Raw genomic sequence first — 72,089 nt, 5'->3', positions numbered from 1 at the left:
GAAAACATGCGAGAAGCCCATTCCAAAGGATGGCAAGATACCGAGCTAGGAAGCCTCTGGAGTTGATACATACCGACCTGTGTGAACCCATTACTCCGGGGTCCTTCAGTGGTAAGAAATATTTTGTAACTTTTATTGATGACTTTAGTCGAAAGACTTGGGTATATTTTTTGAAGGAAAAATCCGAGGTGCTAGAGACATTTAGGAGTTTTAAAACAATGATAGAGAATGGTACTGGGAGGTACATCAAATCGGTCCGCTCAGACCGAGGTGGGGAGTACGTGTCAACAGCTTTCAAGAAGTATTGTGAAGAACATGGGATAAGGCGGTTCCTGACCGCTCCGTACTCACCCCAGCAGAATGGAGTAGCTGAGAGAAAGAACCGGACTATCCTGGATATGGTCCGATCTATGCTGAAAACGAAGAACATGCCAAAGGAGTTCTGGGGAGAAGCCGTGCAATGTGCCGTGTACGTGCAAAACCGATGTCTGCACTCAAGTGTGAATGATAAAACTCCACAAGAAGCATGCAGTGGTCTAAAGCCATCAGTGGCTCATTTCAAGATTTTTGGTAGTGTTGCGTATGCACACATACCAGATCAATTGAGGACAAAGCTAGAAGATAAAAGTAAGAAGTATGTGTTTATTGGCTATGATGAGAAGACGAAGGGGTACAAGTTGCTGAACCCCGTCAATAAAAATGTGTTGGTGAGCCAAGATGTAAAAGTGAATGAGGAAGATGGATGGGACTGGAGTAGTCCATCCGGGGTCAATATGGAACCCGGACTAAAATCAATTGAGGTCGGACAACCTTCGACCCGGATTCCTGAGAATCCGAATGACTCAGATAGTGATGAAGAGCAGAGACAACCGAGATTGAGGAGTCTACAAGATTTGTATGATTCCACCAGTGAAGCACACTTGGTATGTCTGTTGGCAGATTCTGAAGAAGTAAGCTTTGAAGAAGCAATCCGAGATGAGAAATGGCAATCAGCCATGGAGGAGGAAATAAAGGCGATAGAAAAGAACAAGACGTGAGAGTTTGCCGAGCTGCCCAAAGGAAGTCGGCCCATTGGTGTGAAATGGGTCTACAAGAAGAAAATGAACGCTAAGGGGGAGATCGAAAGATACAAAGCCCGGCTAGTGGCGAAAGGGTATAGGCGGAAGGCCGGCATTGATTATGATGAGGTGTTCGCACCCGTAGCAAGAATGGAGACAATCAGGCTGTTGATCTCTCAAGCAGCCCAATTCGGATGGCCGATCTATCAGATGGATGTGAAGTCGACATTCTTAAATGGAGTACTCGAAGAGGAGGTATATCTGGAACAACCTCCGGGATTCATGAAAGCCGGACAAGAAAGAAAAGTGTTGAGACTGAAGAAAGCTTTGTATGGATTGAAGCAGGCCCCAAGAGCCTGGAACACAAGAATTGACAATTACTTCAAGAAGGATGGACTTGAACAATGTCCATATGAACATGCATTATATGTGAAGAAAGGAGGTAAAATTTTACTTGTTTCTCTATATGTTGATGATCTGATTTTCTTGGGTAATGATGAAGGGATGATTCGAGATTTTAAGAAGAAAATGACGAAGGAGTTCGAGATGACGGATCTCGGTCTGATGAGGTGTTTTCTTGGTCTGGAGGTCAGACAAGACAAATCCGGGATCTTCGTCTCTCAGGAAGCCTATACAAAAGGAATTTTAGAGAAGTTTAAAATGACAGACTGCAACCCGGTTTCAACGCCAATGGAACCCGGGTTGAAACTTTCAAAGTATGATGGAGGAGAGAGAGTTGATCCGAGTTACTACCGGAGTTTAGTTTGAAGTCTGAGGTACTTGACTTGTACGAGGCCAGATCTGTGTCTGAGTGTTGGAATCATAAGTCGATTTATGGAAGACCCGGGGTACACTCACTGGAAGGCGGCTAAGAGAATTCTGAGATATTTGAAGGGAACAACCTCACAAGGACTTCATTACTCGAAGTCGGACAAATACAAGTTGACGGGTTATTCAGACAGTGATTGGTGCGGAGATGTTGATGATAGAAAGAGCACGGTTGGCTATGTGTTTTTCATGGGAAACACGGCTTTCACGTGGGTGTCAAAAAAAGGAACCCATTGTGACCCTGTCTACATGTGAAGCCGAGTATGTTGCGGCATCTTGGTGTGTTTGCCATGCAATATGGCTAAGGAATTTACTAAGCAAGCTGGAGCAAGGGCAAGTCGGCGCAACCGAAATCCGAGTTGACAACAAGTCTGCGATCGAGTTAGCAAAGAACCCGATCAATCATGAGAGGAGTAAGCATATTGATGTCAGGTTTCATTTCATCCGAGATCAAGTCAAAGAAGGAAAAGTGGAGCTCACTCATGTTGCAAGCCGAGATCAAGTTGGAGATATTTTTACAAAGCCCCTGCCGACGTTGTTGTTTGAAAATTGCAAGAAGAAGATGGGAATGAAGGATGGTAGAGATATTAAAGTTTAAGGAGGAGTTTTGTTGGGTTTTAAACTTTATTTGAATAAAAGAAAATAGAAAATGAAAGGTTTTTTGGTGAAGAGGTGTCTCTTAGGAATTTGTTAGTGGACATTAATGAGTTTAAAGTTTCTAAGAAGTAGTCATTAATGTGTTTAGATTTCCTAAGTTAGTCATTAGTATTTCTAGTTATTTGCTATTGCTTTTAAATAGCACCATGTAAATTATTTGAAAGTAAGGCTTGAATGTTAAAAGATATACAAAGAGGTATATTCAGAGAACTCCTTGTGTGTTTGAAGTGTTTGAGAGAAACACCATTAGATGACCTGTGATTCACATCCTCCTCCTCGTCAGTCTTCTATTGCTCGTCCTCCTCCTCCTCCTCCTCCTCCCTCCTCCTCCTCCTCGTCAGTCTTCTATTGCTCCTCCTCCTCCAACAAAAAAAAAATGAAAGGTGGCGGAAATTAACATGCCTTATAATTTTGAGCAGAAACTAGAAAATCATAAGGTAATGTAAATATCCCTCTTTGAGGCAACTCAACCATTAACCACTGTACAAATTTTTTTTATCTTGTTAAATTGCAGGAACTTGATTAATAATCGCTTTTGCTGACTTCTGAAACCAACCACGTACCCAGCTATATTTGCTGTTTTTGTAAAATTAATTATAAGGGAGAAACTGATATAAGAACAAGAGAAAGTATGAATGTAAGAGAAGCCTAATAGCAAGGAGCCTAGACTGACTGCTTTCCATCATATTTTTTCTATGATAATGAGCCTCACCAAAAATTAAAATTAAAATAAAATACTAAGAGTTATAATTATGGGGAAGGATATTATTACAACCAAGTTTACAAAGGTAAAAATAAATATAAAGTATTAAATTTGGAAAATCATGACCCTACAAAGATGGAAATAAATATAACCATTGGATCAATATAATCGATCTAACGGCGAGATTGATTGGTAGTCACTTGGTAGTAACTTAACTTGGTTGTCACAATATCCTTCCCCTATAAATATATGGGTGAGGATATACTTACCTAGCTCAAAGGGTTGGAGTGTCCAAGGCCTTATAAACCCCACATTAGTTGCTCATACAACCAATGTGGGACTATATATTTCAACACGCCCCCTCACACGAGAGCCCACTGGGCTTGAAGGGTGGACAACATACAAGCCCACCTACATGTGGAAATTCCACTACAAAGAAAGTGGGAGGCGTTCGGCTCTGATACCATGTTAAGAACCTTGAGGTCATGTATCAAAGTTTATCATCTTTACAACCAATTTAATCACAGTTGATTTTCGTCATTCTAACAGTTATAATTTATTGAAAATTAATAATTAGTTAGTAAATACGACCCAATAATTTCCAATAAATTATAACTTGTAGATTGACGAAAACCAACGGTAATTAACTTAGTTGTAAAGGTTGTAAACTTTTTGTTGTGGTAAATATATTCTTCCCGTAATATATAAAGTAAAAAGGTTCCCAAACAAAGAGGATAAGCTATATCTTTAACATTTAACCTATTCATGTACGTCCAAAAAATTAAGAAAGGATCTAGTCTATCTAAGGCCTTTCACTCCCTTCTTGATCATCATCAATAAAAAAGACAGCCTCTAACTCCTTTTGATCAAGTGACAAATTAAAAACTGGAATCATTAAGTGATCCAAAATCATCCCCTGCGATATCCCAATTTTTTTTTTTAATATTGCAAGCTGACTTTTCTGAAAGTTATTTAAAAACAAAAGTAATATTTTTGAAAAAATTTGTTAAATGCTGACATTGATACCGACATAGTGTTTTGGATACGTTCCCGATACGGGATATTGATACGTTATTTCAAAAATACTAATATTTATGTCTTAGTATTAAATAATATTTTTAATATATAAAATATATTTCACATTATTTAAGTATTTGTTTATTTAATAAATATGAGTATAAAATATGAAAATCAAACCGCACCCATTATTTACATTCACGTCATGTATTTGTTTATTTTATTTTTCTGCATTATTTATTTAGTTTTATTATAATTACTTGTCTTTTTAATTTTATGATATTTTACCACAACAAATAATTACTTAAAAGAAACTAACCGTCCAAGATTAATGGGCTTAGTGTAACAAGCCACCGAAACAAACTACATGGACAAAACTTGCTTGGGCTCTTTCTTTTTAAGAAAAATATAAACATCACTAAACAGAAGCTTTACTTTCTTGAAAACCAACAAGCCCGTCAAAATTTTGACCGTGTCGAAATTTTGTTGACCGATCGATACAGCAAAATGGGTATTGGAACTGTATCCAACCACATGAACCAATTTTTATTTTATTTTTTTAATTTGACACCTTATGAGCAGTGTTTCACAAAAACTATTATGGTTGATCCAACTTTGATTGCGTAGTAAAATTAGTGCTTGATAAATCAATCCTCGTGGCAATGATATTCTACTCATTACTTTATTACTTGTACGACCGATATACTTGTCATATTTGCAACATATTCAAATAAGAAAGAAAGATTTCAGAGTATGAAATCTACAAAAGAACTAGCCACAAGTAGAGTGATTGCTGGTATATAGGGAAACCATCATCATTAATCCAATGTAGATATTGCAATAGAAATGAGTATTGAAAAGTTTGTAGATTGAATCAACAAAGCCAACTACCCGAAAAGGTTAATGTTATTGAAATTAAAATTGTTGAACTACATCATTCATGACCTACACTATAAGGAGTTTGGAGGATGGTAGCTATAGCACCTCGTTCTAGAACCGGTTTATTGACATTACATATGATATTAAGTGCAGTTACAATCACAATAATTGAACTAAAATTACAAATAATTTTTTTTCAATTTCTCTTTTCATAATATTGGTTCTGTACATAAATAATTCAAAATGTAATTCCAGCTCATGCATAAAGTGAAAAACATAATAAATACGCTTAACTTCCTCAACTAAGTAGCCCCCATAACCATACAAAGTTTAAAACTTATTGCGAACTATCATTTTCTTAATTGCTTCACATCTAAGTAACATAATCTTTCTCTAAGTCGTAGACATGGCTAATCATTCTAAGACCTCATGTCATGTTGCGACAAGTTAATATAACTTCCCTAAGGTCCGTCATCCTTAATTTAGTCACACAATGCATTCAAAGTGGATTTATGTCCGAAACTGTAAGTGTAATCTATTACAACTCGAAGAGTAACAGATTACTCCATTGTCACAAGAAGTAATCGATTACTTCAGGTAGAGTAAGTGATTACTGCCTGAAAAGTAATCGATTACTTCCTAAAAGTATTCGATTACTTTCAAGACAAAGCCTAAAAATTCGTTTCTGCCAGGGCAATAATCAATTACCTATTCGATTGCTCCTGGACAGAGGGCATATCAACCTTGTGTTACTGCATAATGGAGTTTTTAACCTCTCTCCATATCCATTCCTTTACCTAATTGTCATTTCTTAAATAATTCATGATACACCTAGCTATTTCAAGGCTTTACTCCGAAGCAAAATAAAACAATACAGTTGCTGATTCTAACCTGAGAGCATTTGTAGAAAAACTGCTCTTACGAAAAGTCCTGGTTTTGGCTGCAAATGAAGAAAATGCGCGGCATTAGCAATATTTTTTTTAATTAAGATGACAAATTCTATGCCCTTTTAAGATGAGCATGTTCTGTATTTTGAGTTTCCTTGGAGACTTGGGCCACAAGACTCATGTTTAATGTTTAATCAAATGTGAGAATGTGTAAAGCAACCATCTCAACTAACAGCTTAAGCTTGTAGGTGATGGACCTTAAATAGTTTTATATTATATCTCTCTAGCACACTCCTTTACACAACTGGCATTTGAACTTGAAGTGTGGATATTGGGAAGGTCCATTTTTTGATTTTACCTTATGCTGATTTAATTCTACTAAAAAGTGAGTGGCATTGAGAATCGAACTCGTGATAGCATATAAGCGATAAGCCTTAAATGATTTTTATATTATATCTCTTTAACATAATGTGTTAACAAAATAAATCAATAACTATCTTAGGTGCAAAATGCATTGTGAAAAAACAAGGTTCATTACGTACTGGCATCAAGGTCCAGCATTTGCATAATCATGAATGTGATATTTATGCCAGCAACAGCAAAAGGATACTCCCAGACAGCTCCTTTTCCTCCTTGCTTCTTCAATAGGTGCTGGAAAGAAGTCTGCAACGATGAATAGAGAAACTTCAAAACAAAAGCAAATAAATTATTTGTAGAGTAAAGATCAGAAGAGTTTGTAGCATTATTTCTTTTGTCTATAGAATGTAACATTATACTCAGAAAAATCAATGGCCTTGTTAGTTTTTATTTAATGTCAACAACACTGGGATCTGGATATTTTTATTTTGGTGTCTAAGATAGAATTGGAACCACCTAAAGATAGTAGTTAGTTCAGAATCTTACAGAGAATGTCTTTGCAAAAAATAGGAGATTCTCCAAGGAAATGAAACCAGCTCCTCTGTTCACGAAAATTGGTCCAAACTAGAAGAGTAAGTGAACTATGTCAAAAGCGAAAACATAAAGGATGATGAGACAAATATAACCTGAAATCAGTGGAAGGTTCTCTTCTTTGCCACCCCATTTCTTTCTATTGATCAGAAATCAGGCCTTGGACCAAAGAGGTTAATAAAAGATTCAAATTTAAAAATCTGAAAATAAGGAACAAAGGTCGGGATATGTATGAGTGTTTTTTTTTACTAATTAATTTTTTTTCGAGTAAATAGAATTGTATTCTTTAAAAAATGTAAAGTTTTTGAATTAAAGATTTAAAAAACAAAGATAACGACAAAGAGTTATTTAGTAGTTATAAATCAATGAATATCCCATTTTTTTAACAGTCATTTTATGGAATAAAACAGTCATTTGTTTTAATAACAATGAATATCCCGTTTTTTTTTTCAAAAAACATAAAGATTTGAATTAAACTGAATAAAGGTTAAAAAAAACGATTAGATTACATGATCAACATCAATTATTATAAAAACAAAGATGACGACAAAAGAGTGATTTAGTAGTTATAAATGAGATTTTCATGGAATAAAACAGAAGTTTTTTCTAATAACAAAACACTCATACCTGATTCCACTGAATCAAGAGGTTAATAAAAGATTCAAATTTAAAAATCTGAAAATAAGGAACAAAGGTCGAGATATGTATAATTATTATTATTTTTTACTAATTAATTTTTTTCGAGTAAATAGAATTATATTCTTTAAAAAATGTAAAGTTTTTGAATTAAACTGATTAAAGATTAAAAAAACAATACGATTAGAACCTACTTAAAAAGAACAAATGAATACATTAATAAACACAAACGAATAAGCAATCTTGACCATTGATTTAAAAAACAAAGATGACGACAAAAGAGTGATTTAGTAGTTATAAATGAGATTTTCATGGAATAAAACAGTCATTTGTTTTAATAACAAAACACTCATACCTCATTCCACTGAATCAAGAGGTTAATAAAAGATTCAAATTTAAAAAACTGAAAATAAGGAACAAAGGTCGGGATATGTATGAGTGTTTTTTTTTTACTAATTATTTTTTTTTCCGAGTAAATAGAATTTTCTTTACAAAATGTAAAGTTTTTGAATTAAACTGAATAAAGATTTAAAAAACAAAGATGACGACAAAAGAGTGATTCAGTAGTTATAAATGAGATTTTCATGGAATAAAACAGTCATTTTTTCTAATAACAAAACACTCATACCTGATTCAACTGAATCAACAGGTTAATAAAAGATTCAAATTTAAAAATTTGAAAATAAGGAACAAAGGTCGGGATATGTATAATATTTTTTTTTACTAATTTTTTTTTCGAGCAAATAGAATTGTATTCTTTAAAAAATGTAAAGTTTTTGAATTAAACTGATTAAAGATTAAAAAAAAAACGATTAGAACCTACTTACATTCGGTTCAGTTAAAAAATAAACAGAGATGTAAACAAAGGAAATTGAAGTTAATAAGGTTAATATAATTAAAGTTAAAATTTGTAGCTTGTGATGTTAAGATGAGTACGGATATTGTGTTTGTTTGGAAAACAAAAGAAATACTTGAATTCCAGTTATTAAAGTTAATAAAAATAAAAGAGTGAATTATATCCCTTACACAAACAATGAATTATTTTTTTTCTTAAAAAGAAAAGCGCAAACGAATACATTAATAAACACCACGTAACATTTTGTTTTTGTTGTACTCAACATAGCAAAACATCACAAACTTGGACATTTAATAAACGTAAGTTAAAAAAGATGCAAACACTTAAAGATGTAACTCCAACAAAAAAAATGTCTATGCAAGAGTTTGTCAAATAAACATCATGTCCCAAGACGCAAAATAACACTCTTCAGTCACAGCAGCCCAATCTACAGCGTACTCTCATCTGCCTCTGCATCAAATCTATTTAAAAAAATAAAGAAAAAATAAATTATCACTGTATTCACTTCGCGTAAGAAAAAATACATATAAACACAAATGAATTTTAAATAAAAATATAAGAACCACAGTACGTAACTCCTTTTCAAGCTTTATTTTTTTTGTCGTCCGAACAACTGAAAATTTAAATTCTCCAGCAATGGAATCATGAGAAGTGAGCACAGGTGTCAACATCGTCAGAGAGACATCACTAACGTCAGCACTGTCACAGGTCTGACTTTCAACATCCTGTGTTTTTTTTTGTTTTTTTTTCATATAAAAAAGGTATGTCAAATATGTATTTATATATTTTTAATAACATGAATCTAAATCGAATTCATAGCTCACTGCAGCCTTTTCCAGTTCCGACGAAACAACTTCATTTTCGCGTGCATTATCGAAATTTGCTTCATCCTGTGATAGACAACAACCAACAACAGTAAATATAATGTATAAGAAAAATAGTTATCTAAAAGAAATATATAAGCATCATACATTTGGATCTATAAGAGACTTAATGAACGCTGAGATTATGTCTTCGCTGATACAAATTTTGGAAACTTGATATTTGGGCTCACTATTTGTGTCCAAATCCTTTTGCTTAACATTTATCTTGAACAACATTGACTTTTCATTCAGAGCATTTAACTCATTTGGAAATTGATCCAAATCAGCACCCTAAAAAAAATTAAAAGGGAAAAAAATTTATTCTAAAAAAAAAAAATGAACAGAACATAGACAGCGCAAACAGAGAGCACAAAACGACAAAAAATACATTTTAACCATAACACAGCAATTAAAAAACAAACCCTCTTGAAATGCAGCTCGCGCAATTCAGCAGCACTCATTCCCAACAAAGACACACAGTCGCGATCAAACAGAATAAAGGATGCGAAATCTGTGTTATCCACAACTCTGACCTGAACACTAAATCTGGAGTTTTGCGAAATTGTATATCAGCAACGTACATGAATGATACGGATTAAAGACAGGTTATAAACTAAGAAGAATATTTTACCTCGGATAATAATCTTCCCAATGTTTTTGGCAGTTCTTACAATACCACTTCTCAAAATCCTCATAAACGAAAAATGGACACTTTTTGCATGACTTGTACCACCAGTTATATTTTCTCTCAATTGCCTTTATAGTCCCGTATGTGATGCAGGTAGTTACCTTAATTAAAGCAATCGCAGTTTAACATAAAATATCATCAATACAAAATCGACAGAATTAAAGGAAAGTAAAAATTAAAGAAAAGTAAAAATAAAATTTGAACATTTACCTCAACACAAAGTTTCACATCACTGATAGACTTTTTTTCAGTCTCCTTAAGAAAATCATTTCAAGATTTTTAAAACAAAGATGGAAGATTTTTAAAACACAGAACACAACCTGTTCATCCAATAAAACCATTTCAAGATTGTCCTCCAAATTTTTACGCTGAAAGTTAGGAACTTTCCAAGTCCGAACCACCTTCACCTTAATCCTCCAGTCCTCCTTGGCAGGATTAACATCCATCAGAAAATCATATTTTGAACTCATATTTTGTGTAAGAAGAAAAAACAAAGCAATCACCGACGTTGAAGAATAATGCGTATCAGGAATTGTATAAATGAGAGTGATTTATAGTTTTTGAATTGTCTTCTTTAAAAAATGTGAAGTTTTTGAATTAAACTGAATAAAGATTTAAAAAACAAAGATAACGACAAAAGAGTGATTCAGTAGTTATAAATGAGATTTTCATGGAATAAAACAGTCATTTGTTTTAATAACAATGAATATCCCTTTTTTTTAAAAAAAAACGTAAAGATTTGAATTAAACTCAATAAAGGTTAAAAAAACGATTAGATTACATGATAACCATCAATTATTTAAAAAACAAAGATGACGACAAAAGAGTGATTCAGTAGTTATAAATGAGATTTTCATGGAATAAAACAGAAGTTTTTTCTAATAACAAAACACTCATACCTGATTCCACTGAATCAAGAGGTTAGTAAAAGATTCAAATTTAAAAATCTAAAAATAAGGAACAAAGGTCGGGATATGTATAATTATTATTTTTTTTTACTAATTAATTTTTTTTCGAGTAAATAGAATTGTATTCTTTAAAAAATGTGAAGTTTTTGAATTAAACTGAATAAAGATTTAAAAAACAAAGATAACAACAAAGAGTGATTTAGTAGTTATAAATCAATGAATATCCCGTTTTTTTAACAGTCATTTCATGGAATAAAACAATCATTTGTTTTAATAACAATGAATATCTTGTTTTTTTTTTAAAAAACGTAAAGATTTGAATTAAACTGAATAAAGGTTAAAAAAACGATTAGATTACATGATCAACATCAATTATTTAAAAAACAAAGACGACGACAAAAGAGTGTTCAGTAGTTATAAATGAGATTTTCATGGAATGAAACAGTCATTTGTTTTAATAACAATGAATATCCCATTTTTTTTCAAAAAACGTAAAGATTTGAATTAAACTGAATAAAGGTTAAAAAAAACGATTAGATTACATGATCAACATCAATTATTTAAAAAATAAAGATGACGACAAAAGAGTGATTTAGTAGTTATAAATGAGATTTTCATGGAATAAAACAGAAGTTTTTTCTAATAACAAAACACTCATACCTGATTCCACTGAATCAAGAGGTTAATAAAAGATTCAAATTTAAAAATCTGAAAATAAGGAACGAAGGTCGGGATATGTATAATTTTTTTTTTTACTAATTAATTTTTTTTCGAGTAAATAGAATTGTATTCTTTAAAAAATGTGAAGTTTTTGAATTAAACTGAATAAAGATTTAAAAAACAAAGATAACGACAAAAGAGTGATTCAGTAGTTATAAATGAGATTTTCATGGAATAAAACAGTCATTTGTTTTAATAACAATGAATATCCCTTTTTTTTCAAAAAACGTAAAGATTTGAATTAAACTGAATAAAGGTTAAAAAAAAAACGATTAGATTACATGATAACCATCAATTATTTAAAAAATAAAGATGACGACAAAAGAGTGATTTAGTAGTTATAAATGAGATTTTCATGGAATAAAACAGAAGTTTTTTCTAATAACAAAACACGCATACCTGATTCCACTAAATCAAGAGGTTAATAAAAGATTCAAATTTAAAAATCTGAAAATAAGTAACAAAGGTCGGGATATGTATAATTATTATTTTTTTTACTAATTAATTTTTTTCGAGTAAATAGAATTGTATTCTTTAAAAAATGTGAAGTTTTTGAATTAAACTGAATAAAGATTTAAAAAACAAAGATAACGACAAAGAGTGATTAAGTAGTTATAAATCAATGAATATCCCGTTTTTTAACAGTCATTTCATGGAATAAAACAGTCATTTGTTTTAATAACAATGAATATCTTGTTTTTTTTCAAAAAACGTAAAGATTTGAATTAAACTGAATAAAGGTTAAAAAAACGATTAGATTACATGATCAACATCAATTATTTAAAAAACAAAGATGACGACAAAGAGTGATTTTGTAGTTATAAATCAATGAATAAGCAATCTTGACCATTGATTTAAAGTAACAAATCTTGTCAATTGAAAATATAATTCTTTTTTGTATTTATTATATTCACTGATTTACCATTAAAGGAAACTTTTTTAAATGTTGTAGTGTGAACACAATGGTAAATTTGAACCACAGTGCGACACGTCAGCAAGACTTCCACAGAATGGAATTCCTTTATAATATAAGATTATAAAGAACATTTGAGATGCCCAAATTCACAAACAGTTTATAAGGAGATTATTGTCACTCGATTTCTTTTTAAGTTTTTAAAAATTGCAACCGTAAATTTTATTAAAACAACAATTTGGAATTAATGTCAATTGAAGATTGACTTTTAAATCAATTAGCACGTTAAAGGCGCGCCTTTCACTTGATTGGGTCACTTGGCAGTTGGCACTACAGATGATGCATTGTCTTTTTTTTTTTTTGGAGTTACCCAACTCTAATTATCTCTTTGAGATGAGTTGGCTCCCTCCGGTATCCCCACGAGCTTCGACTCTTTGAGCCGGCTATGGGACTAATCCGGAGTGCGGGGGAACAGCGATGGCTAAAGGTTCAGCCCCCTCCCCAAGAATGCATTCAGCGGGAATCGAACACATATCCAACCCCACTAACTCAGCACCAAGTTACCAACTGAGCTGCACTCATTGGGTGATGTTACTTGTCTGAGTCTGAGTGTTGTTACTTGTTAATTAGGCAGCATTTTTGTTATCTTATGTTTAATTCAGTATATCTTATATATATATATATATATATATATATATATATATATATATATATATATATAAGTGTTTTAAATTCCTATGAATTTTAGTTCAACATTTTATTATTTTCATGATCATAGTTGAAAATATATAATTTCTATTTTCAATTCTAAATTTTTATGTAGCCCAAATTTTATGTTTTTGACGTTATTTGGTCATGTTTACAAATGAAAAAGTAAAATATATTAGCCAACCTAAAATATCAATTAACTGTGAGTGTGAAAAAATACAACACAAAAGTATAGTATGCAACAATGCAATATTCCACCCGAAATTGATAGTGCGTTATTATAACCAAATGTTATTTAATTTTTCAAATTCGTTTACCAAAAAAAAAATTATTCAAATTCAAATACCTCTAATTACTCAGAGTTTAATTAGCAAGAGAGGATAAAAAACGGCGTCATTAAGATAGAACAGGTAAGAGAAGGATTTGGTGGGATAATTGTACATTCAATTTTGTTAAGAAATTTGGTATGGTGATCATAGAGTTGAATTTGAATAGGTTGACTGAGCATTTTTTTTTGGAGGTTACAAGGAATTGAACACAACACCCTGTACTACACACACTCCTAACACACACCCCACACGACTAGGCTAACCCTAGTGGTTGACTGAGCTTTGATAGTAAAAATACATAACTAATTTTGGATGGAATTAGCATCTTTTCTTAAATTTCTTCTTGAACTTTTGTGTCGTTATGCTTTTTTTCACACACACTATTAATTGGTATTTAAGGTCGTTTAATATATTTTAATTTTGAGTCTTTGAATACACCGTTATTAGAGTACCTCCTAAGGAAATTACCTATAAGATTGGAATTTGATGAGGGCGCTGATTTGATAGTCTTAAGTTAATGAGTTGCCACATCTATATATAGCCCATCTTCTTCCTTAGTTTCGTATCTCTTCTTCTTCTCTAATTTTCTCCACTAAAATCTTAGCCAACACACATCAGTGTGACGTCTATCTCTCTTTTGGAATAAGCAAAAACACTACCCTTCTCTTAAAAGACAACAAGGTGGTATGGATTAAAAAAAAAAAACATTTTTTTTTCTTTCTTTATCTTCTTCTAATTGTTACTGTTTACGGTTTGTTCAGATCATACGCGCAGCAATCTTTTATCTGAGTAAGGACGATGGCTCTTAACTTGAAGCGTTTGACGGAGAGCGGAGAGGTCGAAAAGGTCAACAACAGTTACAGGGTTCCTAGTAGTTCTGCTGAGCATCCCATGGAAGAAGAGGGAAGTGGGGGATTGACTACCCAGGACGAGGCTTCTGTTGCTCCTCCTCCTCCTCCTCGTCAGTCTTCTATTGCTCCTCCTCCTCGTCAGTCTTCTGCTCCTCCTCCTCCTCCTCTTCCTCCTCGTCGTCGTCAGTCTTCTGTTGCTCCTCCTCGTCAGTCTTCTATTGCTCCTCCTCCTCGTCAGTCTTCTGCTCCTCCTCCTCCTCAGTCTCCTCCTCCTCCTCCTCCTCCTCCTCTTCCTCCTCGTCGTCGTCAGTCTTCTGTTGCTCCTCCTCGTCGTCGTCAGTCTTCTGCTCCTCCTCCTCAGTCTCCTCCTCCTCCTCGTTGTCAGTCTCCTCCTCCTCCTCCTCCTCCTCCTCCTCGATCTTATGTCGCTCATGCTCCTCGTCGTCGGTAGGAGCTTGTATTCCTGCAGAATACAAGCACGCTTTGGCGTCTACTTTTAGTAGTAAAGTAAAAGACTCGCTCTCTTTCTCATTATGCAACTTTTATTTCATCAACCAGCTAGTGGCGTTGTCATGTGAAACCCTTAACTGCATGTTCAATAAAAAAAAAGGGGACCCCTTTATTGCATCTTGGATCAAGGTGTAGAAATGTATGTCTTTTCTTTTATTTTTATTTTTTTTTTTTTTCGGGTGTTAAGTTGGGGTTAAAGGCTAGGTATTTTCCATGACACATGCAAGGGATTAGATAAATTGTCTGTATTTTTTAAATTAAGCAATTTGGTCTACTTTTTTTTTTTATCTTTCCTTCTCATCTCCACTAAGATGTTGAGTAACATCAGCCATAATGATAACAACATTGATTTAACGTTCTTTCCTGAATCTATTTTGCAACAAAAAAAATGAAAGGTGGCTCAATGTGTGGAAATTAACATGCCTTATAATTTTGAGCAGAAACTAGAAAATCATAAGGTAATGTAAATATCCCTCTTTGAGGCAACTCAACCATTAACCACTGTACAAATTTTTTTTATCTTGTTAAATTGCAGAAACTTGATTAATAATCGCTTTTGCTGACTTCTGAAACCAACCACCCAGCTATATTTGCTGTTTTTGTAAAATTAATTATAAGGGAGAAACTGATATAAGAACAAGAGAAAGTATCAATGTAAGAGAAGCCTCATAGCAAGGAGCCTAGACTGACTGCTTTCCATCATATTTTCTCTATGATAATGAGCCTCACCAAAAATTAAAAATAAAATACTGTTTACCCAAAAAAAATAAAATACTAAGAGTTATAAATATGGGGAAGGATATTGTTACAACCAAGTTTACAAAGGTAAAAATAAATATAAAGTATTAAATTTGGAAAATCATGACCCTACAAAGATGGAAATAAATATAACCGTTGGATCAATATAATCGATCTAACGGCGAGATTGATTGGTAGTCACTTGGTAGTAACATAACTTGGTTGTCACAATATCCTTCCCCTATAAATATATGGGTGAGGATATACTTACCTAGCTCAAAGGGTTTGAGTGCCCAAGGCCTTATAAACTCCACATTAGTTGCCCATACAACCAATGTGGGACTATATATTTCAACACGCCCCCTCACACGAGAGCCCACTGGGCTTGAAGGGTGGACAACATACAAGCCCACCTACATGTGAAAATTCCACTACAAAGAAAGTGGGAGGCGTTCGGCTCTGATACCATGTTAAGAACCTTGAGGTCATGTATCAAAGTTTATCATCTTTACAACCAATTTAATCACAGTTGATTTTCGTCATTCTAACAGTTATAATTTATTGAAAATTAATAATTAATTAGTAAATACGACCCAACAATTTCCAATAAATTATAACTTGTAGATTGACGAAAACCAATAGTGATTAACTTAGTTGTAAAGGTTATAAACTTTTTGTTGTGGTAAATATATTCTTCCCGTAATATATAATGTAAAAAGGTTCCCAAACAAAGAGGATAAGCTATATTTACAAAAAAAAAAAAGAGAGGATAAGCTATATCTTTAACATTTAACTTATTCATGTACGTCCAAAAAATTAAGAAAGGATCTAGTCTATCTAAGGCCTTTCACTCCCTTCTTGATCATCATCAATAAAAAAGACAGCCTCTAACTCCTTTTGACCAAGTGACAAATTAAAAACTGGAATCATTAAGTGATCCAAAATCATCCCCTGCAATATCCCAATTTTTTTTTTTAATATTGCAAGCTGACTTTTCTGAAAGTTATTTAAAAACAAAAGTAATATTTTTGAAAATTTTTGTTAAATGCTGACATTGATACTGACATAGTGTTTTGGATACGTTCCCGATACGGGATATTGATACGTTATTTCAAAAATACTAATATTTCAATATTTTCGATATGTTTTAGTATTAAATAATATTTTTAATATATAAAATATATTTCACATTATTTAAGTATTTGTTTATTTAATAAATATGAGTATAAAATATGAAAATCAAACCGCACCCATTATTTACATTCACGTCATGTATTTGTTTATTTTATTTTTCTGCATTATTTATTTAGTTTTATTATAATTACTTGTCTTTTTAATTTTATGATATTTTACCACAACAAATAATTACTTAAAAGAAACTAACCGTCCAAGATTAATGGGCTTAGTGTAACAAGCCACCGAAACAAACTACATGGACAAAACTTGCTTGGGCTCTTTCTTTTTAAGAAAAATATAAACATCACTAAACAGAAGCTTTACTTTCTTGAAAACCAACAAGCCCGTCAAAATTTTGACCGTGTCGAAATTTTGTTGACCGATCGATACAGCAAAATGGGTATTGGAACTGTATCCAACCACATGAACCAATTTTTATTTTATTTTTTTAATTTGACACCTTATGAGCAGTGTTTCACAAAAACTATTATGGTTGATCCAACTTTGATTGCGTAGTAAAATTAGTGCTTGATAAATCAATCCTCGTGGCAATGATATTCTACTCATTACTTTATTACTTGTACGACCGATATACTTGTCGTATTTGCAACAGATTCAAATAAGAAACAAAGATTTCAGAGTATGAAATCTACAAAAGAACTAGCCACAAGTAGAGTGATTGCTGGTATATAGGGAAACCATCATCATTAATCCAATGTAGATATTGCAATAGAAATGAGTATTGAAAAGTTTGTAGATTGAATCAACAACAACAAAATCAACAAAGCCAACTACCCGAAAAGGTTAATGTTATTGAAATTAAAATTGTTGAACTATATCATTCATGACCTACACTATAAGGAGTTTGGAGGATGGTAGCTACAACACCTCGTTCTAGAACCGGTTTATTGACATTACATATGATATTAAGTGCAGTTACAATCACAATAATTGAACTAAAATTACGAATAATTTTTTTTCAATTTCTCTTTTCATAATATTGGTTCTGTACATAAATAATTCAAAATGTAATTCCAGCTCATGCATAAAGTGAAAAACATAATAAATACGCTTAACTTCCTCAACTATGTAGCCCCCATAACCATACAAAGTTTAAAACTTATTGCGAACTATCATTTTCTTAATTGCTTCACATCTAAGTAACATAATCTTTCTCTAAGTTGTAGACATGGCTAATCATTCTAAGACCTCATGTCATGTTGCGACAAGTTAATATAACTTCCCTAAGGTCCGTCATCCTTAATTTAGTCACACAATGCATTCAAAGTGGATTTATGCCCGAAACTGTAAGTGTAATCTATTACAACTCGAAGAGTAACAGATTACTCCACTGTCACAAGAAGTAATCGATTACTTCAGGAAGAGTAAGTGATTACTGCCTGAAAAGTAATCGATTACTTCCTAAAAGTATTCGATTACTTTCAAGACAAAGCCTAAAAATTCGTTTCTGCCAGGGCAATAATCAATTACCTATTCGATTGCTCCTGGACAGAGGGCATATCAACCTTGTGTTACTGCATAATGGAGTTTTTAACCTCTCTCCATATCCATTCCTTTACCTAATTGTCATTTCTTAAATAATTCATGATACACCTAGCTATTTCAAGGCTTTACTCCGAAGCAAAATAAAACAATACAGTTGCTGATTCTAACCTGAGAGCATTTGTAGAAAAACTGCTCTTACGAAAGTCCTGGTTTTGGCTGCAAATGAAGAAAATGCGCGACATTAGCAATATTGTTTTTAATTAAGATGACAAATTCTATGCCCTTTTAAGATGAGCATGTTCTGTATTTTGAGTTTCCTTGGAGACTTGGGCCACAAGACTCATGTTTAATGTTTAATCAAATGTGAGAATGTGTAAAGCAACCATCTCAACTAACAGCTTAAGCTTGTAGGTGATGGACCTTAAATAGTTTTATATTATATCTCTCTAGCACACTCCCTTACACAAGTGGCATTTGAACTTGAAGTGTGGATATTGGAAAGGTCCATTTTTTGATTTTACCTTATGCTGATTTAATTCTACTAAAAAGTGAGTGGCATTGAGAATCGAACTCGTGATAGCATATAAGCGATAAGCCTTAAATGATTTTTATATTATATCTCTTTAACATAATGTGTTAACAAAATAAATCAATAACTATCTTAGGTGCAAAATGCATTGTGAAAAAAAAAAGGTTCATTATGTACTGGCATCAAGGTCCAGCATTTACATAATCATGAATGTGATATTTATGCCAGCAACAGCAAAAGGATACTCCCAGACAGCTCCCTTTCCTCCTTGCTTCTTCAATAGGTGCTGGAAAGAAGTCTGCAACGATGAATAGAGAAACTTCAAAACAAAAGCAAATAAATTATTTGTAGAGTAAAGATCAGAAGAGTTTGTAGCATTATTTCTTTTGTCTATAGAATGTAACATTATACTCAGAAAAATCAATGGCCTTGTTAGTTTTTATTTAATGTCAACAACACTGGGATCTGGATATTTTTATTTTGGTGTCTAAGATAGAATTGGAACCACCTAAAGATAGTAGTTAGTTCAGAATCTTACAGAGAATGTCTTTGCAAAAAATAGGAGATTCTCCAAGGAAATGAAACCAGCTCCTCTGTTCACGAAAATTGGTCCAAACTAGAAGAGTAAGTGAACTATGTCAAAAGCGAAAACATAAAGGATGATGAGACAAATATAACCTGAAATCAGTGGAAGGTTCTCTTCCTTGCCACCCCATTTCTTTCTATTGATCAGAAATCAGGCCTTGGACCAAAGAGGTTAATAAAAGATTCAAATTTAAAAATCTGAAAATAAGGAACAAAGGTCGGGATATGTACGAGTCTTTTTTTTTTACTAATTAATTTTTTTTCGACTAAATAGAATTGTATTCTTTAAAAAATGTAAATTTTTTGAATTAAACTCATTAAAGATTTAAAAAACAAAGATAACGACAAAGAGTGATTTAGTAGTTATAAATCAATGAATATCCCATTTTTTTAACAGTCATTTCATGGAATAAAACAGTCATTTGTTTTAATAACAATGAATATCCCGTTTTGTTTTTCAAAAAACATAAAGATGACAACAAAAGAGTGATTTAGTAGTTATAAATGAGATTTTCATGGAATAAAACAGAAGTTTTTTCTAATAACAAAACACTCATACCTGATTCCACTGAATCAAGAGGTTAATAAAAGATTCAAATCTAAAAATCTAAAAATAAGGAACAAAGGTCGGGATATGTATAATTTTTTTTTTTTTTACAAATTAATTTTTTTTTCGAGTAAATAGAATTGTATTCTTTAAAAAATGTAAAGTTTTTGAATTAAACTGATTAAAGATTAAAAAAACAAAACGATTAGAACCTACTTAAAAAGAATAAACGAATACATTAATAAACACAAACGAATAAGCAATCTTGACCATTGATTTAAAAAACAAAGATGACGACAAAAGAGTGATTTAGTAGTTATAAATGAGATTTTCATGGAATAAAACAGTCATTTGTTTTAATAACAAAACACTCATACCTCATTCCACTGAATCAAGAGGTTAATAAAAGATTCAAATTTAAAAAACTGAAAATAAGGAACAAAGGTCGGGATATGTATGAGTGTTTTTTTTTACTAATTTTTTTTTCCCGAGTAAATAGAATTGTCTTCTTTAAAAAATGAAAAGTTTTTGAATTAAACTGAATAAAGATTTAAAAAACAAAGATGACGACAAAAGAGTGATTCAGTAGTTATAAATGAGATTTTCATGGAATAAAACAATCATTTTTTCTAATAACAAAACACTCATACCTGATTCAACTGAATCAAGAGGTTAATAAAAGATTCAAATTTAAAAATTTGAAAATAAGGAACAAAGGTCAAGATATGTATAATTTTTTTTTACTAATTAATTTTTTTTTCGAGCAAATAGAATTGTATTCTTTAAAAAATGTAAAGTTTTTGAATTAAATTGATTAAAGATTAAAAAAACAAAACGATTAGAACCTACTTACATTCGGTTCAGTTAAAAAATAAACAGAGATGTAAACAAAGGAAATTGAAGTTAATAAGGTTAATATAATTAAAGTTAAAATTTGTAGCTTGTGATGTTAAGATGCGTACGGATATTGTGTTTGTTTGGAAAACAAAAGAAATACTTGAATTCCAGTTATTAACGTTAATAAAAATAAAAGAGTGAATTATATCCCTTACACAAACAATGAATTATTATTTTTCTTAAAAAGAAAAGCGCAAACGAATACATTAATAAACACCACGTAACATTTTGTTTTTGTTGTACTCAACATAGCAAAACATCACAAACTTGGACATTTAATAAACGTAAGTTAAAAAAAGATGCAAACACTTAAAGATGTAACTCCAACAAAAAAAATGTCTATGCAAGAGTTTGTCAAATAAACATCATGTCCCAAGACGCAAAATAACACTCTTCAGTCACAGCAGCCCAATCTACAGCGTACTCTCATCTGCCTCTGCATCAAATCTATTTAAAAAAATAAGGAAAAAATAAATTATCACTGTTTTCACTTCGCGTAAGAAAAAATACATATAAACACAAATGAATTTTAAATAAAAATATAAGAACCACAGTACGTAACTCATTTTCAAGCTTTATTTTCTTTGTCGTCCGAACAGCTGAAAATTTAAATTCTCCAGCAATGGAATCATGAGAAGTGAGCACAGGTGTCAACATCGTCAGAGAGACATCACTAACGTCAACACTGTCACAGGTTTGACTTTCAACATCCTGTGTTTTTTTTTGTTTTTTTTTTTCATATAAAAAAGGTATGTCAAATATGTATTTATATATTTTTAATAACATGAATCTAAATCGAATTCATAGTTCACCGCAGCCTTTTCCAGTTCCGACGAAACAACTTCATTTTCGCGTGCATTATCGAAATTTGCTTCATCCTGTGATAGACAACAACCAACAACAGTAAATATAATGTATAAGAAAAATAGTTATCTAAAAGAAATATATAAGCAGCATACATTTGGATCTATAAGAGACTTAATGAACGCTGAGATTATGTCTTCCCTGATACAAATTTTGGAAACTTGATATTTGGGCTCACTATTTGTGTTCAAATCCTTTTGCTTAATATTTATCTTGAACAACATTGACTTTTCATTCAGAACATTTAACTCATTTGGAAATTGATCCAAATCGGCACCCTAAAAAAAATGAAAAGGGAAAAAAAATTATTCTAAATAAAAAAGAAAAGAACATAGACAGCGCAAACAGAGAGCACAAAACGACAAAAAATACATTTTAACCATAACACAGCAATTAAAAAACAAACCCTCTTGAAATGCAGCTCGCGCAATTCAGCAGCACTCATTCCCAACAAAGACACACAGTCACGATCAAACAGAATAAAGGATGCGGAATCTGTGTTATCCACAACTCTGACCTGAACACTAAATCTGGAGTTTTGCGAAATTGTATATCAGCAACGTACATGAATGATACGGATTAAAGACGGGTTATAAACTAAGAAGAATATTTTACCTCAGATAATAATCTTCCAAATGTTTTTGGCAGTTCTTACAATACCACTTCTCAAAATCCTCATAAACGAAAAATGGACACTTTTTGCATGACTTGTACCACCAGTTGTATTTGCTCTCAATTGCCTTTATAGTCCCGTATGTGATGCAGGTAGTTACCTTAATTAAAGCAATCGCAGTTTAACATAAAATATCATCAATACAAAATTGACAGAATTAAAGGAAAGTAAAAATAAAATTTGAACATTTACCTCAACACAAAGTTTAACATCACTGATAGACTTTTTTTCAGTCTCCTTAAGAAAATCATTTCAAGATTTTTAAAACAAAGATGGAAGATTTTTAAAACACAGAACACAACATGTTCATCCAATAAAACCATTTCAAGATTGTCCTCCAAATTTTTACGCTGAAAGTTAGGAACTTTCCAAGTCCGAACCACCTTCACCTTAATCCTCCAGTCCTCCTTGGCAGGATTAACATCCTTCAGAAAATCATATTTTGAACTCATATTTTGTGTAAGAAGAAAAAACAGAGAAGCAATCACCGACGTTGAAGAATAATGTGTATCAGGATTTGTATAAATGAGAGTGATTTATAGTTTTTGAATTGTCTTCTTTAAAAAATGTGAAGTTTTTGAATTAAACTGAATAAAGATTTAAAAAACAAAGATAACGACAAAAGAGTGATTCAGTAGTTATAAACGAGATTTTCATGGAATAAAACAGTCATTTGTTTTAATAACAATGAATATCCCTTTTTTTTTCAAAAAACGTAAAGATTTGAATTAAACTCAATAAAGGTTAAAAAAACGATTAGATTACATGATAACCACCAATTATTTAAAAAACAAAGATCACGACAAAAGAGTGATTCAGTAGTTATAAATGAGATTTTCATGGAATAAAACAGAAGTTTTTTCTAATAACAAAACACTCATACCTGATTCCACTAAATCAAGAGGTTAATAAAAGATTCAAATTTAAAAATCTGAAGATAAGGAACAAAGGTCGGGATATGTATATATTTTTTTTTTACTAATTAATTTTTTTTCGAGTAAATAGAATTGTATTCTTTAAAAAATGTGAAGTTTTTGAATTAAACTGAATAAAGATTTAAAAAACAAAGATAACGACAAAGAGTGATTTAGTAGTTATAAATCAATGAATATCCCATTTTTTAACAGTCATTTCATGGAATAAAACAGTCATTTGTTTTAATAACAATGAATATCCTGTTTTTTTTTTTTTCAAAAAACGTAAAGATTTGAATTAAACTGAATTAAAAAAAACGATTAGATTACATGATCAACATCAATTATTTAAAAAACAAAGATGACGACAAAAGAATGATTCAGTAGTTATAAATGAGATTTTCATGGAATGAAAGAGTCATTTGTTTTAATAACATCAGCCATAATGATAACAACATTGATTTAACGTTCTTTCCTGAATCTATTTTGCAACAAAAAAAATGAAAGGTGGCTCAATGTGTGGAAATTAACATGCCTTATAATTTTGAGCAGAAACTAGAAAATCACAAGGTAATGTAAATATCCCTCTTTGAGGCAACTCAACCATTAACCACTGTACAAATTTTTTTTATCTTGTTAAATTGCAGAAACTTGATTAATAATCGCTTTTGCTGACTTCTGAAACCAACCACCCAGCTATATTTGCTGTTTTTGTAAAATTAATTATAAGGGAGAAACTGATATAAGAACAAGAGAAAGTATCAATGTAAGAGAAGCCTCATAGCAAGGAGCCTAGACTGACTGCTTTCCATCATATTTTCTCTATGATAATGAGCCTCACGAAAAATTAAAAATAAAATACTGTTTACCCAAAAAAAAAAAAATACTAAGAGTTATAAATATGGGGAAGGATATTGTTACAACCAAGTTTACAAAGGTGAAAATAAATATAAAGTATTAAATTTGAGAAATCATGACCCTACAAAGATGGAAATAAATATAACCGTTGGATCAACATAATCGATCTAACGGCGAGATTGATTGCTAGTCACTTGGTAGTAACACAACTTGGTTGTCACAATATCTTTTCCCTTATAGTTGAACATTTTAGTTAAACATTTTATTATTTTCATGATCATAGTTGAGAATATATAATTTCTATTTTCAATTCTAAATTTTAATGTAACCCAATTTTTATGTGTTTGACGTTATTTGATCATGTTTACAAATGAAAAAGTAAAATGTAATAGCCAACCTAAAATATTAGTTAATTGTGAGTGTGAAAAAATACAACAGAAAAGTATAGTATGCAACAATGCAATATTCCACCCGAAATTGATAGTGCGTTATTATAACCAAATGTTATTTAATTTTTCAAATTCGTTTACCAAAAAAAAATTATTCAAATTCAAATACCTCTAATTACTCAGAGTTTAATTAGCAAGTTTAATTAGCAAGAGAGGATAAACAACGGCGTCATTAAGATAGAACAGGTAAGAGAAGGATTTGGTGGGATAGTTGTACATTCAATTTTGTTAAGAAATTTGGTATGGTGATCATAGAGTTGAATTTGAATAGGTTGACTGAGCTTTGATAGTAAAAATACATAACTAATTTTGGATGGAATTAGCATCTTTCCTTAAATTCCTTCTTTAACTTTTGTGTCGTTATGCTTTTTTTCACACACACTATTAATTGGTATTTAGGGTCGTTTAATATATTTTAATTTTGAGTCTTTGAATACACCGTTATTAGAGTGCCTCTTACATGATTGGTTCACCGTTCACCTGCCGTCCATGCGGTTTTGATTTTTTATTTTTTTTAATTAAAAGGAGAGACGTGCCCTTTTGACTTTGGTAGTGTTGTTTTTGTAATGTATGACCGGAATAATTTATAGGTCAAAAGTTTTGCCAGTATAATGCATAACAACGCGGTTGGAGAACTGACGTTTAAGGACGTGATAGAAAGCATACCGCGTCCTGTACAATTTTTTTGGCACGGTCATCAGAGCTCCTAAGACGTGATACCTTACCCAGGACGTGAAACCCTAAACTTATACATATGATTTTGCACAAAACGCGGCAGGTAAGATATCATGTCTTAAAAGCACTAACAGGCCTGTACTGGACGTGATAGGTAAGATATCACGTCTTAAGAGCTCCGATGACCGTGCCAAAAAAATTGTACAGGACACGGTATGCTTTCTATCATGTCCTTAAACGTCAGTTCTCCAACCGCGTTGTTATGCGTTATATTGACAAAACTTTGACCCACAAATTTTGAAAAAAAAAATTTAATATAAAAAATAAGTTTAAAAATATTATTTCATTAATAAAATTCATTTTTTTTCTGTGGTAGAGCACTTACCACGTCAGGAACCTATCCACAAGTACGCGCAGACTATGAAGTAACCAATGCAATGAGTCAATGACCATGGTCCATTGTGTCTAGCTGCTCCAAATTCTTGATTCCAATAACATGGCCGAGAATAATACGGTGCGTTTCGGAATCTTAGGCTGCGCCAATATAGCTAGGAAAGTGGCTCGAGCCATCGCTCTAGCCCCCAACGCCACCCTCTGCGCCATCGCGAGCCGTTCCAAAGAGAAGGCGGAGAGGTTCGCCGCCGAAAACTTCTTGCCGGAGAGCGTGAGGGTTTATGGGAGCTATGATGAGGTGGTGGATGACCCAGGCGTGGACGCCGTGTACGTTCCCCTCCCCACGTGTCTGCACGCGCGGTGGGCGGTTAAAGCCGCATGTAAGAAGAAGCACGTGCTGGTGGAGAAACCTGCGGCTCTTGACGTGGCGGAGCTTGATCGGATCCTGGAAGCGTGCGAATCGAACGGCGTGCAGTTCATGGATGGTGCCATGTGGTGGCATCACCCTAGGACTGCCCACATCGAACACCTCCTCTCTGTTTCTCATTCTAGGAGCATTGGCCCAATTCATTTTGTATGTGTACCAATTCATTTTCATAATTATAAATTTTTTAATTCCATTATGGTTTTTCTAATTATATATTGTGATTTGTTAATGTATAAAGAAAAAATTATAGTATTGTCATTTGTCACGAACCATCATTAGCTTAAACATGTGGCCATTCATAAAACTCAACTATAGAGCATTGAATTTTTATTTTTTATTTTTTTTAAGTCTACTTCCATCTTAGAAATCGTATTACAGATGTCCTATGCCAGTAATTGATTTGGGTAAAGTTAAAATATTAAATGAAATTCATTGCTAAAAGTGATTCATTTTTGTGCAAGATTTATATTTATATTTATGTTATCAATAAATAAAGTGACATATAATTTACTCTGTTATTTATTTATTTATATGTATATTTTTCCTATTATTTCATTTCCCTTAATCTGTTTTTGCTTTTATTTGAGTTCATGGAGTGCTGCCTCAACTAGTTTGGCATTAAGGTAATATTGATGTTGATAATTTACTCTGAATTTTGAAGATTCACAGCACATCAACTATGCCAGCAACACCTGAATTCCTAGAGAACAATATTAGAGTAAAGCCAGAGTTGAATGCCCTTGGTGCTCTTGGTGACTTGGCTTGGTACTGCATTGGTGCTTCCTTGTGGGCAAAGGGCTACCAACTACCAACCACCGTCACTGCTCTCCCTGACGCCGCAAGAAACGCCGGAGGAGTCAACTTGTCAATCACAGCCTCCTTGCAATGGGACCAACCAAACAAAACAGTTGCAACCATTCGTTGCTCATTTCTTTCTCACACGTCCATGGACTTGTCCATATGTGGTTCCAATGGGTCTGTGCATCTCAAGGACTTCATAATCCCTTACCGGGAGACTAGTGCTTCTTTTGACTTCACATTTGGTGCAAAGTTTGTTGACCTTCACATTGGGTGGAATGTGAGACCAGAGGAAGTTCATGTGCCCACTAATCTCCCACAAGAATCCCTTATGGTGCAAGAGCTTGCTAAGCTTGTTGCAAGTATTAGAGATTGTGGGTCTCGCCCCTCTACCAAATGGCCTGAAATTACTAGAAAGACTCAACTTGTAGTTGATGCAGTGAACAAGTCCCTAGAGCTTGGCTGCAAACCTGTTAGCTTGTAGATGAAGTAACAAAGCATGTTGCCATTTAAGTTACAAACAAGTTGACACTTTATAAGAATTCATTATTTGAGAAGTAAACAAGTTGATGCGTGGATTTAATTTATTGTAAATTGCTAATTTTAGTTACCCAAGTCAAACTACAAAAAAAAAATGTATATATACAAACCTTCATATGTGAAATTACAAGTTACGTATATTGTCCAGAATCATGAAACAAATTAATGGAACACAGTAATGTGCAAAGATGACTTCAAAACTCTGATTACTGAACCAGTAGTGCCTGGTGGTAACAATCAATGAAAACGATTGCGCGACCGTAGATTATAACATTTTGTATTTGCAGAGGCTGTGATTGAATTCTGTCCCTCTTTTTCTGGAAGTATAAAGTCAGGATCATCAAGGCAATTCACATCATCAGGTAAATCGGTATCTACCCATTGAGACCAATCCACATCATAATCTGTGTCCATGTCCCACGACAACTCCTTTTGTTTCTGCATGCTGTTGACCTTGTTAATTAAAGTTAGCAGCATGTGATGGTTCAACAACTCATAGTTCCTGCATGATAAACAACCAATTCTGTTAGATATAATATCTTAATATATAAATAGCCAACTAGTTTAATGTTTGTATACCTACCTGTATGTGCAAATGGCATATACAAGTTGAACTGAAGCAGCTACCATGAAAAATAATCGGAGCAAGTTTATAATCCAGGTTTGTTGCTCAATGTTATCACTAGTTAAACGAATAATGAATACTTCCATGAAGAAAGTAGCACAAAGCCCTGTAAACAGATAATCATATTTACTTAATAAATTACTTACAGGTTTATAAACTAAAACTACAGATTGGTATGCTTACCAATATATAGCAAATGCCTGACATTGTATGTTTGCTTTGTACTGGTCAACATAAAGATGACGAAGATTGATATGGAATAAATGAAGAAAGCTTTAATCATTCGCGATTCAAGCAACATGGCATTTTGCAAAGCAAAAATCTTGTCCAAAGCAATAAACATAGTAGCTTGCTTTGATTCAAAAGATTCCTGTAGAGTACAAATAGAAATGCTTTATCAAAAAATATTAAAAAAAATATATATCAAAAATTAATACATAAAAGGCTAAAAACAAATAGTCTGCAAGAAGTTGCAAACCTGGGCAGACAATATTGATTTTGAATTTTCCATTAAACAATCATGAAGTCCCTTAATTTGTTCCTGTCTCTGAAGAAGCTCTTCATGTTGTCTATGCCCATATTCAGCAAAATATTGCAGGGTTTTCCTACATTACCCCACCAATGAGCTTAACATTTTTCTTTAATATAAATCCTGAATTCAAATTTATAAGAGTTAACTTTATCTACCTGCTCTCCTCCAGTGCTTTGGATTGAAATTCATTCAATGAATCTAGACCCTTGAGTGCTGTGGATTGTCCATCTAAAAGTTGTTGTTGCTTGCCTAAGGAAATCCCAGCCATATTCCCAATATCTTCAGCTTTGATTTGCAGGTCGCTCATCTTTGATGACATAGCATCTCCAACTTTAATTACCTCATTCTCAATCTCAATGGCTTCATCTCTTAACATTTCTATTTCTTTGCCCAAATTATTGTAAGAGTCCTTGAGCATTGCTACCCCTTCCTCCAAATTCCTCTTCATATCCTCTTGTCCTTCTTTTAGCTGTGATTGTGATGCTGCAATTTTAGTAGTTTGCTCATAAACACTCTCTGAATGCCTTAATACAACATCTATATGACTTTCCACACTTTTAGCAGTTTGAGCTACTTGTTGTGTGTATATATCAATTGAATTGAGAGAATCATGAATTTGTTTTGAGCCATGTAATAGTTGTTCTGATTTCTCTTCAATGCTATCTAACTTGTCCTCAGCATATTGTGCAGAACTTTTCAGTTCAGTCACAAGTCTCTCTGTTTCATGTTTGAATGCATGAGCCCTTTAAAAGCAAAAAAATAGAAGACTTTTACGTTAACTTGAGACAAACACATCAAAAAATAAAAAACCAAATAAGAAATGGATGTAATAAGGTTTGGGAAAAGAAATTGCACTTACTGTAGCTGATAACAAATGGAGTTGGTTTCAAGGTAGAATTCAAGGTAAACCTTATGGGCAAGGTCATCTAAGGTTCTAAGGCATGTAGCCATTGAAGATTTGGGATCACAATGGGGAAAGGAAAGCCTTCCAGAATCCCTCTGAAAGCAATCACTTAGATGCCAAGCAAGTCTAGACCTTTTCTCATCAGCAGCCAGTATCTCAGAACACCCAGCAAAAAGATGTTGATAAGCAAGTTGCCAACATGTGTTTGAGCCAACCATTTTCTTTTTTGCATTCTCTACTAACTTCATTCCCCTTTGGTTGTTGAAGCCTTCAATGGAAAATTCAGCACTAGAACCTCTAAATGTACCCTCATTGGCATATGATCTATCACTAGACGGAGTCTCTTTAGATGATGAAAACCAACCCCATGATGACTCGCATCTTAATGAGAAAGAAAGCAAAATAAAAACAAGAAGATGACTCCAATGACCCATTTGAGGCTTTTATCAGAACTTTGTGTTGAAGTTCCAAAAGTGATGATTAAACCTGCATCAAACCCACCATAAATTAATCAACTTTTGCCACCATAAACTAGTATTTCATTTGGAAGCATGCTGACAATTTAGAAGGTTCGAGAGGAGATCATGTTCCACGCATTCACCGTTCTTTTACAAAACAAAGATAGAAACCCAGAGTTAATTTACAGGTACAAATATATAAAAGGTACAAATATATAAAATATCAGTACTTTCTAATTTCAACATAAAAAAATAATATGAAATAAATAAAGAAACAGAGACATCCCATACGATAATGTTGTTTTTACATGAGACAAGTATGAATAGCTTCTGATTTCCTTTAGACCCTTTGGTTGGATGTCTCAAGCCTAAAGAATCCATTGGGAACAAGACCAAACAAACGTCGCACGTTTGTTCGCACTTGACTGGACAAGTTAACGCACTTAACGTGTTGCGATCGTGCCTTTTAGGCTATTCAAAACGGTAACTTCCGCAAAGTGATTGACGAAGAGGGTCTAATTAAATCTTATTATGGCTTTCTAATTATAACAAAAACAAAAATGTTACTTGTTATCCCTTATTCGGTTTTCTTCTTTTCCTTTTTAATGCACAAATATACAAGGAAAGTCTATCCTGGAAGATCCTCTATTTTCCACAAGTTGAGTTGCTTGGGTGTTAAGGTTTGGGGTATAAAAAGTAAGAGAACCTTGGGATTCAAGAAACATAAAGTCGGAAGAAACTTTATATTTTATTCCCTTAACATGTCATAATCGTCAATCACAAAAAGTAATAATATTTCATGATTTTGATTTGCAGATGATCCATTAAAATAATTTACAAAATCAGATCTTCAAAGGGATCTTCATCCTCTTCGAAAATATTGGACCGTATTAAGTCCTTTTATTTTAAGCAATGATAAAGATATACACATAAAAAAGAAAAAAGAAAAAAGAAAAATAACAATGTGAAAGCAACCAATGCACAATCTTTATAATTAAATGGAGTAACTGTTAAATAGTGACATCTAATGAATTATAACAAATAATATCAAGGGTATCCAAACAAAGAAATTATCAACAACAAAAAAAGTAAAACAAATCTCTCGTGTGCTGTATTGCTATCTTTACATTAATTAATATTAATATTACAATTCGGATTTTCATGGCCAAATAACAAGAAAATTAATATTAATTAACTGTTTCGTTAGGCCGCAGCAAAACCCAGAAACACCGACGAAAAGTGTCAGAATGAAAACCAAGAGGAATGTCAAAGTTTGAGACGAAACATGAAAGAACAAAATTTCAGGACAAGCAACAAAAATTGCAATTAAAAGAAAGATTGAATGACACAAAAATGAATCAAACCCAATGATGCTTTCACTCTTTATGTATGCACGTCACAGTCACAATCAAAGTGCAGTATATGCAGTATCTATATGCACTTCACAAATTTATGTACGTTGTTACAACTTACGACAACCAAATAAAATATATATATATATATATATATATATATATATATATATATATATATATGTTTTACGTGTGAGCGTGCCCACATCACATGTATACATGTTTTATGTTTATATATCAATCAGTATGTGAACATATGCAGTGAAATTAAAGCACTATAAGAGGGAGAGAAACCTGTAAAAAAAGAAGTACGTTTCACTCTGTATTGCTTGCTTGTAAGATCCTGAAAATCAAGCGATCCATATTATGTAGGAGGAAAAGCATACAACTGTTGCCTGTTGGAAAGGAATAAACCAACAAAACAGTGTGTTTAATCCGAAAGGGCGCGTTGGCGTCCGTTTCATACTGTCGCGTAACCTATGTATGAAGCACCCTACGGTAGCACTATACAGCATTCTGAAAGGTGTCATATAAAAATTATTTTTGATTTCACTATATAACTCACTACATTAAAAAAACCACGTTTCTATAAGACCCGTTTCGCAGAGGAAATTTTTTTTTAACACGAAAAAATAATTTTTGAGAATATGATGAGAAATTTTATTTTTTTGGATAAATTACTAAAAAAATTTTGGTAGGTCAAATTTTTTTTGAAAATGTTGAGTTAATTTTATTGATGTTGTGTGTTAATTTTTTTACCATATGGCAAAAAAATAATTTCACTCCTTCAACGGTAATCTTCCCTAGGAAATGTTTCCATATTTTTATCATATTTTTACTTCACTACTCCTACTAAACATAGGCAAATAATTTTTCCACCCCATTTTTCTAGGAAATTTTTTTTTCACCTCCTACCAAACACCCTAAGAATGCAGTCATATATATGGATGCTCGAAAAAAAATACGATTTTGAAAAGACACTACTCTATACATTTAACATCTTATTCCTTACACTTTCCTTCACATTCTATAAAAGTTCTAACAATGATGGAATATTTTCTTTATTTTTTTTTTTTCAAAACAAAATTCATCAATCCATAGTCTCAGACCCATAGACCAAACATTGGGTGGTGCAATACAAATCAATTACATACTCTTCATAAGCAAGGTTTTAGGATCTCCACTTCATGCCAAAAGTGCAAGAATCTTCTTCACTTCAAGAGCGTATAGGTTATCTCTCAGATTACCAATCGCGATCTTGTTAACCTTCTGAAGCTCCTTGATATCATGGATCGTAGCACACCTTATCTCTTCACTTGCACGTTTCACCTCAACAAGTCAAAGCATAAGCCAAAACACATAACACTCTTTCCCCCTAGCCGTTTGGTATGCGGCATTTGGTAGGATTCTCGGAAAATTAAATTTTTTTAAATTTTAAATTTTTAAATATTATCGTAAACTGAATATTTTCATCATATTTTTGAAAATCGAGATTTCTGGATAAAAAAAAAATTTCCTCTATCAAACGCCCCTCTAGTCTCGGTATTGGAATCAACTTCAGCAATGCTATTAGTTGAAATTTGAAACGATGGGTTTCATGTTAATTGTTACACTTTGTGATGTGTGTCGTGTTGAAGAATGCAATTTCCTCATCAAACAAATTCAACTTTCAATATATACAACCAAATAGTTGAGAATTATTATTTGATAATTCATCATTCCTCATAAGGGGTTATGTTACGGCCCCTAACGTCGTTAACTCACATGATAAGGGAATCACTAATAAAAGAGTGAAGAAGCAACCAGGCACTTCCAAGATTTCATTATGGGCTGAGTATAAGTCCAAGTAGCAGTAATATAGGTCCATTATATAATAGTCTGTTGCTGAGTATAAGTCCATGTATGTCACTAAGTAATAGTCCATTTTAAATTCTCGTTTTATTGCAATGTATTGGAAGAGTACAGTACAAATAGTCGTTGGGCCTAGTAAGAAGCATAAGAAATATTCAGATTTTATTCTCTCTCTCTCTCAATTTCCTCTTCCCCAAAATCTTATCACTCTCTCTCTAAAACTCAGATCTGCTTCTGTTACGTTGGTGCTTTCATTGCTATGGCTAAGAATACAAGACCGCATGAGCTTACTAACCAGATCCAATCTCATGAGCAACAATTCACCACTATGGAGCGTACACTGGATCACCGTTTGGAGACTTTTGAGCTGACACAAAATCAACGGTTTGAGGATCAAAATCAACGTTTCACAGCTGTGCATCATCAGATCCAGGATGTCTATGGCCTTCTTCAAACCATGCAGGGACAGATGACTACTCTACTCATCAATCACAATTCGGGTGTCTTAGGCTCTGGCCCGAACCCCACTGCTAGTTCTTCACGCCCTGCACAACCATCCCGTACCATGAAAATGGACTTTCCTCGATTTGGTTCAGGTGACCCAGGCCCTTGGTTGTTTGCTGTTGATCGTTATTTTCATTATCATCAGGTACCGGATCTGGAACGTTTAGATTTAGTTTCCTTCAATTTGGATATGCCTGCTTCATGCTGGTTTGAGGCACTCATGAGCCATGGTGAAATCGCTGACTGGACCACCTTTGTGCAAGCCATTCATCAACGATTTGGCCCTTCCGAATTTGATGATCCCTTAGGGTCTTTGGCCAAATTACAACAATCTGGCTCCGTTCTTGAATTTCAGGTTGCATTTGAACTGCATGCCCGACATGTCCCTGATCTTACACCATTGATGCGTAAGAGTTTGTTCATTTCTGGCTTGAAACCCCATATCCGACTGACAGATTTAGTTCATCGCCTACGCGATGTCTCTACAGCTTTTGCCTATGCGAAGCTATATGAGGAACAGTTTTCCGAAAACAGATCCAGCAAATAGTGGCAAAACCGCCCAACCGTTCCTTCTACCCCACTTGCAGCCCACCCTATTGCTGCCCAACCAATTACCATAGTTCCCCACAGCCTCAACCCCAAACCACCACCAGCTCTACCTTCTATTCCTTTTAAGCGACTCACGCAAGCTGAAATGGCAGCCCGCCGTGAGAAAAATCTCTGCTACAATTGTGATGAGAGATTCACCCCTTCCCATAGGTGCAAGGGTCGTGCTACCTTGTTATATTTGGAAGGTACAGATGAGGAAACACCTGATCAAGGATAAGAACCACCCTTTCCTCTCTCTACAGAGGAACCAGACCCACCATCCCTTGAAACCCCACCTGCTATCAGTTTTAATGCCCTTTTTGGCCATCGTTCCACAAATTCCTTTCGGCTACAAGGTAATATTGGTGGTCAACCAGTCCAAATCCTGATTGATGGAGGTAGTACCCACAATTTTATTACTCACCGCATGTCTGAACACCTTCATTTAACATTACATGTTATTCAGCCTTTTAAAGTCCATGTGGGTAATGGTGATGCTCTGTTATGTACTGCCACATGTAAAGCTACCCCTATTGATATCCAATCTCATTTGTTCACAGTGGATTTATATGTAATTGAGTTAAAAGGAGCTGATGTAGTTCTAGGTGTACAATGGTTATCCACTTTGGGCCCCATTGTCACAGATTATGCTGCTTTAACTATGTCTTTTGCTCACAATCATTCACAGGTATTGCTCACTGGGGATACAGGCGACCAACCCAGCCACATCAGCTCCTCTCAACTGCAGAAGTTGGTGCACAATGATTCTATTTCTATATGCCTGATGTGTTTCACCGCTCCTTCCCATGACGTGGGCCTCTCCCAAGACTCTTTGGATTTTATAGACGGGTAGCGACAACTTCTCCATGAGTTCGGCGATGTATTTACACCACCCACTTCTTTACCACCTGATCGTGATTATAATCATCGCATTCATTTATTGCCAGATGTCAAACCAGTGCAGGTCAGGCCTTATCGTTACCCCCACTATTAGAAGACCGAAATTGAGAAGCTAGTTGCTGATATGCTACAGACTAGGGTCATACGTCCTAGCCATTCGGACTTCAGTTCACCAGTTCTACTTGTGAAAAAGAAGGATTACACATGGAGATTCTATGTGGACTACCGTGCCCTCAATGCCATCACTGTCCAAGACAAATTTCCGATTCCTACCATCGATGAACTCTTGGACGAACTCTATGGTGCCACACTATTTTCTAAACTTGATCTTCGATCCGGCTATCACCAGATTAAAATGCATGCTGCGGATATTCACAAGACCGTTTTCCGGACTCACAACAGCCATTTTGAATTCATGGTTATGCCGTTTGGCCTATCTAATGCTCCTTCCACTTTTCAGGCGACTATGAATACCATATTCTCTGCCTATCTTCGGAGATTTGTGGTGATTTTTTTTTATGATATTCTGGTTTATAGTTCATCCCCAGAGCAGCATTTGGTTCATCTTCAGGCTGTTTTAACCACTTTACGAGCCCATTCTCTTTTTGCTAAGCATGAGAAGTGCCTTTTTGCTCAGCAGGAAATACCTTATTTGGGGCATATTATTCAAGGGACGGGTGTTACTCCTGATCCAGAAAAGCTCAAGGCCATTCTTGATTAACCTATACCTTCCAATGTCACTCAAGTGCGCGTCTTTCTAGGAATATCCGGTTATTACAGGAAGTTCATAAAAAAATATGCCTCCATTGCAGCTCCTTTAACTGATCTTTTATCCAAAAACGGGCTCTCTTGGAACTCCACTGCTGCTTCAGCATTTGATTCCCTGAAACAATCACTGATTACTGCACCTATTTTGTCCCTTCCCGTTTTCAGTGAACCGTTTGTAGTGGAGACAGACGCATCTGGTATAGACATTGGCGCGGTTCTGTTGCAAAAGGAGCGACCCATTGCATTTTACAGTCGCAAGTGGTCTCCTACCATGCAAAATCAATCAGTGCATGTGAGGGAGATGTTTGCCATTACTTCCGCCATCAGTAAATGGCGTCAGTACCTCCTTGGCTCATATTTCACAATTTGGACAGATCACAAGAGTTTGCATAACCTGATGAATCAGGTCATCCAAACCCCTGAGCTACATCAATTTCTTTCCAAGCTCTTAGGCTTCAACTACACTATCACATACAAGAGTGGCAAGGCCAACGTGGTGGCCGACAACCTTTCTCGAAGGCCTGATGGGGGTACCACTCCTATGTCTCCCCATATTATGGCCATTTCTGGCCTGATTTTACAACATTCAAAATATTACAGTCTGAATACATGTCTGATCCCTATTCTAAGCTGATCATTCATGAAATTACAGAACATCCTACTGATCTACCCTATTGGCGTTATCGAAGTGGAATCCTCCTGCACCGTTCCAGAATCATCTTCCCAGCAGGATCCTCTCTGATTCCGCATATTCTTCATGACTTCCATAGCTCCGTTCAAGGTGGACATTCGGGTATCCAAGCCACAATTCACAGTATCACTCGAAATTTCACCTGGAAGGGGTTAAGAAAAGACGTTAAGAATTTCATAGCCACCTGTGACATCTGTCAAAAACTCAAATCTCCTAATCACCCACCCCTTGGACTCCTACAACCCTTGCCAGTCCCAGAAAAATTATGGACAAATTTAAGTATGGACTTCATCACCCACTTACCTCAGTCCTCAGGCCATACGTCCATACTGGTAGTTGTTGATCGTTTTTCCAAAGCTGCCCATTTTATTGCCCTTCCGGTTCAGTACTCCGCTACTAAAGTTGCTCTGTTGTTTTGGGATTTTGTGGGAAAACTTCACGGGATGCCTGAGACGATCGTTTCAGATCGTGATCCCATTTTCCTCAGTGATTTCTGGCGCTCCTTGTTCAAACTGCAGGGCACCACATTAAAATACAGTTCAAGCTACCATCCACAGACGGATGGCCAAACAGATAGGGTTAATAGATGTCTCGAGAGTTACCTGCGAGCTTTTTGACACTCACATCCATCTTCTTGGTCCAAATTTTTGAGTCTGGCAGAGTACCATTATAATACATCGTTCCATTCTTCAACGGGTATCACTCCTTACCAAGCCATGTTTGGCCGTGCTCCCCCCAATCTCTTGGCTTACTGTCTGGGATCATCACTAAATGAAGTCGTCGATTCCACTTTGTCCGAACGGATGCACCTCATCAGTACATTAAAAGACAATTTATACAAATCCCAACAGGTAATGAAAGCTCAAGCCGATAAAAAACGAAAAGATTGGGTTTTTACCTCTGGAGATTTGGTATTACTTCGTCTACAACTGTATCGCCAGCTCTCTATTGAGCGACGTTCTTCACAGAAGTTAGCACTGCGTTACTACGACCCATTTGAGGTGGAAGAGCGTATTGGATCCGTGGCTTACCGCTTGAAACTTCCCCCTACGTCACGCATACATCCGGTATTTCACATTTCTTTGTTGAAACCATACCGCTCCACTAACTCTGTCCAGATCCATCCTCTGCCAGCAACAGTTTCGGATACACCTATGGTTCACACACCGTGTGCGGTGGTTGGAGAATGACAGATCTAGCGTAGGGGAGAGTTAATTCCGCAAATCTTGGTGCAACGGGAGGGCCTGCCCCCAGAAGACTCCACTTGGGAGGATAAAGGTGCGATTTTGACGGTTAGTAAAGAGAAGCCCCTACATGCAATACCAGAGCATATGGGTGAAACTCAGATGGCGATGCTGGTTGATACACAGGACCCTCAAGAGGGTAAAGTTGAGGACTTTGAACCAGACAGATTAGGAGACGAGGGACTGAAGGCAAACCCACCAGTGACAGAAGCAAAAGTTGGAACAACTGGACTGAGTAATGTTGTTCAGCTTATTTCCAAGGCATTTATGCCACCCACTTTTTCACCATCTCCATCAACGGTTCAGAAGCTTCCTCTGATGTCGGCATCATCTGCACCATCCATTCGCCCTACTGGCTCCTAGCTGGCAGCCACTACACACCAACAATCCACGGTCCAGAGTGCTTCGTCTGTGTCGGCAACATGCACATCGTTGGATCCCATTATATGTTCCCAAGACCACTCTGAACACACTTCAATCACTTCACCCTTGCCTGCATCCTCTCGTTGGGTTCCATGTGTTAAAGAGGATTTCAGACTTGAGGACAAGTCTGTCCTTGAAGCGGACGGTGATGTTACAGACCCTAACGTCGTTAACTCACATGATAAGGGAATCATTAATAAAAGAGTGAAGAAGCAACCAGGCCACTTCCAAGATTTCATTATGGGCTGAGTATAAGTCCAAGTAGCAGTAATATAGGTCCATTATATAATAGTCCGTTGCTGAGTATAAGTCCATGTATGTCACTAAGTAATAGTCCATTTTAAATTCTCGTTTTATTGCAATGTATTGGAAGAGTACAGTACAAATAGCCGCTGGGCCTAGTAAGAAGCATAAGAAATATTCAGATTTTATTCTCTCTCTCTCAATTTCCTCTTCCCCAAATTCTTTTCACTCTCTCTAAAACTCAGATATGCTTCTGTTACAGGTTACATTGTCACGGATTCACGGCTATGAAGTGCAAATCAAGGGACTGAGTTTGACTAATTATTTTGAATTTGGCCAATCAAACATGTCAAGCACAAACTTTATACCATTGTTAAGAATTTGATTGATTTGGAACTAAGTTTGATTAATTATTTTCAATTGCACATATCGAACATGTCTGGCACAAACTTAATACAATTAATTATTTCGAGCAACCGTCTTCTGCTTCGCCGTCATGCTTCAAGCCACCGTCATCGGTTGTCCCTCACCGGTTAGTGCTCTCTGGTTTGCCTCGATCTCTTCTTTGTTTCATTTTTTTTTGTCTCGAGCTCGCCTCTGTCTCATCTCTTCTACCGTCTTTGTTTTAATTTTTTTATTTATAAATCATTTTATTTTATTTTATAAAACAAAATCAGTTTATTTTATTTATAAAACAAAATCGTTTTTTTATTTTACAAAACAAAATCATTTTATTTTATTTTATAAAAAAAAAATTAGTTTATTTTATTTTATAAAACAAAATCAGTTTATTTTATTTTATAAATCAAAATCAGTTTATTTTATTCTATAAAACAAAATCAGTTTTTTTATTTTATAAAACAAAATCAGTTTATTTTATTTTATAAAAAAAAAAATTCAGTTTTTTTATTTTGTTTGATAAACCGTAAACTAAACTAAATCAAATCAGATTTGTTTTTTTTTTTTGGGTATCCAAACCAAATCAGATTTATTTGAAAAAACAAATTAATTTTTTTTTTCACTTGAATTGCCTTTGTTTGATTTTATATTCAAAAGAAAAAATAAAATTAATTGTATTAAAATTAGTCTAAGTTAATTTCACTTGAATTGTGGTAAGTTTTTTTTGTCCTCATAATTTTTGCTTGACGCTGGTCCAATTAAATTGTGGTTAATTTTTATTATTTGTTGTGAATTTGAATGTAGTATATTTTTAGAAAATGTCTTCAAGTGGTGTTAATAGTACTACTGCATGTGGAAGTGGAGGAACAACAACTTCTAAAAAAATTCATAAGAATGCTCTTGGAAGTAAGAATGGTGTTGCTTGGAGTTATGGATTTGTAGTGGATGGAAATGCAAAAATAAAATAAAAAAAATGCAAGTTTTGTACAAGGGTACTAACTGGATGAGTTTATAGAATGAAACATCATTTGGCTGGGACTAAAAGAGATGTGATAGCTTGCACATCTGTTCCTGATGATGTGAATAAACAAATGTGGGATATTGTGTTCTTGTTGCAAAATAAGAAATCAAGTAGTCAGTCTCAAAATGAATGTGAAATACTTGGAGAAAAAGGAAAAGGGAAGAAGATGAAAGCTCTCAATCTCAATCTCAAGTTCCAAATATTTTCAAGAGAAAAGGAGTGAGTACTCAAACCACCATCAATTGTTTATTTAAGAAGGATTTGAGAGAGTCAGCATGTTCAAAAATTGCTAAATTTTTTATGCCAATGCTATACCTTTTAATGTTGTGAAGAGTGATGAATTTCAAGAGATGTTTGATGATGTTATACGACATGGTCATGGATTTAAACCTCCATCATACCATGAAATCAGAGAAAAATATTTCAAGCAACATATGACTGATATAGAGAAACATAAAGTTTATTGGAAGAAAACAGGTTGCACAATAATGACTGATGGTTGGACCGATCAAAGGAGGAGGACATTAATCAACTTCTTGGTAAATAGCCCCAAAGGAACAGTTTTTTTGAAGTCTATTGATGCCTCTCATATATCAAAAACCGCTGAAGCCATTGTTGATATGCTTGAAGAAATTATTAAAGAGGTGGGAGAAGAAAATGTTATTCAAGTTGTGTTTGACAATGCTGCCAATTACAAAGCTGCTGGAAGGTTGTTGATGGAAAAAAGATTACATTTGTATTGGACACCTTGTGCCGCTCACTGCATTGATTTGATGTTGGAAGATCTTGAGGGCATACCAATGCATAAAGATACCATTGCAAAGGGGAGAAAAATTGCTACTTATATATATTCAAGGACTTCCTTAATTTGTTTATCACAACATTTTACAAAAGGAAAGGATTTGGTGAGGCCAGGCATGACTCGCTTTGCCACATCATATCTGACCTTGGGTCGCCTAGGTGAAAACAAGGGACCATTGCAAAGAATGTTCACTTCAGAGAAATGGCAGTCTAGCCAGTGTGCAAAATCAAAGGATGGGAAATATATTGAGGATGTGGTTATAGACAAGAAGTTTTGGAAGAACCTTGTCAATTGCTTGAGGGGTGCTTTTCCGTTAATCAAAGTGCTTCGTATGGTTGATTCTGATGAAAAACCAGCCATGGGATACATTTATGAAGCAATGGATAAAGCAAAAGAAACTATTCGAAGCGATCTCAGAGGCGTCGAAAGCAGGTAATTATGAATTTAAAGCAAAAGAACCTTGTAATTTGTAGCCTTTGTTTTAAAACTAACTCAATTTGTTCCAACCTTAGATATATGCCTCTATGGACAATCATTGATAGTAGATGGGATCGACAACTCCATAGACCTTTGCATGCTGCAGGCTATTACCTTAATCCTCAACTTCATTATGGTCCTGATTTTGAAGTTATGCATGGACTATATCAGTGTTTGGATAGGATGACAACAAGTATTGAAGAAAGAAATCACATTGATAAGCAAATTGAAATTTTCAAGCTGCAAGAAGATTTTTCTGGTAGTTCAATAGCTCAAGAAGGCTTGAAATTAAAGACTCCAGCACAATGGTGGGAATCTTATGGATTTCAGCATCCAGAGTTACAAAGATTTGCCATTCGTATATTAAGCTTGACATGCAGTTCGTCTGGGTGTGAGCGTAACTGGAGTGCTTTTGAGATGGTAAATGATTTGTATTTTGTAGTTAAAATTTAAAATCATTACCTATTACTTGCTAATTGCTATATATTCATTGGGTTTGTATTTGTTTAGGTCCATACCAAGAAAAGAAATCGCCTGAAACAGAAGAAAATGAATGATCTTGTATATGTGATGGCCAATTTAAAATTGGCCAAGAAGAGGGAACGCAAAAAAAAGTGTTGGGCAAGAGCATGAGTTTTATAGCGTAGATGATCTTTCATCTGATGATGAATGAATTGTGAAAAATGAGAGAAGTCCATCCAACATTGAAGATATAGATGATTTGAATATTCTTGAATTTAACTTAGATGGTATAGATGAAGATGCTTTGATGATGATACCTGAAGATGATGATGGTTCTGAACTTGGTGGGGAAGGTGGAGAAGACATCATGCAACATTGTTTTGGTGATGATGATGATAATGAAGGAAATAATGAAGATGGTGATGAAGATGGTGGGGCAGAGGATGATTATGAGATTCCATCATTCCATTGAGATTTGATTGATATATTGTTTTGGATTTGTTGTTGTGTGCTATGACTTTATGTGTTTGAGACATTATGTAATTATGACTATTGTATGACATTATTCTGCTGGTTGGTTGAATTAAATTTGTTTATTATATTACTTTATATGCATATAAATATATATAAATATAATTTGTATCTTGTGTTACGAGTATACGAACCGTGTTACGATTATGCGATTTACGATTTTGGTTCACCCTTCCGAGTTTGCATAGAATCTCGAGTTTGACAATTATGGATTAGAGTTAGTATGGTTTCGAATCTTACTGTACATGACAGTATATTCATTTATTCATCATTAAATTTTATAATATAAGCATATTTATAATTTTAAATCATATTTCAAACATAAATATATTGTCACGACTTACTAAATCGTAAGTTTTTTTTTTTGGTGGACACTAATTCAAGTTTTTTTTTTCACAATAAAAAACTTTTGAAAGTAGTCATTGACATTGATGAATTTTTACTAAATCGACTAATTACTAATATAACACATGAATTACGGTAATTAAATTTTTAAATAATTTTGTAAAAAATAATCTTTAGGATCAAAATGTTTTTTTTCGAATAACTGTTAAATGAAACCATACGTTAAAGTTAGAATAGGCTGTTTTCTTTTACCAAAAAAAAAAGAAAAAGAATAGGCTGTTTTCAAGTCGTGCTTCGGCCGACATATAAGAGGTAACGGTGGATTTGATTCAACTATGGTGAGTAACGTATTTATCAAGGCAAAGCATAAATTTAAGCTTATTAAATTAAAAATTATATTCTTAAAAAGAATTTTTCATTCTTTCTCCTTCACAATATTATTTCTTTAGAGAATGTAAAATATCAATTATAAAATAATTATTTTATTTAAAATAACATAAAATTGTATCTTTTAAAAAAATTGACAAAACGATATTTTCTTACTCTATATATATATATATAATTTTAAATATTTATTTGTAATTGATAATCACACTTTTACACTTTATTGGTTAAAATACATCCTTTACTTTAAAACATCGATAGTTAGGAAAGCTCATATTTGCAAAGGCCTATCAACAACCAATATATCGTGTTTTGTTTTAAGTTTATGATTTTATTTTTTTCTTGAATCAAACATCTCAATAATTCTATGAGAAGTAAACTACTCTAAGGTCCATGGACTGAAGTTATTGTAATCTGCTAACTTTAAATCTTTTATTACATAATTCAAACTATAGAAAGAAAAAAAAATATTTGTATATATATATATATATGGGTTTAGTGTGTATCATTCAAAAGGACACAAATTGTGTTCTTTTAGTGATTTACACAGAGTATGACCGGTCGTACTCTGTGTAATTGTGAAAAGTTACTTTTCACTTTACACGTAGTGATGTGACTGGAGAGAGAAAAAAAAAATCAACTTTTCAGTTTTACACAAAGTACGACCGGTCGTACGGTCGTACTTTGTGTAAAATACCTAAAATGACACAAGCTTGTGTCAATCAGAAGGATACTTCTTTTTTATCTCTATATATATATATATATATAAAGGGCTTATCATTTCTCAAGCTGCCGGAGATAAAGTTATCTCCGGCTACTAAATCATAATCGTACAAAGATGGATCAATGGTGATAAAGGAAGAGAGAGAAAAGGGAAATCATAACCATTCAAAGGTGAATCAATACATATAAGGAAATAAATAATCAAAACGACGTAGTTTTGGGGTGGCCGAAGATAAATTTATCTCAAGCTGCTTGAGAAATGTTTTTTTCTATATATATATATATATATATATATATATATATATATATATATATGTGGGCTTATCGTTTCTCAAGCTGCTTGAGATAACGTTATCTCCGGCCACTAAATCATAACCATACAAAGATGGATCAATGGTAGTAAAGGAAGAGAGAGAAAAAGAGAATTATAACCATTCAAAGGTGAATTAATTAATATAAGAAAATAAATAAACAAAACGACGTAATCTTGGAGTTGTCGGAGATAAACTTGTCTCAAGCTGCTGGAGAAATATTTTTTCCATATATATATATATATATATATATATATATATATATATATATATATATATAGGGGTTTGCATTTGTCATTTAACATAACGCAACAAACTTTCCTACACATACAACATTTTGTAGAGTTCACACTTTTTGAAGAAAAAAAGAAAAAGAAATTACGACACGCAAAACGAATCTCTATAACATTACACAATCACTTTTCCTACAACATAACACTTATAAAACCGTATATATATGTATAGGAATAAATTCACAGTGCACAAATCAATGAAAACGATTACTCTTCCGAAGATTGTAACATCTTGTAATTGTAGAGGCTGTGATTGAATTCTCTCCCTCTTCTTTCGAAAGTACATAGTCAGGATCATCAAGGCAATTTACATCATCAGGTAAATCGGTATCTACCCATTGAGACCAATCCACATCATAATCAGTATCCATGTCCCACGACAACTCTTTTTGATTTTGCATGCTGTTGACCTTGTTAACTAAAGTTAGCAGCATTTGATGGTTCAACTTTTCGTAGTCCCTGCATGATTAACAACCAATTCTGTTAGATATAATATCTTAATATATAAATAGCCAACTAGTTTAATGTTTGTATACCTACCTGTATGTGCAAATGGCATATACAAGTTGAACTGAAGCAGCTACCATGAAAAATGATCGGACCATGTTTATAATCAAGGTTTGTTGCTCAATGTTATCACTAGTTAAACGAATAATTAATACTTCCATGAGGAAAGTAGCACAAAGCCCTGTAAACAACGAATCATATTTAGTCAATAAATTATTTAGAGGTTTATAAACTAAAACCACGGATTGGTATACTTACCAATATATAGCAAATGCCTGACATTGTATGTTTGCCTTGTACTGGTCAACATAAAGATGACAAAGATTGATATGGAATAAATGAAGAAGGCTTTAATCATTCGCGATTCAAGTAACATGGCATTTTGCAAAGCAAAAATCTTGTCTAAAGCAATAAACATAGTAGCCTGCTTTGATTCGAAAGATTCCTGTAGAGTACAAATACAAGTTCTTGATTAAAAAATCAGTAAGAAAACTATATATACCTAAAGGAAAAAATGTTTCTGCAATTAATGCAGATAAGTTATCTGCATTTATTTTCGAGATGACGTCGTTTTGGTATTGAAATCCTAAAAAATTATAAATATAAAGATTATTATAACCCTGAAATAAATTAAAATTACAAAAACATCATGATTTCCGCCAAAAACAATGTCGTATTGAGCTTACTGCAGATAACTTGCAGTAACCGCATAAAAAGCGAACCCATACCTAAAACCAATAGTCTAAATGAAGTTACAAACCTGGGTAGATAGTATTGATTTTGAATTCTCCATTAAACGATCATGAAGTCCCTTAATTTGTTCCTGTCTCTGAAGAAGCTCTTCATGTTGTCTATGCCCATATTCAGCAAAATATTGTAGGGTTTTCCTGCATTACCCCACCAATGAGCTCAACTTTTTTCCTAATATCATTCCTAAATTCAATTTTATAAGAGTTAACTTTATCTACCTGCTCTCTTCCAGTGCTTTGGATTGAAACTCATTCAATGAATCTAGGCCCTTGAGTGCTGTGGATTGTCCATCTAAAAGTTGTTGTTGCTTATCTAAGGAATTCCCAGTTATATTCTCAATATCTTCAGCTTTGTTTTGCAGGTCGCTCATCTTTGAAGACATAGCATCTCCAACTTTAATTACCTCTTTCTCAATCTCAATGGCTTCATCTCTTAACTTTTCTATTTCTTTGCCCAAATAATTGTACGAGTCCTTGAGCATTGCTACCCCATCCTCCAAATTCCTCTTCATTGCCTCTTGTCCGTCTTTTAGCTGTGATTGTGATGCTGCAATTTTCGTAGTTTGTTCATAAACACTCTCTGAATGCCTTAATACAACATCTATATGACTTTCCACACTTTTAGCAGTTTCAGCCACTTGTTGTGTGTATATATCAATTGAATTGAGAGAATCTTGAATCTGTTTTGAGCCCTGTAATAGATGTTCTGATTTCTCTTCAATGCTATCTAACTTGTACTCAGCATATTGTGCTGAACTTTTAAGTTCAGTTACAAGTCTCTCTGTTTCATGTTTGAATGCATGAGCCCTTTAAAAGCAATCAAAATACAAGACTTCAGTAAACTTGAGACAAATACATACAAAAAAGTAAAAAACCAAATAAGAAATGGATGAAATATTGTTTGAGAAAAGAAATTGCACTTACTGTAACTGATAACAAATGGAATTGGTTTCAAGGTAGAATTCAAGGTAAACCTTATGGGCAAGGTCATCTAAGGTTCTAAGGCATGTAGCCATTGAAGATTTGGGGTCACAATGGGGAAAGGAAAGCCTTCCAGAATCCCTCTGAAAGCAATCACTTAGATGCCAAGCAAGTCTAGACCTTTTCTCATCAGCAGCCAATATCTCAGAACACCCAGCAAAAAGATGTTGATAAGCAAGTTGCCAACATGTGTTTGAACCAACCATTTTATTTTTTGCATTCTCTACTAACTTCATTCCCCTTTGGTTGTTGAAGCCTTCAATGGAAAATTCAGCACTAAAACCTCTAAAAGTACCCTCATTGGCATAAGATCTATCACTAGAAGGGGTCTCTTTAGATGATGAAAACCAACCCCATGATGACTCGCATCTTATTGTGAGAGAGAGGAAAATAAAAACAAGAAGATGACTCCCATTACCCATTTGAGGATATTATCAGAGTTTTGTGTTGGAGTTCCACAAGTGTTGATTAAACCTGCATCGAACACACCATAAATTAATCAACTTATGCCACCAGAAACCATTACCTCATTTGCAATCATGCTAACAATTTAGAAGGTTCTATAAAGGATTATGTTCCGCGCATTCACCTTTCTTCTCAAAAACAAAAGTCCAAACACAAAGTTAATTTACATGTACAAATCTATAAAATATCAATACTTTCCGATTTCAACAAAACAAAGCAAAATATCTATAAAATTAAGAGAAAGAAAGACATGTCACACTATATATCCAAATTATGAAATAAATTTGACCAACAAAGCTAAGGTTGATTTTAGATGAGACAAGAATGAATAAATTCCGATTTCCTTTAGACCCTTTGGTTGGATGTCTCAAACCTAAAGAATCCATAGGGAGAAAGATCAAACAAAGTCTCAAGTTTGTTCGCACTTGATAGGACAAGTTAACCAACTTACCGTGTTTCAGTTGTGCCTTGCTGGGTATTCAAAAAGGTAATTTCACGAAAGAGATCGACGAAAAGGGTCAAATTAAATGTTATAATGGATTTCCAATTATAGCCAAAGCAAAAACGTTACTCGTTATCCCTTGTTCTCTATTCTTCTATTTCTTTCTAATGCACAAAAAAAAAGTCCTAAATCACCATGTTTGGTACCTTAGTATTCAGTATATATATGCACTTCAAAATTAAATTGAGAGAGAGAGAGAGAGTAACAACTTGTAAGGAAAGTCTACCTCAGAAGATCCTCTATTTTCCGCAAGTTCAGTTGCTAATCTTAAGGTTTGGGGTATAAAAAGAAAGAGAAACAACAATGAGAAGGTGTCCGAATGAAAATCAAGAAGAACGTGAAAGTTTGAGACGAAACACAAAATAACAAAATTTCAGGACAAGCAACAAAAATTACAATTAAAGGGATGAGTAAATGACACACAAATGAATCAAACACAATGACGCTTTCACTTCCTATATGCACGTAACAGTCACGAATCAAAGTGCAGTATACTACCAATATATGTATGTAGTTCATCAACTATGTATGTTACAACTTACAACAACTGTTACGCACGAATGCTCGTACACATACACTAGACACATATGTATATATATAAATCAGTATGTGAGTATATGCAGTAAAATTAAAACAACATGGGAGGGAGAGAAACCTGTGAAATAAAACGGGTATGTCGGTTTCATACTGTGTTGCGTGTTTGGAAGATCCAAAAATTCAAGCACTCAAGCTTTTATAGGAGGAGGAAAAACATACTGAGTGTTGTAGCATGTTGGAAAGGAATAAAGAATAAAACGGTTCGTTAAATCCAAAAGGGCGCGCAACTGTTGGCCTAAAACGGTGCGTCTGATCCAATAGGGCGAGCAACTGTTGGCATAAAACGGTGCATTTGATCCAATAGGGCGCGCAACTGGTCCTGTTCAGCGGTCGGAACGTACCAGATTCAATAATAACATTTACGATTCATATTTTATTTCACTATATTACTAAATTAAAAAATAGGATAATATTTCTTATGTTGTAAGAGATAAAAAAATATAGGGGGCTGAACCTTTAGCCATCACTGTTTCCCCGCACTCCGGATTAGTCCCATAGCCGACTCAAAAAGTCGAAGCTCGTGGAGATACCGGAGGAAGCCAACTCGTCTCAAAGAGATAATTAGGGTTGGGTAACTCCAAAAAAAATAAAAAAATATCATTTACACACGTAAAAATATATGGGACCACGTGAGGCCATATAAAAAAAATAGAGAAAAAGAAAACATGAATCTCATGCACTTTTATGTAGGGGTGAAACTCGGCCGGGCTGGTCTACAGGGGCCCACGGCTCGGCCTATAACAGGTCATACTTGACATAGTATAATTTGTATAATATGTCAGGCTTGGGCCATAGAAAAGCCTGTTTAATAAAAAGGTCGTAGGCCCACTTTCAAAAGGTCGAGCCTATAAGTCTACATACCGGCCTATATTGTACTATTTATTTTAAATAAAATAACATAGAATAAGTATGCCTTGAAGAAAAAATAAAAGATATAAATTTAATCAATTGTAATTATTTATAACTTAATTATATTCGATTATATTTTAATAGAAATCTTACTTTATTTCTTATATAGGAGGAATCAATATCTCAACATGTTTGATTGTGTATATGAATATATTAAAAGATTTTTGAGAAATGTTATACTTACTACAAACATCATGATGTGTTTGTTGAATTTATGTAGTTATTTTAATTTACATAGTATGAATTTGTTTGTTGGATCTGATGAAATATATATTATTTAGTTTGAGCATTTTGTTTTTGAAAATGAATTAAATGCATATTGTATGAGTTTTGTTATGATTCATGATTCTCTTTGGACGTTGAAACTATGATTTTTGGTGTAGCAACAGAATTTGAGTACTTTGTAAAGTTGATTCATGGTTCTACAAGGAAGTTAGAAATTAACAGGCTAACGGGTCAAGCCAGGCCATTTATTTTTTTATAAACGGGTCAAGTCAGGCTAATAGTTAAACTCATTCTAGGCTTGGGCCAGGCCAAAAATTTTCGACGTAGGCTTGGGCTTTTCGGGACAAAGTTTGGCCCAACCCAGCCCACTTTCACCCCTACTTTTATGTATGCGTAGAAGATAAAATCATCTTTTACGATAAGAGAAATATTAATCCCTAAAAAACACGTTTCTTTTCCTTTCTGTTTTTCTAATTTCCTTATTTTTTCATAATTTACTAGCTATTTTTATTAGATTGCTAATTACTAAAAATTTTGATATTTTTATTAATGCAGTGAAATTTTTTGAGTCAGTAATTGAGTTTTTTTAATCTTAAAATCTTTTCGACATACTAAAAAAATATTTAGTTTTTTTTCTTGAACTGCTTAACAATAAAAAATTATTTTAGTTCACTTCTTAAGTAAACGTAATGTGATCAAAATGATGGATTAAAAAAATGTTGGATTGCAAATAATAATAATAATATAGAGAATAAGGGATGTATTGGATTATGATTTTAAAAGACTACTACTTTGAGATAAAAAAATCTTATAGATTTTAAAAGATTATCTAGAATTGTAGTAACTTTAAATACTTTTTTAAAAGATTTTTTTTTTTCAATCAAGATTTTATAATATTGAATTTTAATAGAATTTATAAGATTTGAAATGACAATATAGATTTTAAAACACCATTTGAAATTTTAAACAAACATTCAAAATTACAAAAGTCAATATAAAAAGGGTTTTATAAGAGTTATGTGGTAGGAAAAATGATTGTGTAATGTTATAGAGATTCGTTTTGCGTGCCTTAGTTTTTTTCTTTCTTTTTTTGCTTCAAAAAGTGCGGGCCCCCACAAAATATTGTGTGTAGAAAATTTTTTTGTGTCATGTGACATGATAGATACAAACCCCATAAAAAATTAATAAAGAAATGGAATGATATTAATAAAAAAAAGTAAAACCTAATATAATTTTCTCAATTAGTAATTTGATGTAACTTAATGCCCTACTAAGCAACAGCTCTCCACATCTCTAAAGCTATATTAGCCCTCTAGGCATCAGCATCTTTTCGTTTCTACTTTTGGGAGTGACCAATGGGTTGAAAATCATCTTCTTCATTAACTGGTGATACTGAAGATGAAGATGCATCTATTGATTCAATTGAAAATTCATCTAAACGACATTTTTTGCAGAGAAAGTTGTGTAGTGCTACACTTGCTAACATAAGTTCTGCTTGTGTTTTAAACGGAGACAGAGATGCTGACTTAAAAATTGTAAATCGTGATTTAAAAATGTCAAATATCCTCTCAATTAAATTATTCTTTTTATCATTGTCTTGTCAAATAGTAGGTAACTTGCATTCATTATGTGTACCATTTTATTCCTATTTATGATCAGATTACATGGTTCAACTTAATATTGTTAAGAGATCAGGCTCTTCGAATCTTTGGCAGGGGATTACTCGAGTTTGGCCACAAATACTTGATGGTTCCAGGGTGATGATTGGTAATGGGAAGGGTACCTCATTCTGGAATGACAATTGGCTACCTATTGGTCCCCTTAAAGAGCATATATCCCAGGATATTCCTTTTGAGTCTCTGGAAGATAAGGTGATGGATATGGTGAGGGATGATGGAGAATGAAACTGGCTGAAGTTCAGTCATTTAATCTCAGAAGATGCCTTAAGCCATGTAGCAGGAACTTGTCCTCCAAGTTTATTGAATGGGGAGGATAGGCTGATTTGGGACTTATCCCATGATGGAAGGTTTTCCATAAAATCTGCATTTGGCAACTACTGTCCAGATTCAAAGATATATGGTGATATTCAGTGGAACACTATTTGGGACTGGGGAGGGCCACCCAAAATTAAAACTTTTTTGTGGTTGGCTCTTGGGGAGAAGCTACTCACGAATCAGAGGAGGAAGCAAAGACATATGTCTGATTCTGAAATCTGTCCTAGATGCAATCTAGTTTCTGAAAGTTGTATCCATGTCCTAAGGCACTGTAATTGGGCTCGATATGTTTGGAAAGTCTTTATTGGCCCTGAGAATTGGGATAATTTTTGTGAAATGTCACTAATAGATTGGATCCAGGCTAATCTATTTCCTAAAAGGAATCTCTTGGGTGGTGATAGGGGCTGTATCATGTTTGGTATTGTTTGCTGGTCACTCTGGAAAGATAGGAATTGCCTGGTATTTGAAAATCAAATTTCGAGTGTGGAGGATCTGGCTAGGAGTTCCTGCATTTTCTTGTCAAATTTTTTGGAAGCGAATGCAATGTATAACAGGGCAGGGATGGTGAGAAGTCAGAAATATGAAGTGTTGGTTCACTGGTCTCCTCCTCCGACAGGCTGGATCAAGGTGAACATTGATGGCTCAGCTAGGAGGAACAATAGTCAGAGTGGTTGTGGAGGGGTGTTGAGAGATGAGACAGGTAGGTGGATTATGGGCTTTGCCAAGAATTTGGGTCGAGGAAGTTCAACCAAAGCTGAAGTGTGGGGTTTATAATCGGGCTTGCTTTTAGCTTGGAAGAAAGGTTATAGAAAGGTGATGCTTGAAGGAGACTCCCAAGTGGCTTTTCATCTTGTTAAGGAGTGATGTGCTCCTAGCCATCCTATGGTGTTTTTGATTCAAAGAATTATAGAATTACTAAATTTAGATTGGCAAGTGACTTTAACTCATGTTTATAGGGAAGCTAATAGTGTGGCTGATTTTTTGGCTGGATTAGCTTATAAATACAGTTGGGATACCTTTACTTTTGATGTTCCCCCTAAGGGGTGTATAGAGTTACTGGGTAGAGACCTAAGGGGTGTTGCCTGGCCTAGAGTGGTCAGAGTGATGTAAGTTTTGTTTTGTTTTAGCTTCTGTTGATATTCAAAAAGAAAAAAGAAAATACGAAGAAGAAAAAAAAGAAAAAGAAAAAAAAGATAGGTTATTCTACCCATAATTTACCTTTGCCTAACAAAGTAACAGTGTTGGAGAGGTGATGATAAACAAAGGTAGTCAAAAAATACACGATAGATAGAATAATCTATCAAAAAACTAACTATAAACCCGAAATACTGCATCGTTTTGCTCAGTGCTCACTGAAATTTGGGTGATTACCTATTGCTCTTTACAAAAAGCCAAATCTCATTTATTCTTTTTGTCTTCTCTTTCTCTCTTCTGTTGAGACATTGAAGAAGTAGGGTTGAGACTTAGAAAAGGAAGGAGATGAAGCTGCCGTCGAGATCTGATTCATTCACTCACACACTCCCTCACGATTTAATAGAAGAAATTCTGATAAGGTTGCCGGTGAGATCTCTTTTACGTTTTAAATGTGTGTGTAAGTCATGGCTCACTCTCATATCCAATCCCCAATTTGCAAAATCACATTTTGAAATTGCTGCTGCACCCACCCACCGACTTCTTGTTAAACCAACTCATGGTGTTCCTCTAGAATCCATAGAAATAGAGGCACCACTTCACGATGATCCTGCTCCATTATTGCCTCACTCATCTTCGAATATTGGGTTCTTGCCGAGGGTTTATCCTTTTAAGGTATATTGAGGAGGAGGATGATCTCATTTTATGGAATCCATCAACAGGTGCACGAAAAACAATATCGTGCTCTCCGGGTCGCAAATTATTTTATGGCTTTGTGTATGACACATCAACTGATGACTACTTGGTTATTGTTGTTGTTACTAATGAAGCTTGGACTACTTTGAAAGCTGACATAGAGTTTTTCTCCTTGAAAACCAACTCATGGAACAAAATTAAGGGCATTAACTTTCCATATTCATGTATTGGGCTGCCAGGGCATGAATTCATATCTGGGTTACTCTTGAATGGAGCTCTTCATTGGTTGACACTCTGTAAAGGAACTGGTACAGATGTTGCTTCTGTGATAATTGCCTTTGATTTGATAGAAAGGAGTTTATCAGAGATTCCTCTGCCAAGTGATTTTACCGCCGCCTCTCGGTCCAGATCAGTAGTTGATATTTGTCATTTTATGGTAATAGGAGGATGTCTTGGTCTGTGTTGCCGTCGCCCATTTTATACCATTTTAAGAATTAGGGTATGCAATGCTCTCCAATCTTTTTTACCATTTTATTCCTAGCAATTATGAAAATTGAAAAGATATTTGCGGAATCATGACACATAAAAAATGATACCTTATGGTATCTTGCACTCTCCCCTTCCTATCTAATATTATTTTCATTTTCTACAAAAAAAAAAAAAAAAAAAAAAATTGATTCATGAAATTGCAAGAATAATCAAAGACAAGGCAATTTGAGTGGAAAGATTTATAAGAAAAAACAACTATTGTTTAGAGTAAAACAATTCTGATATCCTGTGAGATTTTACAATATCCCAATTTCATGTGATATTATTTGCATCATGTACATCTCCATGCATATGGTGCAGTAGTTCTGTTTGGTTGGACATAGAATTAAGGGAGCTATTGATGATTTTAATTTTGGATTACGTAATTTGGATGTGCGTGCAGAATGCCTCAACCTAATTGGTTGTTGTTCAAGATTAGTGAGATGTAATCCCCAAGGACCAAAGAGAGCTTCTCCAGCACTTTCATATGCGGTGTCAATCCACAAGTCCACTTTCATTCCCTGAGTGACAAGAATAGTTAAACATGAATCTTCTCCAATGGGTTTTCCAGTATTTCGCAGTGTAGAGTTGTTTATTATATTGACCATAGATACATTTTCCAGAAGTCGAGATACATTTTGAATAAATTACAAGTTCCGTCTAGCTTGGGTTTAAGTTGGTTTGTAACTTGAATTGTTTTCAACTGATTTGTTTTGCTTTAATGGCTTGTAATATTGATAAATTAAGCGTATGGTTTATCTGTATCATCAATTAGTTGGGTTTGTTTATTTTGCTTGTAAGTGATGATTGTTATCTCTTTCCCTATGATCTGATCTATCTACCTACTTCGGGGTTCTTTCGTCTTTTGCTTAAAACATGCTGAATGTACCTTTTTATCTTTTTTCTTTTATTTGAGTGGAAAATTGTGCATGTTCACTCTATTATTGATTACCTTCAGTACTTCAATAGTGTAAATTGAAGATTGGTTTGATATTTTGGTGAAGTGTAAGGTGCATTGGTTTAGGTTGCAGAAATCTGGATTCCAAGCTTGTCTGGGTTGTGCTGGGATTATTTTGTTTGGAAACTCAGGAAATTTTTTGTGCCCGTAGGAGCTCACGTTGCATCAAACATGAAAAGGAAAGTGCTCTTTTCAAAAGATACAGTGTCATACACTGTATTATGGCATATGGGATAGTGGAGTGGTCAGTTGTTGCTATATATGGTTAAAAAAACATGGATTTATTTGGGTTGATATTTTCAGTGATGTAATTCTCAACTATTGATGGCTGTACTCTGATGTTTTTTCTTTAGGGAAATTGCTTTGTTATTGAATGTCCTGTTCCTGGGCATATGAATGATAATTTTGGCATTTTTTTTACTTATATTTTCTATTACTTTAACCTTAATTCTGCTCTTCTGATATGATAGTTCAATTTTGGTATTTATATGCTTAGTTTCAACTTTACATTCTTAATATATTTTTTTCTGTATTAATTTTTTTTGTCTCGCATGCATAAATGCTTATTATGTTGATTTGAGTAGATGAAAAATAAAAGGATGAAAATTTCTGTTTAAAATCACTTTGCACTTGCTTGGTATGAAGTAACTCATTTACTCTGCTTCCTATCAATTTTGGTCATTCTTATAGCATTAAAAGCAAATTTTCGGCATTCTATTGTGTAACTAAAAGTAAAACCTTTGGTGTCTACCAAAAAAAAAAACCAAAGTAAAACCTTTTGTCATACTTAAATTTCGCAACCTTCTCCAACTGTTACAAATTCCGGTTCTTAGAGCTTTTTGCTGGGTTTTTTAACCCGATTTTCCATGGGGAAAAAATCTTACAACTTATGTTTCATTTTTTTTTTTTTTTTTTTTGATAACATATGTTTCATTTTTCACTTCCTCTAACGAGCACGCGTAAAAAGTATCAGCATCATCGGACTTGTTTTTATAGTTTTATAAATATATCATGAGGGAGTGTAAGTCGACATCGATACGGGACACGAGACACGATAAGATACGATACGCCGACACGTTAATTTCAAAAAATGTCATATTTCGACACGTTAGGACACGTTTTGATATTAAATAATAATATTATTATATATAATATAATTTATATTTAATACATAAAATAGTCCATAATAAGTCATATAATCAATCAAATAGTCAAATTGCATAACATAAATATAAAGCAAAAGTAATTTTGCATACCTTGTTAATTTTTTAGGTCAAATTTTATAACAAAAAAAAAAATTGACTTATAAATTAATTTTTGATTTTTAGTTAATACAATCTAAAATTTAGACCCTAATAAAAAAACGTATCGGATGCGTGTCACCGCGTGTCGAAAAAAGTTGTCTGTGTGTCGAAAACACGTGTCGGAGCATGTCGAAGCATTGACCACGTGTCCCAAAATGTTAACCGCGTGTCGGAGCATGTCGTTGTCCGACACGCAAATTTTTTGAGAAAAAAAAAACGTGTCCGTGCTATATAGGTGTAAGTTCATAAACATGTTAGCAATTCAATAACTGATAAGGAAGTGTAACTGCTTCAATTGGGTGAAGCACTGCTCCCATGTATACATAATACAGCCATGGACGTCTCTTACCTTATCATGAACATGAGTGGTGGTCAGCTACAGCCTTCAAAGCTAGGATTGACACAAACAAATATTAAGCTTAGATTGTTTTTCATTGATTTCAATGAATGCCATGTGCATAATTTCTGAAATACAATTGTCTCAAGGTAGATTTTGACAGTTCCATGGGTCATGACATCTGAAAACCAACGTTTATCCTAACTCTTTCATTTTTTTATTTTTTTTACACTTCAAGCCTGCATGAGAATTTATCATTAATATATATATAATATTTTATTACACTTAATTAGAAGCATAGATTTGGCTAATTGGTTGTACATGCAACCCGATCACAAAGAGATTCGAACTTGGCACCTAGAAGAAGAAAAGTGACATACTAACCACTAATGTAACATCCCGTTCTAGAACCGGTTTGTTAACATCGCATTATGATATTAAGCACAGTTACAATCACATTGGCTCAATTAAAAATCCGGATAAATTTTTCTTTTTAAAACGACGCCGAATTTAAAATATCCAATTGCGTTATCATAACCATATTACCTTGCGGAATTAGATAAACCAAGCTTAACATCATGTTCTTATTCCATTTTTAAACCATTAATTTACTTCTTGTTTATTTCACAACTTCTTCTATATTTTAGATCTCTACGTTAGCTACGCGTGGGTTCAAACCGCGCTCAAATCGGAGCACTGTAGCCCAAGTTATGGGTTTTCTACGAAACGAGCGCGTGAATCCTGCTGATCCCGGCGCGACCGGCGCCAGCTGTGGCGCGGCGGGCGCCAACGAAACAGAAGCTCCCCATCGAAATGGCGCTGGAGGCGCCAAGGTTGGCGCCAGGTGCGCCAGCTGGTGATCCCGGCGCGATTTGCGCCAACTCCGGCGCGATTTGCGCCATGAAACAGAAGCTTTCGAGCAAAATGGCGTGATGTGCGCCAAGTTTGGCGCCAGGTGCGCCAAAGCTCTGAAGGTTTCACCAATTCTTAGTATTTTACCTCTAACTAGAGTTATACATGTCCAATTCACACAATATTGGTCTCTATGGAAAGCTAAGAAAAATATCTACAACTTCCATACATACACCACCGTCCCAACCTATCATATAAATTCCTCTTCATAAATGGTTCTTAGTTCTTGCATAATACAAACACATCTAAAGGGACATGCATGCCCTTTTCCTCATGGCTTGTACTAAAATTTGGGCATCATAACCCTTGTTTTCTCAACAATTCCCAATTTAGAACTAGGTACCTAATATGATTTCTCAGCCCAACCAATTCAATAACTCAATACATAAAAGCATGCATATATTGAATTTCAAGTAGGCATCATTTACAGTACATATTCATTACAAATCATGGAACTTAGCTTACAAAACACTATGATCATTCCCTTGGCTCCCATCAACAAAAGAGATGACCAAAGGCATGAGCATAGGCTAAGTCCATTCCAATATACAAATCATAAATCTATCATTGCCTATTAATTACAATTCTATACATGTGAGCTACAAAACAACATGTATAATCTCAAAAACTGCAACACTTCATGCATATGCTAATCCAGATATGGCCACTTGCCACTAGTGGCTCCTGCAGCATCCTTACCTGAAATGGGGTCTCCTCAACACGGGGTGAGATATACGAATATATCCAGTAAACCAGGGGTCCTTGGAGCATCTCTCCACCCCACAGTTCCATATCAGTGTAATAGCAATAACAATAATAATGCAGTAAATACATATCTATGCAAAGTGCAATACATCTCCAGGAGAAATCCCTCGAGCTCTCAAGCTGTCCTAAGGAAACTCAGATGCAAATAGTCCTACTGGCCAGCTAACTACCAAGTATGATTTACGCATCGTCATGCCACATACCAACATAGGGAAACACCATCCTATGCCACACAAAATGCATACACATACGTATAACAAAGCATTACACTATTTTATTGCATTTATATACACTATAATCACCACTACCCTTTCAGGGCTTGGTGGAACAATCAAGGGAATTACACCCAAGGTCCGAAGGCTTACCTCAATGCTTCATTCGACCTTTGTTCTTCACCAACAGTTTCAGCAATCAACTTTTACAAACATACACCTATACAAGGGTAATGCAATTAACATATTGCATTCAAGGATAACTCATCATCATCAATCCAAGCTATCATATTCATACCACAACACAAGGATGAACTTACCTATTTCAAGGACTAATCCATCTCCATTGCTTGCTCCAAAGGTTGGTCAATTAAGGTTGATCCAATTGCCTCAATCCTAGACAACACAAGGATACAATCAATGACCAACCAAACAATGGTTAACAATGCAAGAAAACTCATAACCAAGTGTCATATTCTTGCAATTTTCCAAACCTACTCATTTGACTACTAAGCTCATTTCTAGCATTTTTCATAACATCTACTAAGTCTCAAACTTCCTAGAGCATAGCCAATCTAATCACATTTCTATGAAAACCCTAATACACTATTCACAAACCCTAACTCATGCAAAAATCTAGGGATTTAGTGTGCAAAGTAGTGGAAACTTACCACCAATGACCACACAACGATGCAATGAGCGCTCCCCAAGCTTCAATGGAGAGAATCACCCCAAAACCCCAACTCTCACCAAAAGGGGCGAATTTTGGAGGGTTGATATCTCTCTCCCCAATAACTCCCACTCAAAACAAAGCTAGGATTATGAAAGAGGGGAAGAATCTAAGTGGTTTAGGCTTTTGAACGGATGGATTTGGTTGAGATTTGCTTTCTCTCTCTCTCTCTCCCTTTCCCCTTCCTTCTTTCTCCTTCTTCTTCTTTCTCCTTCTTTTCTTTCTGCTGGTGTCGTGAAAATGGGGAGGGGAATTGGTTGCTTTTTACTTTATGCCACTTAACTTTGTTAAGTGGTTAAAAAGTGGGTATCGGTTCATCTATCTATTCAACTCCATTAATTACCAAACTTTACCCAAAAGTCTGGAATATTATTCTAGGAATATTACTATTTTTATTTTTATATTTTGGGCACTTTCACCAGTACCCATTTATACCCCTTAATTTTCACTGAGTACACTTTTTAACTCCAAAGTGACTCAGATTCATTTAATTAAGCCTTATACTTAATTTCACTCAGTAAAACATGCTTAATTAATTAATTACACTTGATTTACTAATTAGTTAAGATGGGCTATTATAACTAACCCAAATTATTTTGATTTTTATATTACTTCTATTTATATATTTATTATATATATTCACATAAATTTAATTTACGCAATTCAACCAATGGGTGATCCATTGACCCGCCCAACTCAGTTATGATTGGTTTGAATTTAATAACATTGATTAATGGGTTATCTCATTAAAATCACTTATGTAAGCCCATATGTATATATGTTATGTACTAGAATATCATATAATTAATAAATATAGGGTATCCTATAGTTGATTTATTTTTATATTCATATTCATTTTATTATGTTAAACAAGAGAAAGAGAAAAAACATATTCATAGATATTTACGATATGTTGTTTATAGTAACTGGGTTTATGAATTATGGTAAACAAACAATCCGAATGACAAAAAGAACTGGTCTCATATCCCAACTAATTTGCACTACGAAGAAGGAAGGTCAATTCCATTAAGCATACCTTGTACAACAAGCCAGAAGGGTAAAGGGGACGAAAATATTTTAAGACGAGTGTGCGTGTGTCATTTTAGTCCCCTTGTATTTACACGGTTCAAACAATAAAAGACAATTGACTGCAGTAGTTGATTTCCTCTCGTAAATTGTCATAAAAGAAAATGCAAAACTTCATTTTTAATTTTTTTTTGTTTAGACTGTAGATAACCATGTCACCTCTCTTCCAAATGTAGGTGGAAAACGACCTTCGGATCCTGGCTTGCTACTCAAGGCAAGGGAAATGAATTGGGAAAAGTCATAGAAACTGAGACAAAAATCATTTTGGGCTCAGTTTCCCCATACTTGATTCAAGGTTCATTGTTATGATGATAACTACGACAATCAAAACTAATCCAATTCCCCCTTAAATCAAATCATCATGATATTTCACCTGAGTAAGCGGAGGATATAATTGAAAACTTCTTCGTGCTTTACTAGACATACAACTAGTAGAAAATGGCACTAAAAATAAACTATATATTACATACAGCAAACAAAGAAACCAAATTTTTTTATATATATCCAGCACTTGGACAAGACATTAACCTGTTGTTTATCTATGGATCAAGAAGAGATGGACAAAATGGTGGATAGTTGTATTTGGATCAACTATGTAGGTATATTACAACAACTGTTAACTAACTAAAGCAAGAACTTTATCAAAGAAATCAATTACAGATCTTGCTAAGCTCCTCGATAACTGAATAGCAGCATTCCTTATCACCTCAACAAGTTTATCCATACGTGGAAACACACAATACTCTCTCCCCTTAAAATTTTACCCCATATAGTGAAACCAAATCCGCCAAGTCTTAAAAGCTTGTCCACCACTGTCTTTTCTTCATCGTCTCCATCAATGAAATCCAAATTACTCGCAAGACAGAATCACATACTTCGTTTCCCGTACCATTTATCGACATTGCCATCAAAATAATCAAGGCATCAGATATCAAATCTTGCCAAGCATTTAGGAGAGTACTGCAACTCACGACATGAGTCAGGATTTAATTTCACCCGGATCAAAAAATTTGAAATATCAAAATATTTTCGTAATTACACATATCTATTAAGAAAAAGATTTATTTAAAATTTTTAAAATAATAGGATTGATGTTATTTTAACAAATAATAAATATTTATTTAAAATTTAAAATATAACACAAAATTAAATTAGTAAAGAAAGTGCAAATATTATATACATATAGAGGAGGGATATTCTTACTACCAAAATTTTTTACTACCAAATCACTATCTATCTAATCATTATTGGATCAACATTTTCTTTTTTTTTCAAATTTTTTTTAGCATTCTCTCTCTTTGATTCAATGGTGATTAGATAGGTAATAAGTTAGTAGTAAAATATTTTGGTAGTAAAAATATTCTCCCTCATATATATATATATATATATATAGAGGTAGGATACTTTGACACCAGTGTCAAATTTCAAATTTGACACCTCGTCTGAGAGCCGTCAGATCAAAAAAGATCAATGGTGTCACATGCTTGCAAATCAGAGTAGTTGATCTTTTTTGATCTGACGGCTCTCATATGAGGTGTCAAATTTAAAATTTGACACTAGTGTCAAAGGATCCTACCTCATATATATATATATATATATATATATATATATATATATATATATATATATGTGAAATTTTCATGTGATTTCTATGAAAATTTTCATATGATCTTTATGAATTTTATTTCATTTGATGTTGATGAAAATTTATTTCATATGATCTTTGTGAATAATTTTTTTATCTTTTATATTTTAATTTGATTTGGGCCTGAAAACTTTAATTTGCAACTTACGGACTTTATAGGAGGAGGAAAAACATATTAATGTTGTTTCATGTTGGAAAGGAATAAACAATAAAACGGTTCGTTTAATCCAAAAGGGCGCGCAACTATTGGCATAAAACGGTGATCCAATAGGGCGCGCAACTGTTTGTGTTCAGCAGTCTGAACGTATCATATTCAATAAAAATATTTACGATTTATATTTTATTTCACTATGTTACTACATTAAAAATCACGGATAATATTTCTCATGTTGTATATATAAATTTTTTTTATTCACACATAAAAATATATGGGATCTATGTGAGGCCATATAAAGAGAATACAAATAAAAAAAAATATGAATCTCATATAATTTTATGAGTACGTAGGAGATAAAATTATCTTCTACAATACGAGAAATATTAATCTCTAAAAAGCATGTTTCTATTCCTTTCCTTTTTTCTTTATTTTTGGATACTTAGTAGGAATTGAACACATAACTTAACGCAAACTACCCAAACCCCTCACCACTAGATCAATCCTAGTGGTTTTCCTTTCTTTTATTCTAATTTCCTTATTTTGTCATAATTTACTATCTATTTTAATTAGATTGCTAATTACTAAAAATTTTATATTTTTATTAACGCAGTGAAGTTTTTCTAGTAAGTAATTGAGTTTTTTTTTTTATCTTAAAAATCTTTTGCACATACCAAAAACAAAATTTATTTTTTATTTTTATTTTTGAACCGCTTACCAATAAAAAATTATTTTAGTTCACTTCTTAAGTAAACGTAATGTGATGAAAATGATGAATTAAAAAATGTTGGATTGCAAAAAATAATAATAATAATATAGAGATTAAGGGGTGTATTGGATTATGATTTTAAAAAAATATTTTGAGATAAAAAAATCTTATAGATTTTAAAACACTATCTAGAATTGTAGTAACTTTAAATACTTTTTTAAAAAGATTTTTTTTACCATCAAGATTTTATAAGATTGAATTTTAATAGAATTTATAAGATTTGAAATAACAATATGGATTTATAAGATTTTAAAAAACCATGTGAGTTTTTAACAAACATTCAAAATTACAAGATTCAATAAAAAAATTAATAAAGAAATGTAATGGTATTAATAAGAAAAAGTAAAACCTAATATAATTTTCTCAATAAGTAATTTGACGTAACTTAATGTCAAACTAAGCAGCAGTTCTCCTCGTCTCTAAAGCTATACCAGCCCTCCACACATTAGCATCTTCTCTTTCCTACTCTTGGATTTGACCAATGGGGTTGAAAATTATCATCTTCATTAACTGGAGATAATGAAGATGAAGATACATCTATTGGTTCAATTGGAAATTCATCTGAATGACATTCTTTGTGAAGAAAGTTGTGTAGTGCTACACTTGCTAACACAAGCTCTACACAAGCTCTGCTTGTGATTTAAATAGAGACGGAGGTGCTGACTTAAAAATTGTGAATCGTGATTTAAAAATGCCAAATATCCTCCTAATTAAATTATTCTTCTTCTCATTGTCTTGTCAAGCAGTAAGTAACTTACATTCATTATGATATGAGAGTGCTTAACATTGTTGAGTATATGCTTTCTTACCTCAGTAACAAAAGCAAGTTATGCAATAGCAGCAACAATTTCCCCCCCTTGTTATACAACAAATGAATATTGAAATTTTGTCCCTCATTGTGTGCCTAATATGGTGCAGAAAAAGTCTTTAGAAATTTTTATCAGCAATATAATTTTTATTAAACATGTTTATGTAAGAACCCGCACCGTTAATTAAGGTATTTAATTAATTAATTATGTGAAAATAGGAAATGATTCCATAATTGATCCTAATAATTATTAAGAGGCTTTAATAATTATGGTAAGTGATTAAGAATGCTGAAAGTCGTTTTTCGAAAGAAAAGTGCAGATACCGATTCTGCTAGTCGGTATAAATGCGTACCGAAAAAGTATCCCGGAAAATTAATGTAAGTGCATGATAATTACTAGAATAATATATAGGACTTGTAAAACGAGTTTCAAGTCCAAATAATGAGAACTGATGCCAGAAACTGATACTGGCTATGAAAAACGCGTACCGGAAAGGTGCTCAGAAAAATATAATAAAAATATGAAAATTCTTGTAAAATTGAGTAGGTTATGAATCCAGAGTTTGGGATTAAAATGCTAAACATAGAAATTAAAGTTAATACTGTGTGTTTTAACCTGAAGTGGCCTATAAATACAATAGTTGGGCACAAAACCTAGGTGTTTTTTTTTGAAAGAAACTCAGCGGCTGAGTGTGGCTTCCCTTTGGAGTTTCTTGGAGACCTAGCCTTCTTCTCTAAAGTTTTCATTTTTTTCTTCTTCCTCTCTTCCACACCACCCATCCATAAAGCTTTAGTGGTGTTGAAGGAGAACTCATTGTTGAAGATTTGGGTGCTTTCTAAAGCTCTCAAGCTTTCATTTTTCTGTTCTCAAAAAGATCCAAGGTAAATTTAACTACCCCTTTGTAAATCTATAAATGTGGGTATAATCTTTATTGTATGTTAATGTTGATTCAGAATCCATGTTAATAAAAAAAAAGGGACATTCGCACAGCACAATGTGTGCTACATGGCCATCTATTTTGTCATTTTGGCTTTATTGGGTTGCGTGATTACAAATTGAAAAGTTTGCATCTTTTTACATGAATTCGATTAGTACCTTGTTTACGTTGGTTCAAGTTGTTTTTTTTTATATATATATATTGTTAGCTCGAGGGAGTCATTACTGAGGGAGTTAGAAAAAAGTAGAAAAGCATGCTTACTTTTATAATGTGTGAAGTATTCATATACATATATTGTACTCAGGAAGCCAATTGATTTGAAAAGGTTCGGAAAACGTGATTTTGTACCCAGGAAGCCAATTGATTTGAAAAGGTTTGAAAGTATGGCAACGTGTATATATATATATATATATATATATATATATATATATATAATATTTAGATTTATATATATTTATATTTATATTTATAAGATAATAATTATCTAAAATTAAATAAGCTAAATAGTATGTTTTAGAAAGGATCTCTAGGTTCGAAATGAAAAAGAAAATAATATCCGAATTGGAATTTTAGAATATGTATATTGATACTATGATGGTCATTGAACCAGATCTGTGAGTGCATTGGATTCTATTTGTGGTGTGGACCCTTGTGATACCGAGTTCGAATCGGAGGGGCATACGGGTACAGGTAAGCTTTCGTGTCCTCGGTTTAGTCATGTTGTGGTTCCACCATGTCCCATGGGGATATGGTATATGCATGTTGTGTTACATGCTTTTGATGTTTTGGAAATGTTGTTGAGCTATTGTATGTTAGTGCCTTGTTGATATGCATGGAGGTGTTCCACCTATACGGTAAGCCTGAGTATGTAGAACATAAAATAGGGTGAGGCTGTGGGTGAGGTGCAAGCGGTGTTCCTTGTACTACATGTAGGGAATAGACGTATTCCTACATTTCTCTGGCCAGTAGATAGTGATTACACACATGCCATAGATATCTGTTGCACTACATAGTTTTGGAACTGATAATGATATAAATGTTTTTTGAACTTATATTGCACATGTAAGTGAGCTTGTGGTGGAAGATCCTTGAGGACCCCTTGTCTTGCTGAGATTTCTAGTTTAGAGATCTCACCCCACGTTTGGGGAATGCTTATTTCAGGGTCAGGTAATGTTGAGACCTCAGGCGGCAGGAGGCCGAAGCTGAGTTAGATTGCTGTTATATTATGCTGCCATGATTGGATGCTGGATTTGCATGCTGTTTATATGCTTATAGCTTCAGTTATGTTTATGGAGTTTTATGATGAGACTGGTTGTGTACTATGTTTATTTGGTGAGCATGGGGATTGTCCATGACACCTAGTATTGTTATGTCTTGAGTCTTTGGAGTTGTATTAATGTATCAGGATATTGTCCGGATTACGAGATGTAATACCGTGATTTAGATACACACTTTATTTATATATTGAGGTATTTCAGTAGATGTCTTATTGCAATTTACATACAGGCGATATTTTATGAAATTGATTAAGTAATCAAGTTGGTAATTGATAATGACGTCATAATTGAAAAGAAAAAGAATATTCCGCAATTTTTAATTAAGCACCGCTTAATACGATGTAATGTTAATATTCCGAGTATACACGAGGTGTTACATTTATCGTCAACGTATTACCAATGCTATGATAAATATATCAAAAACAATAAAATGGAACACATCATTAGAGACGACAAATTCAACCATAAATCCTCAATTAATCAAGAAGAAGAATAGCATAAGGAGGAATGCCAAAACCAGAGAAAATATATGAGGGTCAACAAAAAACATACCTTTGTTTTAAGAAAAGACTGTGGAAGATTGAGAGACACTACAACTACGGAGAAATCTCAAAAAATTCCACAAGTTAGTGTGAGATTATGAGAGAGGCATGCTATTTATACTTCTCACTAAAAAGTATCACTAAATCCATACTAATAGAAAATCTATTAAAATCGTTGAAGTTTTGAATACCACAGAATTATTTTTTCTTTGTTTAAAATTGTCGGAATTTTGAATACCACAAAATTATTTTTTTTCTTTGTTTAAAATTCTGATTGAATACCACTAGATTTGGACGGATTCTAAAACAATATTTTAAAAGCCTAATCGAATACCACATGACTTTCTTATAATCCTTTAAAATCATAATTAAATACCAATGGATTTTTTTGTTTAAAAACGATCCATTAAAATCCTTTAAAATCTCATTGCAATATAATCCCCCTAAATCAAACTACAATTAAACTAATTTTATATTTGTTAGAAAAATGTCATAGGTAGGAGTGTGTAACATCCCCCTCTCGAGCCGATTCAATTAACATACATATGATACTAAACAGAAATAGCGGAAGACTTAACTTACGAAAATACGAGCTAACTTTTTCTCTTTTCTTAAATCCTTTTGCACATGATATATCACATTACATACTTCTTTTGATTAAATTCTTATTTGGCGGAGATGAAAATTGGGCAGAGTAACCTCTGTAAATCGGACAACCGAGAATTTGAAAATCCCACTCTAAAGGTCTCCTGATAAACAGTTTATATAATATATTATTTCAACACTACCAGATATCCATATAAGACCATATACCATCCATGGGCGCATGCATAACTTCGCTCTGTGCCACTATGTCTAAAAGCATGCATATCCCACATATAATCATATAACTGAATACTACTTCATAATATAAACATGCCTGAATACCCAATTGTACATGCATCAAAGCAGAAACATGTTCAAAACATATACAAGTCATATGAAAGTAATGGATCAGACATCATGATCCTCAAAACGAATGGAATACTAATGCAAAATAACAAATCCTCCAAAATAACAGTAGCATTCTGCTACCCAAAAATCCGGTCTGCGATGCCCTTTATCCACGGGTCGTGTCCCTGCCTCGTGAGGGCTCACCGAAAATCTGAACACCTGAAATGATGTCCCCAAGAAGGGGTGAGATAACAAATCTTAGTAAGCTCCAGGTTTATAGAGAATTCTTCATATCCCAAGGCCCACTCTTGCATGAAAGTCATATACAGAGCATGCAAAGCATCATATAACAGATATCAGAACTAAACAAAGCATATATTTATATCTTATCAGAGGCGTACACAGTCATTCCAAAGGGAAGACCCCAAGGGAAAATCAACGCACGTGTTCCCAAGGGAGGACCCCAAGCGAAACCAAAATATATCAGAGGTGTACACTGTCAGTCCCGAGGGAGGACCCCAAGCAGACGTCAGTGCACAATACAATCAATGGCCAGAGATCATTACAGAAATCACGTCAGAGCAAAGCATATCACGTTATCAAATAGCTCTATATGAATGTATATATACAAAGCATCAAAAACAATCATACAATCCAACCAAAGTTCACTAACCATGATAGAGCACTCAAGCAGGAAAAGACTCCTTAAACATAGAGCTTACCTTTTGAAGCTTTACCGATTCACTTACTTGTAGCACAAGTTATTTATATAGCTCCAACAGGATCCAAACCTAGTCCTTAGGCACTCATAGAGAAAGAATCCAAAACAATAAAATGATACCATGCCATGATTTTACATAAGGCATACATTTTGTGCTTCATTTCATTTCTTAACATTTTTGCCAATTCTATGGCAATACACAAGTCAAGACCATATTTTCATAATTTCTTCAATTAGACCATTTTAAGGATGATTACATGAACCACAAGCACCCTCATGGTTTCATACCCATATAGGGTCCTAAAGTGACCCAACCAAGCTTATAAAATACCATTTTATAATTTTAATAATTCCTAGCCCCACAAAGCCTACTTGGCCGAACCAACATCAAGGGAAACTAGGGATTTTGCGTTAAATCAATGGATAACTCTAATAGTTCCTAGAACCCACACTTAGCCCCTAAATCATTCATATATTCTCATCACAATTTTTAAGCCTAACTTTGCCTATTTTTGTTCACAAAGCCGTTTCAACACATACAAAGGAGCCAAGGTGCCTCTCATTATGTCTTAAACCATTTCACTTCAAAATCCTACCAAAGCCATGCATTAGGACCTAAACACATCATCAAAATAATTTTTAACATAATCATCCCTAATTAGACCCTAATGGCCGAAATCCATAGGGATGATTTTCCAAGGAATTTCCTTTTTGAAGTCTCACTTTCACACTTAATTCACAACTTACACTCACATAGAACCCTTAACATTTCATGCAATTAAATTTTTGCACATCAAACCCAATAACCCTAACATGCCCGAATTCTAGGGTGTGGTCAAGGGGGATTTTTTTCAAATTTTAAACACATGTTCATGTTCAATCTACATTATAACTTACTACACAACACCAATTCATCACCAATTTCAAATTTCAAACTCAAGTTTCCCACCAAAACATACTTCAAATTTTCAAAAATTAAATCATGAAAATCAAACCATGGAAATATAAATTTCTTACCTCTAATCACTTACACAAAGCCTAGAGAACAACCTCCAAGCAAAGCTCCATAAAAAACTTCAATTTCCACACTTGATGAATAGTAACTCAAAAAAAGGGGAAGGGAAGAACATCTCACACAAGCAATTTTAGCCCAAATCAAGTAGTGGAATGGATTCCTCGGATGATTTACTATCAATTTCGTGTAATGGACTTAAGGATTTGGTTGAGTGTGGAGGGAGAAATCAAGGAAAGAACAAAGCTTGAAACCTAGCCCTTCCATGGAGGTGAGGCTCAGCCTTTGAGAGAGAGAAATAAAGAAATCTGATGTGAATAGTGACTTACTTTAGTGACTTGGACTTATATGCACAAGTGGCATTTTACCAGTTCTTTTTCTCTCACGTATTTTCACTTAAACTGACCCGGAACTAACTTAAAGTTACGGGCATATTTTTATTTTTCTGAACTTATTTACATTAATTTTTATTTCCTAAGGAATAATATTAATAATTCACAATATGGTTTCTGCATCGTTTTTTCTGAAATGCACTCACGAAATGCTCTGTGAATCACTAACTGTGCACCGTTTGCATACGAGACTTGAAACTTATGAACTTATCATTCTTGGGTCAATTATGAGTTGTTTGACATATATTGGACTTTCTTATTCTTATTTCATCAATTATTTAGTTCTGGACTCTACCGACTGCTTAAACAGCAGTACAAAATACCCGGCATAAAATACTATTCATGAGATTTTCACAGAAAGTGCCAGACTACACAATTTTTCGTTCTGAACTCATATTTGGCATCAGAATTGCCAAATTATTTCTCTAAAATCATTTTGCTTATTTTAATCTCTACTGGTTGATTCCCAAAATGCAAACCATCCGGCATAAAGCACTATTCATGACCTAGTCATGATTCCGGTCAAAACACTTGAAATCATGTTCTGATTCTAATTATAGCATTTAAATCCTTAAATTAAATCTCTAATTAAGATTTACCATTTGAGGTCATTATAGAGTGTAAATGGGCCAGGTTAGGCCAGGCTTTAGCTTTGATAGCCTAAGCCTATGTAAAACATTTAAAGCCTATACTAGTCTTTAGCCTATTAAAGGCTTGATTTATAGATCTGTTCTGACCTAATATAAAAAAACTAAAAAGTCTAACATGGCCTGTAAGGCCTACCAAGTTGCAAACTAAAGTTTACAAGCTCAAATCAAACTAAAATATAAAAGATAAGAAATTTTATTTACAAAGATCACATGAAAAAATATTTTCGACAGCACATAAAATAATATTCATAAAGATCGATAACATTAAAATGTTTATAAAGATCACATGAAAATTTCATAATTAATATCTTCGTTAACAACACATGAAATAACGTTCATAAATATCACATGAAATTTTCATATATGTATATACGCATATAATTTGCACTTTTCTTCCTATTTTTTTTTTTTGGTAAATCACTTTTCTTACTATTTTAATTTAATATTATGCTTTAAATTTTAAATAAATATTTATTATTTGTTAAAATAACTTTAATCATATTACTTTGAAAATTAGTGTTCGAAATCATGAGTTCAGAATATGTCTTCAAGTGAACAATAGATATCATAAATATATTATAATATTAAAAAAATGAAAGGGTTAGTATGTAGGCTTTTAGGCCAGGCTTTTTGAAATGGGATCATGTCCTAATATTTTAAATAGATTTTTCTAAAAGTCTAAACTTGCTCTACTTAAAAAATAGAGTAGACCGAGCTAGACCTAAATTAAGCCAGGTTGTAGGTCCCTAATAGGCTCTCCGGCCTAATTACATCCCTTAGTCATAGGCATACATTGCCATTGTTTTACATTTTTTAGATGAATAGGCTATTGCCTCCACTTCGATGCATGTGCTTAAATCTGCCTAAATGCAAATACTACATATAGATTTACATAAACAAGAAAAGTGAGAATAATCAGAAAAATATTTCTGCAGTTACTGCAGATAAGTTATCTGCATTTACTTCCAAAACGACGTTATTTTGGGATTGAAATATTAAAAATTATAATTATAAAGACTATAATAATCTTGAAATAAATTAAAATTACAAAAATACCATGATTTTCGCCCCAAAACGACGTCGTATTGGGATTACTGCAGATAGCTTATCTGCAGTAACGGCAGAAAAAACGAACCCGAGAAAAATTTATGTTTTAAGAAATAAAATAGACAAAAAAAATGTTTTATATAACAAAAATAAAATAAAATCATTGCTTGGCATTGATAGGATTGAAGGATGACAAATTAGGTATAATAAAAAAATTCAAGTCTACTTCTGGTTCTTGCTCATTATCTGTTACCAAGGGCGAAGCAAAGGGGAGGCTAGTGTGGGCGGTCACCCCCTTTCCCAAAAACAAAAAGAAAGAAAAAATATGATGCAGTTGAACGCTAGACGTGGTGCTATTGTTACTGTTAAATGTGCTTCTTCAGGAAGTTCTGATTTGAATCCAAGTTGAAATCTACCTCCACTTCACGTAATATGTGTGTGTTATGTGTACCGTTTTCTTCATTTTCTTTTTTATTTTCATTTGCTATGTTTTGGTTAATGATAGCTTTGACCTTTTTGCTTTGCTCTTTTTTCTTTTTTTTTATTTGCATAGTCGTGTTTCTCTTTATGTAGTGGTTTCATATAGAGAAAATAAGTTTGCTCTAACTTAAAAGATTCATTTTTTGGAGCAACTTGGTTACAGTCTTTATTTTTTAAAAAAAAATATTTAAAAGCATTGTTTTAGTTAATGTTAATGTTTAATATAGGCACTTTTTTTTTTAATTATTGCTTTACACTACTTTTAATGTCTGTTGAACCTAGCCAGTAGTACATTTTTTCAGTCATTGAAATGTTGTTAAATGTTAATATTTTGGTAAGAAATTACCTAAATGAGTTCCATGAAGGTATGGGGTCAATAGGTAAGAAAACACTAAAACTATGCAAGACAAAAAATTAATTTTCGCATCCCCTCTCCTCCAATCCTGGCTCCTGTAACGCCCGATCGCTTCAAGAATCAATGACTATCCCCCACATGCTAACACAAGACTTTTCAGTGTGTTTTTTCCTCACTCGCACATTTCCTGAGAAAACTTCCCAGGAGGTCATCCATCCCAGAATTGCTCCAAGTCAAGCACGCTTAACTTTGGAGTTCTTTCGTTTCGGGCTACCTAAAAGTATATGCATCTTGTTAGTATAGGTAGTACCAATTAATTCTTATACGTTATTCCAAACTGTGCAGTCTCATCCCTGCACAGTCTTTGGAGTCCCTCTCTTCCGAGTGTCGATTACATTCATTCGTTCATGTAACCCCCC

The 72,089-nt window shown here is 33.7% G+C and overlaps 4 protein-coding genes, 1 long non-coding RNA gene and 1 pseudogene across 5 annotated transcripts; 3 read left to right on the top strand and 3 right to left on the bottom strand.

Moving 5' to 3' along the window:
* Window positions 1-25,821: 25,821 nt before the first annotated feature.
* LOC133286860 (uncharacterized oxidoreductase At4g09670-like) lies at window positions 25,822-27,553 on the top strand. Its single transcript, XM_061484362.1, has 2 exons — window positions 25,822-26,337; window positions 26,852-27,553. The coding sequence occupies exons 1-2, from the start codon at window positions 25,867-25,869 to the stop codon at window positions 27,470-27,472; spliced, it is 1,092 nt and encodes a 363-aa protein (XP_061340346.1). The 5' UTR covers window positions 25,822-25,866; the 3' UTR covers window positions 27,473-27,553.
* A 68-nt stretch (window positions 27,554-27,621) lies between these two features.
* On the bottom strand, window positions 27,622-30,023 carry LOC133286872 (protein GAMETE EXPRESSED 1-like). The gene is made up of 6 exons (XM_061484373.1): window positions 29,545-30,023; window positions 28,841-29,428; window positions 28,632-28,758; window positions 28,337-28,523; window positions 28,112-28,259; window positions 27,622-28,030 (listed from the first exon to the last, which is right to left on the bottom strand). Exons 1-6 carry the CDS (start codon window positions 30,021-30,023, stop codon window positions 27,766-27,768), a joined length of 1,794 nt encoding a protein of 597 aa, XP_061340357.1. The 3' UTR covers window positions 27,622-27,765.
* Window positions 30,024-39,828: 9,805 nt separating this feature from the next.
* On the top strand, window positions 39,829-42,244 carry LOC133286871 (uncharacterized; annotated as a pseudogene).
* Window positions 42,245-44,553: 2,309 nt separating this feature from the next.
* LOC133286870 (protein GAMETE EXPRESSED 1-like) lies at window positions 44,554-47,018 on the bottom strand. Its single transcript, XM_061484372.1, has 6 exons — window positions 46,540-47,018; window positions 45,835-46,422; window positions 45,627-45,753; window positions 45,125-45,311; window positions 44,900-45,047; window positions 44,554-44,818 (listed from the first exon to the last, which is right to left on the bottom strand). The coding sequence occupies exons 1-6, from the start codon at window positions 47,016-47,018 to the stop codon at window positions 44,554-44,556; spliced, it is 1,794 nt and encodes a 597-aa protein (XP_061340356.1).
* A 5,875-nt stretch (window positions 47,019-52,893) lies between these two features.
* Window positions 52,894-54,921, top strand: LOC133286894 (F-box/kelch-repeat protein At3g06240-like). Its single transcript, XM_061484396.1, has 2 exons — window positions 52,894-53,614; window positions 54,047-54,921. The coding sequence occupies exons 1-2, from the start codon at window positions 53,024-53,026 to the stop codon at window positions 54,059-54,061; spliced, it is 606 nt and encodes a 201-aa protein (XP_061340380.1). The 5' UTR covers window positions 52,894-53,023; the 3' UTR covers window positions 54,062-54,921.
* Window positions 54,922-57,721: 2,800 nt separating this feature from the next.
* Window positions 57,722-59,078, bottom strand: LOC133286846 (uncharacterized). The gene is made up of 4 exons (XR_009748181.1): window positions 58,803-59,078; window positions 58,452-58,527; window positions 58,285-58,351; window positions 57,722-57,853 (listed from the first exon to the last, which is right to left on the bottom strand). It is a non-coding gene; the product is annotated as an uncharacterized LOC133286846 (long non-coding RNA).
* Window positions 59,079-72,089: the final 13,011 nt, after the last annotated feature.

The sequence above is a fragment of the Gastrolobium bilobum genome, unplaced genomic scaffold, assembly GCF_033153095.1.
Source record: "Gastrolobium bilobum isolate Gb01-03AN ecotype WA unplaced genomic scaffold, APGP_CSIRO_Gbil_v1 utg3261, whole genome shotgun sequence".
NCBI classification, from domain to species: Eukaryota; Viridiplantae; Streptophyta; class Magnoliopsida; order Fabales; family Fabaceae; genus Gastrolobium; species Gastrolobium bilobum.
The sequence above is the reverse complement of the archived record's forward strand: the minus strand, read 5'-3'. Positions and strand labels throughout refer to the sequence as shown.

Coding starts and splice junctions, on each gene's coding strand:
- LOC133286860 (XM_061484362.1), top strand. CDS start 25,867: ATGGCCGAGAATAATACGGTGCGTTTCGGAATCTTAGGCTGCGCCAAT. Junction 26,338..26,851: donor GCATTGGCCCAATTCATTTT/GTATGTGTACCA, acceptor TGAATTTTGAAG/ATTCACAGCACATCAACTAT.
- LOC133286872 (XM_061484373.1), bottom strand. CDS start 30,023: ATGGGTCATTGGAGTCATCTTCTTGTTTTTATTTTGCTTTCTTTCTCA. Junction 28,759..28,840: donor AAAGCACTGGAGGAGAGCAG/GTAGATAAAGTT, acceptor GGGGTAATGTAG/GAAAACCCTGCAATATTTTG. Junction 28,031..28,111: donor TATGCCATTTGCACATACAG/GTAGGTATACAA, acceptor TTTATCATGCAG/GAACTATGAGTTGTTGAACC.
- LOC133286870 (XM_061484372.1), bottom strand. CDS start 47,018: ATGGGTAATGGGAGTCATCTTCTTGTTTTTATTTTCCTCTCTCTCACA. Junction 46,423..46,539: donor TCCATTTGTTATCAGTTACA/GTAAGTGCAATT, acceptor TTGCTTTTAAAG/GGCTCATGCATTCAAACATG. Junction 44,819..44,899: donor TATGCCATTTGCACATACAG/GTAGGTATACAA, acceptor TTAATCATGCAG/GGACTACGAAAAGTTGAACC.
- LOC133286894 (XM_061484396.1), top strand. CDS start 53,024: ATGATCCTGCTCCATTATTGCCTCACTCATCTTCGAATATTGGGTTCT.